The sequence below is a fragment of the Rhamphochromis sp. 'chilingali' genome, assembly GCF_963969265.1.
Source record: "Rhamphochromis sp. 'chilingali' genome assembly, chromosome: 5".
Classification (NCBI taxonomy): domain Eukaryota; kingdom Metazoa; phylum Chordata; class Actinopteri; order Cichliformes; family Cichlidae; genus Rhamphochromis; species Rhamphochromis sp. 'chilingali'.
The window spans coordinates 6245897-6317239 of NC_137932.1; the positions used below are offsets into that span (position 1 = coordinate 6245897).

Consider the following 71343-nt stretch of genomic DNA (forward strand, 5'->3'; position numbering starts at 1 on the left):
ATTTGATCTCAAAAAGCTCCTAAAACAGTCAGTGATCCCTGTTGACCTCCCTCGGCTTTTATTACCGCTAATCATTTATTTAAGCTCAGTTTTTAAAACCCTAGGATGTAACTACAGCCCAGCCCATGCAGCAGTATATGAATGACTAACCTCGTATTGTGGATGGATTATCTCAGTTGTTCTCCTGGCTGAAGTTTGGTCCTTTTACAGCATCCTGCCATGCGATTACATTTGTTCCTGACCACCGAGAACACTCACGGTAACTTTTATCGAGTGGAAAAAAAAGTTAGCTTGTTTATATTATGCTAACATAGCTGTGTCGCTAGCGGTCATGTAGCACATCATTATATACCAGCTAGCCCAACTTCAGTAACCCTACAAACGTCACTGCTGTTTAGTTTTCTGTCTTCATTTATGCTGGAAGTGATAGCAGAGCTGCACGTTTTAATTTGTTTCCAAAACCCCGCAGTCAGGACATGCTATATTGTATTTATATAGAAGCTAGCGAGCTAACTTCCTGCTAACTTCTAACTCCGTTAAATGTCATAAATTCGGTTTTCATGGATGCCTGGATGTTAAACTCAATTGTTACACCTGGTAGAGCAGAACGCTGATCATTTTATTAAAGATGAAAGACTTTAGACAGTTTTTCAACTCTCAGTAATGCCACAGTGATCGTTTGATATATGGACCTGCAGCGGAGTTTAGACCCAGACACGGCTAGTGACGTTAGACTGAACAACCGGATAGGATTGATACTTTGTTGCACTATGAAAAATGTCTAAAACTTTTTCTGTTCAAACATCACGTTTATTCTAGTTATAGCCTACAGCACATTTAAACAACAGAAGCTGACGCAAAGTGCTTTAGAGACAGACATATGTACATTCAGGGTCTCCAAAAACAGTTTCAAAATACAGTTTCAAAAGCTGAAAGATGTGTTTTACTGTGTTAACTGAGTACTATGCAAAGTAAAAAGCACCACAGTGATTTAGTAGTTATTAAAATGTGTTAAGAAGTTAACAAATTGATGATGACTCAGCTCATAAATAGTGACACACACTGACACACACTCTCCCCCACTTAAGCTGCCTTTCTCGGTTATACTTATCAGCATCTGTATCTGTACTGGTACTGGTATCTGCAATGCTGGCCCTGTATTTACTTAACATCAGATTTGCAGTATGGAGCAGCACTACTGTCCTTGCCCTGCTATTATAGCTGTCTCATTATTTAACACTAGGTGTCAGTAAGAACCCCCCCCACACACACACACACACACCCCACACCCCCACACACAGGAAACAGGGGATCAGTACATGCCAACATAAAACCTGCAGGAACCCTTATGTTTAACTTAAATGCCACACTTCTAGAGCAATAAGCAGATCTGCTTTTACTTGATCTACAACCGACCTTTAATCAAAATGTAAACCAGTCAAACACACTGTACAGTTTATTAACACACACCCTCATCTAAGATAAACATGCACTGATCATAATTCCTTCATAGTTTACTTTTAGATCCAAATCATCTGTCCTAATTACCCCCTAACCTTTTATCTAACATTAGTAGAAGAATGCATACCCTGAGTCACTGCATATATGTGCGGGGAAAAAATAGGGGTCGGGAGGTTTTACTAGGATATCAGGACTAATTAAACATGTAGACTGTGTCAGCATGAGGCTTGAATGATGATCTTAGATTGGTTTGAAGGCAAAGACAAATGAATGTATGATAAACGGACGTGTGCAAACATCGGAGAAGTGGGTGCCACTGAAGTCCTTAGCAGGCTGTGGTGAGAGCAACACGAGATAATGTAGCAGAGAGCTTGAGAAGCGGATGGACATGAAGGCACAATGGGCTGGAAGCTCGTGCATGCAGTAGCTTTAGATTTATGAAGAGCTGATACTGGCCTGGCCTCTTATCAAGACAGGTAATGCCAGCTATTTATAGATAATCTATGTATTGAGCACAGATGAGCCTCTGCTATAACTGTATATCAGATCTAACAAGAGTGGTGAGCATTTTTGTGCGTTTGATCAGATCTGAGGCTGGATCTTTCTGTCCATCCCATGTCTTTTATTTTGTCTTGACTGAGTTCCATGTTTTAGCTGTGTTGGCACTTTGCCATTTTCTTTCTTATCTTTTTTTAACAGGGTTTCAAATGCATTTTAAATCTTACATGAAGTAGAAACCCATACATGCTATTATTTTGCAGGAAATCCAAAGAAAACACACTTGATTATTACAATATATATGAGGGAACCTGTGTTTAAATAATTCAGAAAGATTATGCTTCCTGAGTATAACTGCAAGAAAAGCATTGAATCTGGTTACATTTTGGAGTTTAAGCTAGTAGGCTTTTTGGTGATTGTAACCTACAATCACCTGCTGTACCTACACAGACAGAAAGAGAATCAAAGCTCAAATTAACATGTTATGGTGTCGTAATGGGTCCCAATTAGATACATAATGCATGCAAAGACTGACTTGAAAAGATGAACGTAGCCACAGTGAAGTTATCCAGTGAATGGCCCACTTCCTTTTTGAAGGCTCGACTTGGGCTAAAGCCTATCTAGGGTGAAATACACCCTAGATACACCCTGGACAGGTTGCCAGTCCACTGCAGCGCTAACACAGGGAGACAGACAACCTTTTAGGCATACATACACACCTACAGCAAAATTTGGAATCTAACATGATCATTTTTGGACTGTAATAGGAAGTCGGAGTAGAGCCCACACAAGCAGAAAGAGAACACGCAAACTCCACACAGAAAAGCCACAGCTAGTTGGTGGATTTGAACCCAGGAACACAGAAGAATAAGTATGTAAGTAAGTAAATAAGTAAATCCTATTAATTCATATATATATAATTCATATATATATATATATATATATATATATATATATGATTTTTCTTTATTTTAATTTTAGCCACCATCAGTTCACCCCACAGTGACACACTGCTTATGTATTATCAAAAATTGAAAAGAGAAAAAGAAAAGACTAATACATACCTAGTTTACATAACATAACCTGTGTGCTTTTTGTAAACTTTGAATTAATGACCACTTGAAAGTAACTGTGATCATTTAATCAATATAATAGTGATACTAATAATTGGTTCATTTGCAGCTTAAGTGACTGTATTTTTCCAGGATGCCACAAAGTGAAGTCAGGAACTCTGACTTTTTGAGTAGAATAAATAAATCATATGTTTTCTCTCTTACACATGTACATCCATATAAGGTCCTGTGTAACTCCCTGCTATACCAGATGTGGTTTCCATCTCTCCTGTGTAAAGTCATATCTTTCAGTTAGAATAATTTATTTGTGGTTTGTATCAAAGTGAAGCAGTTGTTTATGTGCTCTTTTTACGTGGTTAAATAAAACGATTCCTATAGGGAATCTCCCATAGGAACATCTGATGCAATGCCTTGGTATGTTGCTTGGTTCCTGCTGAGGCCCTGAAACGCTTTGGGAAGTTGCATCAGCCGTATGAATCGCTAAAGCTTGTGAAGAGAGTGACAACGCATTGGAGCAATCACAGAGTTATTTGTTTTGAGTGACAGTTCATCGAGCAATCGCGTTAAAAGATGGCAATGCCGGGCAAGTCATTTTTAACCAATAGTGTAACGAATTTGTTTCCTAGTCCCGCCCTATTTGGCGCACCGAAATCTGTTTGGGCAAACGGGGTAATTTGGTAACGCCCCTTTAAATATGATTGGTGTTAAACGGTAGGAGAGGACCCGCCTACGTCCTGCGGACTCTATAAAAGTAAGATCCCTGCTTCGCCATGTTATCGAAGAAACGCGTCAGACAGACAGATACATCTTGGCGGGTATATTAATACCATCTGGGCGTTAAACGCGGTAACATCTGTAAATCCTCGATCTTTTAATTCGGTTTTTTTTTAAGCCAACCATCACCAGCCGGCAAGCAGCTGGCAAAAGCGGGTTTTGTCTTTTTTCGACATTGAGCTAAGGGCCAAAGCGGCTGCCATGGATTTTTAAGGCATAATGCGGCATCTCTAATGCAATGGCAATGCACAGTGCAAGGCAAAACAAACAGCGAAATTCCATCTTCGCAACTGCCAAGCAGTTGGGCTCAAATACCGTCCGCGGTATACCTGCGAGCCAACCGGTACCTCTGCTCCTGGACCGACGGAAGCTAACGCTAGCTAGCTAGTCATCTTAGCTGGTTTAAAACAAATCATTCAGGAAAAAAGATCCATTCATTCATTTGAACGTCGTCAAAACTAACGATCCAAAAACAATGAAGCCTCAAGATATCATCGCCGGGAAGACCAGCCTGTGGATTTTCGGGTACGGGTCGCTGGTGTGGAAGCCTGACTTCAAATATCAGAGGAGCAAGGTCGGTTACATTCAAGGCTACAAGAGACGCTTCTGGCACGGAGACAACTTCCATCGTGGGAACGATGAGTTGGTAAGATGGGGCATATGTTTACTTGTTAACGGGAACATCATTAGATTGCTTAGGGTGGCATGATATGTTGAACAGCTGGGCTCACACTGCATCAGGCGTTGTCCGTGACGTGATTTATTTTTTTCTTCTTCTCTGCAGCCCGGAAGAGTGGTGACGCTGATCGAAGATGATGACGTAAGTGGAACTTTCTGCTTCCTATTGGTTTACAGTAGAAAGTGCAGTGGAGTTTCCAGTCTACATCAGTTAATTGAATGATGACTTAATATGTTTTCATCTTCCTCCACAGGAGACTACTTGGGGTGTGGCGTTTGAGGTGGCAGGCTCACAGCTGGAGGAGTCCCTGAAGTACCTCAATGTGCGAGAGACGGTCTGCGGAGGCTACATGACCAAAATGGTGGATTTCTTCCCTGAGGGGAATGACCAGCCTCCGGTTCAGGCGCTGGTTTACATTGCCACCTCCGACAACCCTCTCTACCTGGGCCCGGCCACCTCGGAGGAGATCGGTGCCCAGATCGCAATGTCCAGAGGGAAGACGGGCCACAACTTGGAGTACCTGCTCCGACTTGCGGAGTTCATGAGGAGCAGTTGCCCACATGTGGAGGACCATCACCTGTTCTCCATCGAGGCCACAGCATTGACCATGGTGTCTTACCTGTTAGCAGCACAGTAGCTCGTACCCTTTGTTTCACTAGCATGTAATGGAAAGAATACACTACACATGAGGCTTTGATCTGCCATGTTCTACCTGTGTTTTACATTCTGTAGCTTCACATCCTCATCACCATCCATTGTACTTGAAAAAGTGGAAAAAAAGAAGGGTAGCTTAATACAATCCCTACAATGTTCACTGTAAACACTGTTTTTCTTCACTAACTGTTTTGATTTGTACGGTGCAACTTCCGTCCAATTCAGAAGGTACTGCTGTCGCTCGTGGTTGAGTGCGTTGATGTGTCAAAGAATAAATCTGACTCTGAAAAGTTGCTTGTGACAACTGAGTGTCAAGTAAAATAAATACCAATTTAAAAAAGTGGAAAATGACTGTTTTTGTGTGTTATTGCTGCAACAGAAACTGTTTGTTTAAATGAGCTGTGGCTCTTTTAAAAGAAAAAGGCTCTGTTCTTGGTCAGGAAAATCTGGAGGTATCAAAAGTGGCAGTTTAATGAGTGCACAGCAAAGAGATGTATTCTAGAGAACTGATTTAACCAGAAATCCTAAAATAAAGTACACTAAAGGAGAAAATGTTTCTGTACTGCATTTTCCCAAGGAGTATTTTGTGGGGTTTGTTTTTTTTTTTTTTTTCCCCCTCCTGTTTAAAAACAAAAACACTAAGCACTCAGTGTGAAGATTGCAATTGAACCAGCTGACAGAACTTTTTCACACCAGCTAATAACCTGTGGTGAGGGAGGCTTTCAAGGTGTTTGTGTGCATGTCATAAGAACACAGACCATGAGGGTCTTCTCTTGCCAAGAAGCAGCTTTTCTGACATGCTCTTGGAATAAAAACAAAAAACAGACGTGCTGGTTCACATCTGGTTTGCAGACTGTAACTCAACAGCAATGTTCTAAGAAGTCAGTAAAGCTTTTTGAACAGGTCTCCTGAGTGCACATATACAAACATACGTCAGACACACCCAAACATTGGCCGGAGCAGCTTGTACCCTGGATGTGATTCAAGTCCAAGAGTCTATCTAGGTGAAAAGGCTTATATAACTGCTGACCGGGAACAAGTCCAGACCTGGAAGTCCTGTGTTTACAAGTCTGCCCCGTGGTCGTGTCAAGAGTGCACCAGGAAGAACACACTGCAGATGCGTTCACTGAGATGAAATCTCAGCAGGGTGACATGAAAACGGCGACATGGGTCTCAGGTGCATCTTTGTCAGTTTGATCGCCTCTCAAATGGGTTGTTTTTCTGTCATTTCCTTACATCAAGGCTAAGTTCTTCCAAATGATTTTTCATAAACAGACCTTACAGATAGTTTCTATTTTAAGTGCCAGAGGTTTTGAATATCTTATCTCTGAGATATACGTTTCCCTCCCAGTGCAACGAAGCTCAAAGCTCCCTGTAGCACAAAAAAACCCTACATTTGGCAATCTTTATACAGTCGACTTCTTTAATAGTTACTCCAACAAAAACTGCCCATGGCAAGGTCTGCCTATTCTGAGCAACAGAGATCTAATTTCTTGGAACGACTACAGTAGAATAGATTAAATGTAATTTTAAGATTGCTGTAAGGACCACCCATTAAATTAGGGTTGAATGTGACCCTTGGCTGTATAAGGATGTCTTACTAATGAGATTACAGGTATAAAGTTTAGTTTTTCTCTGTAGAGTTGTTAATCGTACCTTTATCTTTTTTTTAAATCAAAAACATGTGAATTTTGGTTTCTGGTCTCTGAAGTCCCAGTTTCCAGGGGTTTTGGTGAGTTTATGAATCTATGATTGTGGGATTGTCAGGAGATGCCGTAAAATCACTTTCTGGCTGAAGGAAGAATACAGAGAACCTTACAAGGGTAAACAAGCAGAGACATAACAAGAGGGGTGCCAAACAAAATGGTTTTAAAAAAAGCCACAGGTGAGAAAACATTTGTGTGATAACAGAAACTGCTGTTTCTGAGCTTCAGATGTTATATTTAAATAAAGGGCTGAAATGAATATTGTTTGTATCTATAGCCACGAGGGAAATAAAGCGTGCAACTACTGAGAAACTGACATGAAGATGTCAGTGTTCTATCACTGTTGTGCTGCACACAGATGTTTTAGTTTTCTGAGAGATGGCAAGGCATGTTTCTCAGCTGGCAAAGTGATGTTTCCACCTGGCAGTAGTCTACTAATATGTGACCACCCATTTGTGGAAGATATTAAGTAATATGAAGCTTTTATGAAATTTGTGGCCTTCCAAATCTCATTAAGCCCCCATTCAGCTGTACTTTTTAAACCTAGTACTTCTACAAGCAGAATTATTACATTCTTGGTCCTTTATTCCATTTCTTTTCTTTGCCAGTGCAGATTCCCTCCACTGTTGCAGACCTGAAGTCCACAACAGCCTCATAGATTGAGAGGCAGGGTACACTCTGGACGGGTCACATGGCTAACACAGAGAAAGGCATCCTTTCACGGTCACATTCATAGTTAAAATCTATTTAGAATCGCCAATTAATGTAACATGGATGTCTTTGGATTGCTGGAGGAAGCCAGGGTACCTGGAGAGAACATGCAAACTCCAAACAGAAAAGCCACGGCTGGCTGGTGGGTTTGAAGCAAGTAAGCAAGCAAAAATTAAAAAATTAAAAAAATGGAGAAAAAAAAAAGGGCTTTTTACATAAGAGTGTGTACTTTTTATAAAGTTTCACTTGGTGACCACTTTAATATAACTGTGATAATTAATTAATATCAATTAATATTGATAGTTATCATTTTTTACCTTACAGCCTATTTATATTTTTCCAGGATATCATACAGTGAGTTAACCCTCGTGAAGCAATGGGTTCAAACCCAGGACAGTGCTAATGTAAAAACCAACAAACAAACAAGCAGCAGAATCAAACTGCTCAGATTTCGCCATCTTTTATTTTCAGTTGACTCCTGTTAGTAAAATGACAGATGCATTTCTTCATATGTACATGTGACTTATAAAAATAGTCAGGCAAATGAGAGAAAAAGCCAGAGGAAATGTCGCTTTCATTCATCATTATGTACAATCGATATAGAACATTGCATTTTATTCACGCTATAAACACAAAAACAAACCCATTAGAACAGATGTAGTGCTCAACTCAGGACACTGGTGCACACCTTTTTTTTTTTTTTCCCGTTTTTTGTTTCTGAAACATGAATGACATCAAAGAGAACCACAGATTTGTCATCACAGAAAACAATTTTGGAAAAAGTAAGAAAAAAAAATGGCTCTAGAATTCGCAATTTACAGTTTACAGGTGAAGATTTTTCCGCAATTTTTGTGAATCGCCTGTTTTTAACTTAAATAACTTAAAACAACCAAAATAAATGTGAATCGATTCATACGTTTAACATTAGCAGCATTGCTCTATCAATCAGTACCCCTTATTTTAGTAGACCTTTTCTTTCTTTTTTTGTTTTTACATTATTTTCCCCATTGGACACAAAAAATAATCAGAAATTTTCCATTTCCACCTATACATGAACACATTTTATGGATACAGTTTTACCTGCCTGCCTGTTGGTTTCAGTACATCTTTCATTACAAAAATAGGAGCTTTAGTACAAAAGCTGTTTGGTATGGTGGGTTCACATTAAGCTTTGTAAAATGCAGACTTGTCCACCAGCTTTGCGCTGAACATATCTACAGAACAATTAAATAACCAAATGTGCATGTAGGAGAATCAGTAACACAGAACAAAAATCTAAATAAAATAACAATTAAAAATAAAAAATAAGGGAAGACGTGGCTCAGTGCATTTGACAGGAACTCCTTTTTCTCGCTACCCGGGCAAATCCAAGGATCTGAAAAGCCCTTTGAGCTACACGCCTTTGGGTTTCCTGTCGTCAATAGTAGAATACAGCTTGTCTTCTCAAAAAAGCACTTAGAAATACTTCTGTCAAAATTCAAATTAAAATGCTCAAGGCAGTGTTTTTGTCCACTGCTCTGGACAAAAAAAAAAAAAAAAAAAAAAAAACTAAATGAATATAAATGAACTAATGCAGAGGCTGGTTGAGGCTGTACCTTTAAATTGTTGTGGTTACTCTAGCTTCTATTTAGTTGCTGAGCCAGAAGGGAGAGCGTGGTCCTCCAGGTAGTGAGCCTCAGTTACTATAAATACTCTTGTTTATTAGTTTAGGTGGGCGGGGAGGGGGCGGGGGGTATCTCTGGGAATCACAGTGAAGAGCAGGTCAGTTATCTGTCAGGGCATATTAATACGAATATGCGTACACATGTATCATCGAGCCCCAGGACCGCCAGGACCCTTTCCTTTCCTGACTGCTCCGTGGCTGCTGTGGTGGTGGCTGTGGGCCAGCTGTTTGTGGGGGCTCGGCGTGGAGGTGCCTCCTTTGGTCTGGGGGGAGGAGCTTCTGCTGAGGCTAAAGGCAGGACTAGTACCAGACCGGCCCAGGGAGGTCTGCAGAGGGCTGGATGCAGAGAGGCCCGCTGAAATTAGGGACAGGAAAGGATGAGGTTATTTATCATGTTCAAACAGCCAGTTCAGTAGGACATAACTGGCTTGTGTTTGTTTTTTTGCAGTGATACCACAACAAAATACATCGGCCTCAAAAAACCAAAACAAAAAAAGTCTCGATTAGACATCTCTGGGAGAAGTTCATAACAGTGTCAACTGTGTGGCACTGATTGGAATGTGGAATGATTATGGACTCTAACAATCTTCTCCTTTGTTACTTTCTTTTGGCTTAATGTATCCATAACAGGAACCAGTAAGGTATTCATTCAGTGCATTCATTGTGGCTTGAAAAGAGATGACAGGTCAGCACTCTGGCTTGAAACATTGGTGAAGCTGTAACGTTGTGCATGGGTAGTAGACGTTTAGCTTGCAGGGAAAAGGACAGATTTTAAAACAATATTTTTTAAAAAACTGAGTTACTCTTGAGTTAAGAGTGCTCATTTGAAAATATGGATGTATGAACATGAGAAACAGAACAAGCATGTTTGTTGTGACATCAACAGTCCTTAAGAACATTTGTCCAAGAAATGCATTGACAGGTAAACAAAGCACACATATTCTTTTTGATTTCTGGACAGCCAGTGCCTGTGCATAAAGATCCGTACAATATTTACATACCTTTCGAAACACTGTAGCCATAAGCAGCATAAGCTGCTGCCGAAGCAGCTGCCGCGCCTGCCATCGCTCCTGCCATTGCTGCTGCACTACCTGCAGTTGACTTACGCCCGCGTCCTTTCCCTCCAGTCTTGGCACCGCCTCCAGAGCCTTTAGGCCGCCCACGACTCCGCCCGGACCTGCCTCTGCCTGGACTGATTGTGTCCGAGGCTGAAACACCTGAACACCACAGGCAATAAAAGGAAAAAATAGTAAAAAAAAAAAACTCTTCAGTATTTTACAGTCAGGCGGGAATCAACATCACTGTCAGAGACACTCAGTTTGGTTTGGCCTTGACCCAGTCTTTCAGAGTCTACTGTGGTCATTTCTCTGCAACATTTAAGCGCAATTGCACATTAATCACGGCTCATCATTACTGTAAGTGCTGGCTCAAGCAAAAAAAGGAACACTCTTCTCATTTTCCATACTGTTTGCACAATCAGAGCCAGAGTGGTGATGTACCTAATCCTCCAGTACCTTGTCTTCTCCCTCTCTGACTCCCCACATCCCACCACTGGTCTGCATTTCTCTACACGTTTCACTCCAAATACTCTGGATTACAACCTCCCTATGTGGGGAAAAAGGCCCTACTCTATCACTAACACCAAAGCACACATGAAAACCTTTCATAAAATTCCCCACGCTTCCCCCGACCTTCAGGTCTAAATTTCACTCTTCTTTCCTTTCCCATTTTCAAGTTCACCAGTTGATTCTTGATTCTTTGCTTTCCATCTCATCTTCCAAACCTTTCATTTAAACATCATCTACATCTCTGAAGGAACCAACTTTCTCCCAGCTTGCTGGCTCTGGTTATCACTGCGCATCAATAATCTTGCTGGCAAGCACCTCTTAGCATGGCAGCAAAAATTCCCAACAGGTTTTAACGAAGAAGTATGGATTTAGGAGAGATTATCTTGCCGCAAAAATTCCAAAGTGAAGATAAAAGGAAAAAACATTCACCATGTATCTTGATTTCTGAGTGCAGCCGAGCCAAAATAAAATTGTTATAAATGTAAAACAAGCAAGAAACGAGCTGCATACAGCTTATGAGGTAAAAAGCCACTTGTCTCAATGGACCCCAGCCTATTAAAACACAAGGCGAGATAGCAGAGAGAACATAACAAGCCAGCCTTCTACGTGCAGCGATGACTTTCATGTAAGTCACACTAATTTGCTATTCTAGCAACAGTAGAACAAGATAATAGTCTCATGGAAAGGACAGATTAGGTTTTATTTGGCAACTCCACACTTGGAAGAGATTATATGTACTTAGATTATTTTTAGTTAGGACAAACCATTAGGTTTCTGATAGTGTATGAGATACGTTGCTGGGTGGGCTGGCTGTTTAACACTGCCAAAAATGCATTGGCTAAACAACCAGAGAGCAAGAGAGACCTCTAAAGCCTTTATATAGGAAGAACACAACTTTTAGCACCATTTACATACTTTGGGCTTAAGTGACTGTCTTTAATGCTACATATATGCTACATATTTATTTGGAAACTTTGAACTTTAGCTGCTGATATCACTCACTATACAAACGGATATGTCCTAAATTCAGAGGTGGGGAGTATCAGTAACAAGTCAAATCTGGTCTTGATCTACAGCAAATTTTCCAGGGACACCAACTGCAGAGCAAGTCTATGCAAAGTGCAGAAAAACATAAAGTATACTGCTCTACTCGCTCCATGAACGATGGCTAGACTGAAATTGTTTTCTCACCATTCATATTGTCAGAGACTGATCCAGACACAGAGGCGGGTGAGTTGGTGGCACGAGACTGAGGCGCGGAAGAAAGCGGATCATCCACGATGACGAGCATGTCGCTGCTGCTCTCATCCGCGTCGGCATCAGGAGGTAATGAGCCGGGCTGGAGCTCGCTACTTAAGGAGATCTGTCCATGCATAGGAGTACAAACAGACATACATACAGGCTGCGGGTCAGCACCACAAGGGAACGAGGAACCAGGTAAGTACAGTAAAGGGCAACAAGAGGAACAGTCCGAGGAACAGAGAGGAAAGGAAAGGAAAGGAAAGGAAAGATTCAATGTGCAGGGTATAAAAGTGACAAATGGTTGGGAAAAGGTAAGACGGACAGAAGAGTGGATCGAAAGAAGAGGAAAGCCGGAGAAGAGAATATAGGGGAAGAATTAATAACCCAAAAGAAACAAAAGATAAGAAAAGAAAAGGGGAGGAGGACTAATAGCACAGCATGCAAAGTAAGATTGTGAGTTTGTGGATGCAGGCCAAAGAAGCCTAATGGAGCAGCCACAAGTCATCACATTTAACATAAATCTCATCCCTTTCCCGCCTCATCTATGACCTACACTTTCACAAAAGCCTTTCTCTCTCTTTATCGCACACATGCACACACCATCCATCTCTTCTGTTTTTCCTCTGGATCCCTCACCTCGCTGAAAGGACTGGGCATGGCCGAGTCCATCTCGACGCTGATGAACGAGTCGTCTCCATCTGCCGACAAGTTAGAGTTGTCTGCTGAGGGGGCGTGGGAAATGACCAGGTTCACTTCCTTTTTCCTCTTGTTCTCCAGCTCCTCGTTCTTCTTCTGAAAGTTAAAAACAGAAACGAGAACAGGAGAGGGTATTGATGAAATCAATTCTGCTGAAGTAGGGGTGTGAAATTATTTTTTCCTCTAAAACAGAATTAACCTAACTAGTATATATTAAACCAGTGGTTTAAGCCACTTATTGTTAGAAGGCTTTGCTATGCAGATGATACCCAGCTATATCTATCAATGAAGCCAGATGATACAAAATAACTACTTAAACTGATGATCTCTAAATTCAGATAAAACATAGGCTATTGTACTCTTATTATTATTTCTTATTATTAATTATTAATCTCTGACTCTCTTCCACAGTGGGTCTTTTGTCTTGTCCTATCCCTCCCCTTATCCCAGACCTGTCACAGCAGATGGCTGCCCTTTCCTCAGCTTGGTTTTCCTTCCTGGTTTCTTCCTGTTAAAAGGCGGTTTACCTTCCCACTGTCGCCACTTACATACAGGGGTTAGGTTTTCTCTTATTAACAGAAAGGTCTTTATCGTACATTGTAAAGTACCGTGAGATGACTGTTGTTGTGATTTGGTGCTATATAAATAAACCTGAATTGAGTTGAACTGAATGCGCTGACAGTCAGTTGCATGGCATATACATTTTCTGTTCAGCTCTTGAGTTCAGAGCAAGACAAAACTCAGCAGCCACTGACCAGATTGCCATGAAATCCAGTATGGATATGATCCCCAGAGGAAGATATTTAATGATTTTAGATGAACCTCTGACCTTCCATCTGACCCTACTTTAGTCACTGACTATCTCAAACTAGTGACCTGATTTCTGTCAGATTCACCAGCTATGTACTGTATAATATCTCAAAGGAATAAGTCATAATGATTTCAATGTCCCCTCGACCCTTCCTGCAGCTTCACTATCAGGTCAATGTTATATTATGTTAGACAGAAGAGAGTCTATCGTCTAACAGACAGACTACAGTTTTCACTCTTGAGCTGAACACAAAACTTTCTGTAAAAGTTTCTTCCAGGACTCTTGTCTCCTTATCTTCCTACCTTACAATTTCTTCCATTCCAACTTTCTCTCTAACATTTCACATGTGTTTCTACTCGAAGTATTCTACATATTCCACTCCACATCCAGGCAGCCACCAACTCAGTTAATCAGTTCCATACCTTCTCAGCATACTTCTCCCTCTTCCTCTTGCGCTCCTTCACCTTGCTGCTCTCCTCTTGCTGCCTCTTCTCCTCTTGCCTTTGGCGCACTACAGAAAGAGACACAATGTTTGTTTTCATATTTTCCTTCCCCTCACAGTGAAACTCTAACATCTGCCCAATCAAAACACTCACATTTCTTCTCCAGCTCGTCATCGTCCAAAAGCAGGCTGACCACCTCTTTGGGTTTGAGCGTGTCTGGCTTGAAGTTGCCTCCAGAGATCACTACCCTTTGGATCTTATTAAAGAAGACCATTAAAGCATTAATCACCTCTGTTATTAATATGACCATTATGCACTTGTGTTATTTTGTTGTTGTTGGTTTAAAAAGAATAGAGGATATTTTTGACACACCTCGCTCTTTTCCTTGGCCCGCTGCAGTATCCTCTCCTCGATGGTGCCCTGACAGATGAGGCGATAGACGGTGACCTGTTTGGTCTGACCCAGCCTGTGAGCCCTGTCCATGGCCTGTTGGTCCACTGTGGGGTTCCAGTCACTGTCATAGAAGATAACCTGCACAGGAAAAAATATATATGTCATAATATTTTTCTCTAAAATTAGGATATCCATGTTTACCACATTGTCTAATTTTTTTTTGTGAAGAAAGCCTGAGCGTGAAACAGACACTCCCTTCTCTGCAATTTCGGAGACTAATAACAATGACGTGTTTTCCCAAGTGAACTGCCTTTTAACGTGACAGATGTCCTGTGTTAACAATCGCTTCACGCTCATTGTCATGAAAGCTAATTTCACTCGAACAGGGCTACAGGGAGTTTATAGCGAGACATGTTAATAAACACTGACATTATCATTTTCAGAGGCGTGTTTAGCCCTACTGATTACATACACAATCATGCTCCTTAGTCATTATCCAAACGTATTTATTTATGCTGAAACTGTGTTTTACGACAGAGAATGTGTGCTGCCCTGGATATAGACCTTTAGTAAATGTTAGTGCTATTTAAACTATGATATGGTATCAATAAGGGGCTCACAGTGTCAGCAGCAGTCAGGTTAATGCCAAGCCCTCCGGCCCGTGTGCTCAGCAGAAAGACAAAGATATCCGTTCTGTGGAGGGCAGTGAGAGAGGAGTGGGGGGTGGAGGGAATAGAGGAGGGGGACAAAATCAGAAGATATCATTCCCAACTGCAGCTACAGCACAAATATCCACATATCATGCCATTAAATGAAGTTGCAATGTAAGTTAAGAATAAAAATGTCAAGCTTAAGTCCTGTATAGGATGTGAAATGTGCACCAGTAGTGAAAGCCTTGCAACATAAAGCAACTTCAATAAACTCTAATAAACTTCAAACTCTTTTGTCCTCCAAAAAGAGTAATGCTGGCGCCTGAGAGCTATGTACTAATGCAAACCAGAGAATGTGGACTAAACACACCCATATATATTTCGATGTATGGGTGACGTCTTATTTCATGCATGCACAACCACTTGCACTCTAGGTCGTATTTTATCTTTACCCACCGACTCTGGAAGTCAGCCACCATATCCCTGCGCTCAGAAATCTTGGAGGATCCATCGAGGCGCATGTAGGTGTGCTTGCGATAAACCATGTACTCCTGGAAAGATGGGACAAAGACAGTAAAGAAAATAATTACTAATAAATAAATAATGACTCCTCATTTATTCTGGTCTTTCACAGAGCAGAAGGTTGGCTTACTTCCAGTATGGAGGAATATGTAGATATAGAATAACTGATTCTAATTTTCACAACATCTTTTGCTTTATTTTCATAAAACCTATAACTAGAATAACTAGATCTGCATCAAGTTAATAAAAAAAACTAAAACTTAACTCTAGGATTAGCCAATATTTGGCATTCATAGATCGCTCTCACCACTGATTTCGAAACCAGCAAACCAAAGTTATCCAAACTTCAAATCCAAAACTCAAATCTCAAACTGTTCTTCAGCCTCTGCTCTGGGGATCGCAAGCAGCAACTACACACTGAATTTAATAAGCTCTCAAATATGAAATTCTATTCTTTCTCTGAGGAGTGGATAAAGCCTTCAGCCCTACTTGTTAAATTTCAAGGGTCAAGAAATATTCATCTGTGCTGTAAGAATTTCTTTCTGACAGCAATTTTGTGTCCAAAATCCCAAAATCCCACATTTCTTATGTGCATTCGCTGGAGTTGAAACCTCAATCCGAGCCCAGGGAGGCATTGAGAAATCAAGAGCTTGATATTCTATCCCCCCCAAAGTCTGCTAAGCTGCGCTGTGTGCGCCTGTGTGTGTGGGTTTGATGGGAGGAGCTCTGAAGTCAGAGCAACAGCAGTGATGAGGTGACTCGCTGAGCTTCCTTTGAGCGCTGCCCTGAACTCGCGACCTCCTCGATGAAACATGTCAGTCCCCCCTGAACCAGTTACAATAAATGGCCACACATAACAACTCCCCTCACACAGCCATTATCAATGATAACGATGATTTGAAGCTATGTTTTCTATGACCCCCTCCAAATCCCCTTTCACGACACCCGGGGCCCTCAGTCCCAGCAGGGCCTGCCCCCTCATCGCTCTGAGTGTCTGGCTCTGTTCCCAACAGCCCCATCTGCTCTAACTGAACACTACATTAGGGACCATTAGGGCAGCGCTCGCCAAAATGCTGCTAACCTTGTTGAATTGGGCTTTGGTATCTTGCCAGCACAACGCTGCTGTCTTTCTAATCTCCATCTAAATCAGCAGAATCAAAGTTTTAGAAAAGTTACACCTGAGAGATCAAATTCCTCTGCAGCCTTTTTGTGGTTTACACTTGGAGTCCTGGTTAGTTGCAGCATGCTTTCGATTTCTTCCAAGATGCCACACTGAAATATAAATCCCAACAGCTGGCAATTTTCTACAATATTCTGATCCAGTTTGTGCTAACCGTAGGTGAAAGTGTGATATTTCTGCAGTTTTTCACTCATTTTCTAATGTATTCCTTTACAAATGTTATAAATCAAGCACTATGTCGGGTTGGCCTGACTGGACAAAATGTTTACTTTTTTCATGCAACTATCATCGGCCCATTATGAACCACATATCGCCAAAAAAACCAAAAACAAAACAAAACAAAACCCCTATGTTCCCTGAAGTTCACGACGCATGGGAACACGCAAATTTGTTTTAAGAATGCCTGATACTTTTGTATCCACTCCAATTACAATTTTGCTTTTTCTTTCAAAGTGGCTCTGGGAACACAGGCTGTTCCCAACTTCCTGTTAAAAATGAGTCCCCACAGTCAAGCAAATGCTGTTAGATTAGTGTGCGTGGTCACAGACTGTTCCTAACCCAACAGCTGTAATAACTGAAAAGAACATGCTGTGGCACGATAATAAAACAGAGTCCACCTCAGAACTGAGCTGGGCTTAAGACTGTTATGTCTGCTGTCAGTGACATGGTACATACAACACCTGCCCAAGACCACAGGAGCAGCAGAACTTCACTGACCTTAACTATTAAACAGTGTTTCCAATTTTAGGCATTAATACAGATGTGTGAAAAAACACTTTGTAAAACATCCTATGGTGTAGTCTATGCACATTTCTTTTTGCATGTGTGGCTGAATCATTCTGCAATTACAAAAATGCTATCTGGCATTGGCTCCTATGCCAGTCTGTCGAGTTTCTCCGTGTTCGGTTTCTCATGGTGACTGCAAAAGCAGATCGTGTTGGCTTTTTTTCCACTTAATAAATGTTTAGCCACAGTTATTTAGCATTAAATTAATGTAACACTGAAGAGAGAGTCTATACACAGATTGAAATAGCAAAGAAAATGAGAATAAATATATAAATGACCACATTTTGTTTCACAGACGCAAAGCATATTGCCACTGAGCGGACAAATCAGTGTGTGCGCGTGTCATTAAATGTCTGGGGAGGGTGTGTGTGGCAGGCTTCTGCAGGCTATATGAAAACTACATCATATCTTTGACAGGTATCAACACAGCAGTATAAATCACACCTTAGCAGAAAGCTCATTGGACCTTTCTATCCCCCTCTAGTACAGCATACTAAGAAGTGAGCGACCAAATTGCATTGAGGAGAATGAAATGCAGGAAAAATGCAATCTCTGGTTCACTACAACAGTTCAGATCATTTTGGCTTCAAAAATAGTTCCACAATATTACAGGAGCCAAATGACCGCAGTAAGTGTCAGCAAGCAAGAACATGGACTTTGATTAGCTACTGCTAAAAAGTCGCATGTATAAGCAGAAAACCAGTTCAGACAAGGACAAGGTGATGAAACCTGCAAAACTATTCATTCATCAAAACCACAGTGTTAACAAACACGGTAACTACAACTCCACTCTCTGGCTTTTCCTTCTGTGTCACAGGCCGTAGAGTTTCTATATTTGCAATCATAGTGTGCAGAAACGTACAAACAAACTGTCATAATATGTTCCACAAAATAATCTATGCAGAAGCCGTGCTTTTCATTGAATAATAGGTCACTGTGTGTCACTCCAACACTCCAAGACAATTTCCCCTCACACCAAACTAGTGATGGCAGCTGGCCGCCCCACCCCGAGCCTGGTTTCTATTAAAAGGACGTTTTTCCTTCCCACTGTCGCCAAGTGCTTGCTCTTAGAGGGTCGTTTGATTGTTGAAAGGTTCTCTGTATTATTATAGGGTGTCTGCTTTACAATATCAAGTGCCTTGATGTGATTGCTGTTGTGATTTGGCACTATATAAATAAAACTAACCTGAATTGAATTGAATAATGAACAAGGCACACCTGAAAGGCAAATTGCATTACCGGTACTTCATTTACAGACAAAATTCTATTCTGGTTTGGCAGCAGTTCCAAGAGACTGTGGGCATTTCCCCTCATTCCTGCATTTTAAGCTTTGCAGACTTTGCAGTAAAATGATGTCTAAAAAAACTCAGCTTAAATAGGAAGGCAGTGACTCCGTGGTCCCGCTACACTATCAGCTGCTGCCAAAGAAAGCAAACAGTGTTATTTTTCTTTGGGCCACCCGAATCTTAATGATCCATCAACTGACCGCGTGATGTCACCAGAAGAACCGGCAGCCGACTGGTGATGATAACAATGATGATAATGACACAGATCAGCATCAACTTCTCCCGCACTCTCTCTCTTAGTCAGAGACTCACTTTCAGATAATGAACTCCATCTGCAGATTTATTTATTTTTTTAGCTATGACCAATGACAAACATGGAAAAGGAAAAAAAAAAACACTGAAGCCAAATTGGGTGAATGTATGATTTCATCCGTGATTGCCTTGAGCCCATTAGCAGAGGAGATGCTGTCATATACAACCTCCCCCTCAACCAACGCCCACCTCCCATTGCATTATGAGGTCACTTATACACAATGACTTCTGTGATACACAGGGCGCTGTAATGTTGTCTCATTAAATCATAGCTAGAGGGAACAACTATAGGTGGGGCAATCAGTGAGAAGAACACTAAAGCAGAATGACTAGCCAGCATTATCGAAGCCATCTTGAGCATTCTCATCACTGCCGTTTTCCAGTGGCCTTTAACACGAGGCATTCTTGCTGTTTTCCAGACACACAGGAAGACGGTCCTTAGCCACCTGGGCCAGGTCCATCTACCATCAAAGCATTTGGCTGTGGAACTGGCTCTGCACTGTGTGAATAGGGACAGAATGACATCATGCGAGAGGCTTTTGGCTCCATAGTGATGTTTGCAACAAATATGGAGGCAACAACAGAGTACACCGAGGCTGTCGACACATAATCACTGTCAGGGCTGTGTTTCAGCATTATATTCCTGTAGGGAGAGCAGTAATGCACTTCGATCTTCATCTTGGATTCCAAACTGACAGCCTCTGACCTTCCAATAAGATTATAACTAACTAAGAAGTTGAAAAGAAAAACATGCATGTGGGTAAAAGTAATACGGGTTCATTTATCAAGCTCAAACCGGGAAAAACGGATTTTGTGATCGTTTATTTGTTCCCACCTTTTCCTCATCCATCTACCTTTGTCTCGGTTTTCATGTTATTTCCTTCTCCTCTAACCCCAAAGACCCTGCCACTCCCATCACCCATTTCCCCTCCACTTCCCCGCTTTCCTTATTTCACCCAGTTATCCCTCCCATCTGGCTGCCTCCCCTGCAGATGAGACCCCTCTAATTAGTCCTGACCTGTTAATTAGCAGTCTAATGAGTGCACCAACGAGGGACAGGCAGGTGGTTTAGAGGTGCTGTAGCGCCACACCCCAACGGTTACACTGCTCGGGTGAGGAGCTTAAACAACTTACTTGGAAACTTGGAATTGATTTATGCAGATATCTAAAAGATTTAACTCACCTTCAGGTTACATATTACTGAATGGAATTCAGGACGTTACTTTTTCTACACTTAGCAATAGTGTGAGGGTAACTTATAAATAGAATAGATATGAATAGAGCGAGCAGAGCTGTAAAGGGGCAAAGGTAATGAAAATGAGGAACAAACTGTTCTATTTATAGATGTATGCCGTGTATGTGTGCTTTTATACCTCAAGCAGGTCTATCATGCGAGTCATCTGAGAGTAGATGAGGACTCTGTGTCCCTGAGCCTTTAGTCGACTCAACAGGATATCCAAGGTGTGGAGCTTTCCACTTTCTGTAATCAGGCTTTCCTTATCTGAAAGAGGGAAAGAAAGTTTTACCACACAAACCACCCGGGTGGCAACACAGCAACTTTTCCATGTTACTCTCAGTAAGTAGCTGTGTGATGAAATCACATTAATCACTGAAAATATTTAGTGAGTTGACACAATAAAATATCTGCTTACTTACAAAGTTAAAAAAACAAACTCCAATCAATTCAGAAGTTAGATAAGACTCTTGAATAACCCTTTTCACCAGAACAGATAGAGCTGGGGGGGGGGGGGGGGGGGTCGATCCTCCTAGATCTGGCCCTAATTTAGTGACCGTTTAAATAAAGCCTGTGCCCTGATTGACTGTGCTGTTGCTGAGAGCAGAGAGAATAAGAGACAAAGTGAAACTCTGAGGAAAAAGTGATTTACACTCCATTTTAGACAAAAGCACAAAAGGTGAACAAACAGGCCTGGCAGTTGGTCACGTTTCTGTTGATACCACATCAGGTATTCGCTGGCCTTCAAATGATTTACCGACAAGAGCAATGGGAAAGAGGGGGGTGTTCTGACCCTGGGTCTGCTGCTGAAGTGGTTTCCTCGATGTCCAGCTGATGAGGAATTAACGTCATCTGACACAATGATAGAATAAGGAAAAAGCTGTGCCTGCATTCGACCCTGTGACAGGCACACGATGGTGTTTGACCGAGAGGTCGTGGCCCTGAGTAGGAAGAACCTAAGGCCAGGTCCAGGGTCAGGGGACAGGGTCAGGTCAGGATTAGAAGAGAGTCCCTATGGGAGAGTGAGGCTTGACCGTCTTACATAAGAGGTGGACTCCTGTCCCCCAAGCCCTTTTGTGCGCTGCAAACCTGGGCTTACAAATATTTCCCAGTGTTATTTCTTCACTTTGCTTCGGCCATTAATTCAAAACACATTCTCCAAAAAGCAAAAAACAGACTGGGATACCTTCAAAAAGAATAGCCTCCTGGAACATATTTGAAACATGCAAAAAAAATTGAAATATACACCTGTGTTAAAATGTACCACAGACCCACAATCTCACATAGATCTTTTTTTAAGGAGACCTTTCTATGCTAATTTGTACTTGGACTGAACCCTGACCTGTGACCTTTTAGTATAACCTTCTGAAAAAATGTCAGGCCTGGCAGAGGTGTTAAAGAGGAACTAATAGAACAGATGAATAGGTGAAATGCTCTGGGGAAGTATTGGAGAGCTCACCTACAGGTCACTGTGGAGTGGTGTCAGCCTGTCAAATACATCCAGTCCTGGTCTCACTCACACTCACAACCTACAGCTCCTGGGAATACGCTGGCAAAATTTGTTCTGGATTAAATTCATACATGTCTTTAATTTCGCTTGTTGTATTTTTCTTCTGGACAGCTGAAAAGCTGAAAAAGGTTAATGTTTTCTGAGGCGCGTAGCTTTTTTGTCAAGTATCCTGTATTTTTTTCCATTTGCAGAAAAGAGGATTATGCAAAGGTTTGTGTGTTGACCGGTCAAAAAGTTGGCTTGAACATGAAAGAGCGAGACCACAGTGGAGTTTGCCACGTAGAGGAAGAAGTGCAAAATATCAAAGAATCACGTAGGAGAAACGCAGACAATGGCTGCAGTGAATAGTTTTGTTTTAAACAGTTTCACTCCACTGCTAAGAATTTCATTGTATAACATGACTACTGTCTCCTTTGCAGCTAGAGCAAGCTTAAAGACGATCAACAGCACTTGCATAAATAAGAGTAGCCCACATTACTGGTTTTTCCATGCATGGCGTAGATAGCAACATGTAAATGTGGGTCTGCAAAGCTCTACGTAGCACCTACGCACTACTAACGCAGTATCACGCAAGTACTTTACGCCATTACAATAAACAAAGAAGTTCACCAACAACACCTGGAACCAGCTCAACTGAAAGGAAGGTCTTATAAAGAGACATTTTAAAGAAGGAGACATGGAAAAAAAAATCTATAGGAGACTTCTCTAACAGTCAAACTGGAAAGCATGTGAGCCAACCGTGCTTTTGCTACACCCACAGTTTCAGCTTTGTAGAGGGCGCATCTAGTCATTATAGAAGAAAAGATGTATGTGTACTGCATGTTTTCACAGTTTATCATACAGGCTGAATTAGAATGGTACTTGTTCAGTGCTCTGGTAGAAAGAAGCTGATAGTTACTGCACTGCTGGCTGAGCTGTTAAAAAGCTGTAATGTTATGAAGCTTTGCACATGCATGGTGTGTGTAATGGGTTTAGCTGAACATTTTAAATATACAGCTGTTATGTCCTGATATTAGGTACGCTCTCTCCTTATTCAGACAGAGGCTTCGAAATACCCAAATAGCTGCTTGGGGGCATTACCAAGATGGCTGCCAAAGGGCAAGACTTGCTAGAAAGATTTGGTTAGCAGGATGAGCGTTTTATCTCCTGTCATTATGTAAAATTAAAGGTGTAACAGGGGTCTACATTTAGTAAATGACATGCGTTCTTCCACATCAGTATCTTTTCTCATTATATTGTAAATACAAAAGAGAAAACACCTACAATGAATTGAGCTAACTCACAAAATATTGAAAAATTGTGAAATGACATAGGAAATGCTTTAAGGAGGATAATGAATGGCTTAAATAATACACCTATAGCTAAAGGCATTAAAGTACAACTGAAGCAGATTCGATGTGACACTTTATTTACTCTAAAATAGGCAGTTGTGCATTGCTGTGGTTCTATTCGGTTTGTACAAAGAGCCCAGTGCACCGCAAACCATGAGATACACAATGTACCCTTCCGTGAAAGGCCTGTAATTGGCCTTGGCGTCAAGAAAGTTAATGGACTGAGAAAGTAAAAGACAAGAGAGGCCGGCATGCAGCAGATTAGACATGCAGAACAGAAAAAAAAAAATGGTCCAGACAGAGAGGGACAGACGGAGAGGAAAGGGGGTCTGTGGTGGCTCCGGCTACAGCGAAGCTGGATTAGCCTGGTGGTGGTGGCGGTGATGTTGTGGCTGAGATCAGACAGGGCCTCCCGGCCGCAGGTGCCAGTCTAACCAGGGCCGCTGCTCAGTCAAGGGCACTGACTAACACTTGCGGGCCACGCTGCCAACCACCCAGGCGCAAAACCACCACTTGGCAGAGACACAAATACTCATATAAGACAACACTGCTAAACCCCTGCTACTGATCTGTTTCTGTTTAGGAGATTATATTTAAGCCTCCAGACTCCAGTGTCATGTTTTAAGACAGGTTAAAAGCCCCTATCTGAGGATTTTTCTGGCCAAAGAGGACTAAATGTTGCATGTACTTAAACTAAGTCTTGAATGGCATTAACAGGCAATGAGAAAATCCCATATTAAACAGTTGGATACTATTATTCTTGTATACAGAGACGTGTCAGTCACAATAATCCTTTTGTTTATGACTGGATTATGAGGGAGACCATTAATAGGGAAGCTGCTCTGCTCCTTAAGAAAGCAACCTTCTGGTGTTTGATGACACCGGTGACCATGATACAGCATTTGGTAGTTGCTTATCGGCATCACTTGATCATCACCATATTGAATTCTGAGTTGCATTCATACACAGAGAAATTATTAACACAAAGACAATAAAAAAGGAAAGAAAGAAAGGCAAGCAAGAAAACAGGCAGAAAAAAATCGTCCCACAGCAATGTGGCTTATAGAGAGGTTGCAGAGTTCAAGCATTTAGTACTGCATTGAGAAAACCCCAGTTTCATATTGCTGCTATACTCTATAAAAGGGAAGCCAAGAAAATGAATAATTACAATTTGGGAGGACTTTGGTGGTCTGTCTCATTCCAATGTAACACTTATGCTTACATTATAAGCTACATGTGGTGGCAATGAAATGCAGGACCACTGCCCTTAAGCGTGAGCAAACTGGATATAGTAACTACGCATGTACCATGAATTATGGACGGTTTGGAGGAATTTAAATGAAAAGGTCGATACAGCTAAAAAACAAACAAACAGTGTGTTGGCTCGAAAGAGTCACTAAAATTCATTGACATAGCAACAGCAATATTATGTAGCTGATTGCAAACAAAGAGATCATGTCCAAATATGTTGTGGTGTGTAGATCAAAATGTGGAGTAAAACTGAAAGCAAGAAAAAAAAAAGGGGGGGGGGGCACAAAACAACTTTAAAATCATGGCCTGACAGGGATGAGGACTGCGATAAGACCACACCCCAAAACACGAGCAAATCCCATGTGGTGTCACACCACTCTGCCGTTGCTATGGATACACATATCAAGCTTCACCACCTGCCCTGCCCCCCTTTCACAGCACCCCCCTCCTCGCCACCACCACCCGCTTCAATCCAATCCAGTCTAACAGAGGTATTCACCCAGCCAGGCCCTCCCCATCTCCTTCATGCTTACCGCCTGCTGGCAGATTAAGCTGCACTCCCTTGTCCCTCCTCACACCCCCATTCTACTACATCCACTGTAGCACCCTCCAGCAGCCTCTCCATCCTTCCCTCCTCCACTTCTACACTCACCCTCCCACTCCACGATACACACCCTCTCTCGCTCGCCCCTTTCCTCCCCCTGCTGTCTGTCCCCCGACGTTGTAATCCAATCCCTGCAGGGCCAGAGCCAGGGGTCTGACATGGTCCTGACCCAATTAGAGGCCTGCTGCCAGCTAATTAACCCCGGCCCAGCCCTGGTGCCTGGCGCCTGATACTCCCAAACCAACTATGGCGCTAATTTCATTAATACGCCGCTACAATCTTCTATGCTGTCCTCTGTTTCCTTCCCCTCTGCTGCTGTTGTCTGCCAAAGCCAAGTGGGGAGCTGCCCTGAACACGGAGGGAAGTGAGCCAGATGTGATGAAGAACAGCAATTTTGCAGAAAAGGAGTTAGTGAAGGAAGATGGATGAATGGTTATGTGAGAAAGAGAGACAGATGGGAGGCCACAGAACAGGTCGAATCAACGATTGAACCAAGCACCAGCCCCTCACTGTACAATGATACATTACACTGGGCAATCAATAAGTCAATGAGCAACACTTGTTCAGCAGCGCTGATGATGGAAATATTAGCCTGACACTACTTTGCTGCTTCTGCATATATTGACAAAAATCAGAGTGAAACTTAATTTTCTTACAGCGACAGCATCAGTACAGCTAAGAGCCAGATGCCAGTGGGAGGATTTGAAAGCTAGGAAGTGAGAAGCCTGACAGAAAACAGGAGAATTTAGTGAAGATTTACAACCCCCCCAAACAAAGTCTGTCTGCATCCAGAAAGCAGCATCTCTGCTCTGGAGCCTGAAAGAGAGTCATTAAAAAAAAAAAAAGAAGAACATAAATTCCCTTAAAAGAAAAAAATATGCTTGCACAACTAAGTGTGGCTGAGTCTGAGCGATGGAGGAGCATATATGGAACATGTTCACACATACACCACCGCCTCCCCTCAAACATGCAAGAGGAACGCTTCTTTTGGTTCTCTAGGAGTCGTTAAAGCAGCGGAAGAGACAGACAGTCTGATGAAGACTCCCAAGTTTCGCTGGGGAACCTCACCGCACCACACCACAGCGGCCCACTCTGAACTCTGTCATTAAGACAGATTACTGCTAGTTACCCTTGGCTGGCATTGACTCAGAACTTACCACAGATCAAAGCACAAAGATTACTTGGCTTCCATGTTTAAAGATCCCAGCATAGAAAAATAATGTGGCTAATGTCTCCCCCTTCAGTCTACACTGGATTTTTTTTTTTAAAATTTGCTCTTTCTTGTGGACACATTTATAGCCATAAATTGGACTAGGAAATCACAATCCCTTTACACACTTGGCTGTATGTTTTGTTTTTCATTGCTAGCAAAAAAAAAAGAAAAAAGCTGAATTCCACAGACGGACACCGGTGCCAGCTTAATGCAGATTAAAAGGGGCAGAGTCAGACGGTGATGTGGTGAGGCTGGCAGTCTGTGTTGTTTTGTGCCTGTCTATCAGAGGGCCGGGGAAGCTTCCTGCCATTTTGGTGGAGAGCAGAGTTTCTTTGAAGGGACAGGAAGGCAGAACTGCATTTCCCACAGCCTAATGTGAACGGCAGGGCCAGAACTTTACTGATGGATATGGAAGTACGCGCACACAGACTCCTGTGTGCTCTCTAATGCAGCTAAAAAAAAACCCCAACAACAACCAAAAAACAGCTCCACAACCTGCCAACCATCTCCTTCAGAGATTCCTTCACGGCAGCAACAGTCGTTTAACAGTACACAATAAAGCTAGAAAAAGAGTTAAAGAGTCGGTGCTATAGTGAGAAGCCCGTTATTTTGTGGAGTGGCTGCTTCTAATTAATGCGAGGGAGACAGAGGCCACACAGACAGCAAGGAAAGCTATTTCTGTGGAACTTAAAGTTTCTTTTAAACTTCAAATCTGTCTCCATTTGAATTTTTTTTTTTTTTTAAATTGAGTGGTTGCGAGGAGTAGAATTTTCACAAAGCAAACTAAACTAATTTGGCCCAGAATTTCTCTGTAACTAGAGTCCAATCTTCTTTTTCTGCCATGTCTCCGTGGAGAAGACAGTGTGGCTGCTTGGGCTTCATTTTTGAGCCGATAATACATGTTGCTTTCTTTCAGAGACATACAGAAGCATCGTGTCATCATCGGTGTTAACATTTTTTACATGTAATTAATTCTCTCTCTTTTTTCTTTCAAGGAAATAATACAATTACAATGACATCAAAACAAATAAACAAACAAACAAAAAATAATGTACGGTCCAAAATGTTACAGCCCATTGTTTTTTCCTCCTCTATGGCCTGATTCCTAATAAGTCCTCTGATTAGATTCCTCCATCGATATCAGTGGGCAGCTGTACTCACGCCATGGCGCTCAAAACAAACAGTTATTCAGCTCTGCCATTTGTTCTAAAGGTGTGGGGCTGGGAGTGCGGAGGAGACGGAGGGTGGGAAACTTCAGCTGAGCTACTGTACATATCTGAGCCTTGATGTGGCAACAATGTGTTCAGCGGAGGACGGGTGCCTGAGTGTTGGGTCATTTCCTTCCTACTGAGGCTGAGAAAGAAGTGGGAGACCAGACGGACTGAGAGCCCGTGGCCAGATACTGATTTCAGCCCAGCGCACCGTCCTGTCTGTTAGTGAAGGAGAGACAGAGGTAAAAGCTTGTCCCCCTGAGCGTGGGACAGTGTGTGCGGAGGGCTGAGAGACACCTCGGTCCCCGTGTGAGCACCGCACACGTCACTTAATGGGCTCGACTGTACATAAACAACACACATATACACACACTCACTCGCACACAGGCAGACCATCTATTAGTGTTACCTAACTGAGCACTTGAACAATGACCAGTAGCTAAACTTCCTCGCTTTGTCTGCCTCCGTATAACTTCACAAGAGCTTTCAGGCTGTTCTCACACAGACAAACAAATACTTGTTGTGTTTCTCACTTTTACACAGAAACGCTCTCACAAGCACATGTATACACAGGAGCTTAAAAAAAGGACTAAGCTTTATTATTATTTATCTGACAGGATCTAAAGGACCTATTATGATTTTTAGAGAAGCTGTTGTTTTACAGTGCACCTCAGAAAGTACTAAAGGTTGTTAAATGAGCGCACTGCAGGCTTATCAAACAAGGTATCCAGTGTCTGCTGCGCTGGGACAATTTGACAAAACAGTCATCATAATCCATAACAGAGTTTATCAGAGACCCCTTCATTAGGTCACTGAGAACGGATGTGCTTTCTGTAAGAAGGTAGCGGCCTCTCTCACCTTAGACATCCATCAGTCATCTGAAGCCTGGTGGTGAATCACCTTTTAGTGTGCTGCAGCTAACCCTTTGCTCAACAAGCCAATCTTTTCTGATAAAGGTCTGCTAAGCCATAAATTCACTTGGACAAACCCCCCCCAAAACAAAACACAATCTTTCCATTGAATCTCATAATTCAATGGAAATTGCTGGTATGTGTTGTGAACCTCTGCAGAAGCCCTTTATCTCAGCAGTTCCCTGGGAAGTCACTGTGTGACCTACAGGTAGAGATAGTGGAGGGTGATGTTGCTTGCCCTGCCCTCCTGACCCAGGACTAAGATCTATGGATTCTCCCACGGGCCTCTATTACTCACTATTCTATAAAAGAGGATATCCACTATTTACTGTTATTGGTCACCTCTGTGTGGAGCTAAACTTACCTCATTTACTGCCCTAAACAAGCTCTGTATCTCTCTCCACATAAGCAAACTTTCTTCAGATTAGCTGCCCCTTGAACAGTCATTGCTGTTACATGCTACATCTAATACATCTATTTGTTAGACTGCAAATTGTGGGACATTTACTTATGGGATTTGATAGCCTAGTGTGAAAAGCTGTGCATGAGACCAGGGGGACTCATTTGAATGTTCAGTAGTAACACACACACACACACACACACACACACACACACACACACACACACACACACACACACACACACACACACACAGAGACAGGACTTACCAGGTATCCGTATAAAGGACCATCCATGGCGGGGATAGAGGGCCATCACACCCCCAGGGCATTGTGGGTGAAAGGCATTAGCCCTCACACGCCATTCTGATGCCAGTTCAGGAGAGCCGTACAGGAAACACTGTTTAAAGATCGGGCCTCCTCCGCTGCGTGTCACCTGCCACTCGTATTCAGCACTGCGGTCGTTACAATAGCGCTCCATGGGTACTGCTGTCACCTTGGAAACAAAAGACAGCATTGCATGATGGATAGAAACAACATTTTACGATGGCAAAGCACAAATACTGTACGCTGACATAGGCTCGGTTTTTAAGACTTCTTTTTTTTTTTCTTTAACAAACTGATAACTTTGCTCCAGAGAGATTCAAGCTGTAGATGGAGAGATGTCGATGCATGCAGTCCTGGTTTCACTGAATCAGCAACTTCTGCATCTGCGTATGTTTGTGTGTGTAGGGGGAGGAGGAGGTGAGGGGGCAAGAGGAAGCTGAACAACTACTGAATAACCTGAGCAAGAAGCCCTTTTTTGGAGACTCCGTTTGTTTTAAGTGCAGCTGGGAGTCACAGTGTTGACCTCCTGTACCCCAACCACACACAGTCATACAAACATTTCACAGATAAGAGCTTCTCATTGTTAAAAAGCCACAAAAGCATTGTTCACAGCGCTTCCCTCTTCCACGACCACCCAAATGCTTAGCTGTTTTAAGCGCGCCAGCACACAACCCCGACTGTCATCACATACAGACAGGCAGGACTTCCAAGTGTGTCCTCCTCAGTCTGTTTGTTGCTCTTATACACATACCCTGGGTGTGGCGGCTAGCAGGAACTTAGGTGGCAGCGTGGGCTGGCAGGATTGGATTGTAAAGGTGCCCAATTTTCTGCAGTGGACCTTCACATCTGTGTGCCCCACCACGCCGGGCCTGGAGGCCGTGAACACCAAATCCTGAAAAGCATATACAGAAATCACCACAATGAATCAATGATTTTGTTTAAGCAGAAAAGAGAGGAACTGCAAACAGAAGTAAACAAAGTAGGATCATACAAAGCTCACTGAGTTCAGTGCTCATCGTTTTATAAGCTGTTTTCACATTATATTTAAGTTTATCTGGCTTTTATCCAAAGATATTACATAACATTTCAACTTAAGGCTGAAATTGCTATGTGAAATGTAAGATTACTGCAGCCTATATGGTTTAAACTCCACATGTCACAGCATGTGGGCATCAGGATAAACCACTGTGGTAAACACAAACATTCATTTGGAACAAAGTATAGTAGAGTATTACAGAATGGTAGGTTTTTAAAGGAATATGGTAATGTCTGCTTTTGTGTGACGTGTGTGAGATTATGGGTACACAGTGCCATCTAATGGCAGATAAAAAAATAAATAAATCAACTATCAGTGTCAGACCAACTCAGGCAGTGCTTAGCAACTACAATTTTTTCTTCATTTTCTTTGTTGAAGGCCATAATGCTTTGTGTGTGTTTCACAAAAGCAATGCACCAAGGAAGATGTTAGTTTTTCAAACCCAGCAAGAACAGATTATTTTCACATTGAGCACTGAAAGCTTCATCCTCTTTGAACATACAGGAGGATGTTACGATTGTTAGCAGATTGCAGTTAAGACAAAAAAAAAAAAAAAAAAATACAGTTTAAAAATGTGCTGACAATATGCAAAAATCATATCAGCACATCTTTATGGTTGTGAAACATAATTATGATGTCAGATACAAACAAAAGCAGAGTTTCATATGGTAGATATGGATGACATTAAGAGAAAGACAACATGCTGTTTGTATATTACGACTGTTTCAGCACTGAGATGGAACAGAGATGGAGTGAGAGTGAAACAGAGGGACAGACAGCCAATCCAAAGCTCCCCCACAGCTTTCTGGGTATAATAGTGCGCGTCTTGGTTCTCTCGGTTTTCTCAATTCCTTGATAGAAGCAAAAGGAAAGCTGAAAGCAATACTGGCCACGCTGTCAAGTACACAGCCAGAGAGAGATGAGCCAAGCAGAAAGAAGTGCCACTGTGTGCCAGCTCCATGCAGTTTTAAAAGAAAAATGAGGTGTTAAAAGAAGTTGGCAAGAACTGCGGGAGTGAGTCATTTCTACAAGTAGGAGTTTGGGGTCAGCGTGGTCATAAAGCACACATACAGTAAAAACTCTCCAGGTGTCTGCGAGTTTCTATTCCTTGCTCATATTTGAAGTTGCATCTAATATTCTTATTCTCATATGTTGAGAAGCTCCAGGGGGGAACCTAAGATGCTAGACAGCTGCCTAACCCAGCATGATGAGGCCGGGAAAGGAAGAGGAGGATGGAATTACCCCCGGCAGCATTTACTCCTGAGTATTTTCCACCCAACAAGTTAAGCTAGAATTGGTGGAAGGGTGGAAATGTGATACAGAAAGTATCTGCCAATGGCTAGAAGTTTGCTGAGTGAAATCTTGATGATTTTTTTAGGCTTTTCAGTTAAGCAGATAAGTGAAGGAGCAGGAATTTTAAGCAGTGACAGTGTAGAGCTTTTATTATTATATATTTTTTACTATTCTTTGTATTTGAACTGGCATTGCACCACTTCTGTACTAACAATAAGATTTCCATATTGCCAAATAATACAAAGAAAAAAAAAGTCAAAGCAATAATGTGCTGTCTCAGCAGTACCCATGAAACTATTTGCGTGTAGAGAAAAGGCTTTGCTGTATGCATTACATTTATCATCTTTACCGACGAACATTACACATCACTAATCATATTTTGTCATAAAACACCAGCAACACACTGGTCATGTATACTAATCCACACAGACAGACCTCACAACCTGCTAAAAGTCTGTACTAAAAGCAGATCAATATGTTTTAATTATTAATACAAGACTTTGTATATATATTTTTGAAATGGTGTTTAATGATTTGAGGAGATTTCCTGTACACATCTGATGCAAGAGTGAAGCTAGATGGTGTGCTGCGAGGTCATAGAAACATATACCAGGAGGGAAATCGACATTAATGGGTCACAGGGCTACAAAGGGATTAGGTTCCACATTGCGTCCCTGTGGACGGAGAGGAAGCTTGGGGCAGAGAGCATGATGTGTAGCCAAACACCGGCTGATGCTCTGGAGAGAATTTCAGCACTGTCAGCAGGACATGAATCCTTTACTGGCGTTTCTCATTTCTGCCACACATTAATGTGTACTGCAGATTAGGGCTGCTCAATTAATCGAATTTTAATCACGATTACGATCTGGGCTTTCAACGATCATTAAAAATGACTGAGCCGATTATTAGCCCCTCCCTCGTGCTTTACTCTCGCGCTGCTCCGTGTGGCAAATCGAGCGCACCTCTCTGCATTTCGAACACCCGTCACAACAATTAAGAGGACCCAAGGGAAGCTCGGAAAGCTAAGCAGAAGTTATTTGGAGAGGAGAGTGACTGCCGTTGGTTGAAAAGAGAGGTAAAAAAAACCTTCAGTGGTGTGTAAACATTATGGGATCGCAGAGTCAGACATCAAGTAGACATAGTGTGTAAACGTTGCCACGGTGTAGTAGCTGCACCACAGAGCAACACTGCAAAGTTCACTAAACATAGATGTTTACATTTTTCATTTATTTTTTATATTGCAAACATTTGCACTGTTATCAGTATTTGCACACTATTTTATATTATTTTTTTAAAGTCATTATTCAATACATTGTTATTGTTAACCCTTTAAATCCCTGTAGAACCGGAACCGTGTAAGCTAGCGCAATAATTTGTTTTGCATAAGAAACCGGAGGAGTTGTACTTACATCTTATGTAAATGGCCTGTATTTATATAGCGCTTTACTAGTCCCTAAGGACATATCCAGTCATCCACCCATTCACACACTGGTGATGGCAAGCCAGTGACAAGCTTAAGTCATCAGCTTGTCCTCGGTCACTTAATGCATACATATTATTAAAATATGGGCTATAACAGTTGTATTGATGTATAGCAACTTGAAATGCTCCCAAAAATGGCACTACAGCATGTAAAAAAAATAATATAAGCTCTGGTGGACTTGGTTCTATAGTAGGTCTTAAAGGGTTAAATAAATATCGTCAAATAATCGAGATCTCAATTTCAGTGAAAATAATCGTGATTATCATTTTTGCCAGAATCGAGCAGCCCTACTGCAGATGGCTACTCAGGAATTTCTTGCGTATAGCTTGCCATCAGCATGCATGCACCTTGATGTTTCTTACCTGCAAAACAGGACTGTTGTGCATGTTGGGGAAGGAAATGGGTCGGTTCAGCCACAGAATCAGGTCCTTGCGAGACAGACACTTAATCCCTGGCTGTAACTTTCCTCTGCAAGCCTCCCCGTCTCCGGCTTCCTCCTGGCCCTGTTCTTCAAGGTCGAACAGGCGCTGATGATGGAGCCGGTATGCAGCTTTCAGAGACAGAAAAAGGGCTAACCACCTGTAAAGGCAGGAAATGAAGACTCAAGTTACAAATGGGAAAAAAACTGTAGAAATGGGTTTAAGTGATACATAAGCTCAGCCTCAATTAAGGTGGATTTACAACTTTTCAATGTTTAAAATTGGACTACAGTAATTTTGCTTACCCCTTTGGCTTTAAGGCAACCCACTGTTTAAGCCAACTTACTTCCCAAATCTTCACAAACAAAAGGATTTAACAGCAGGAGGATGGGGCTGTGCTTAAGATGACCATATAAGGTCACATAAGGTCATATATATCCACTCTCACTGACATCTTACTTAGCTAAGAGTAAAAATATCCGTCTGAAACAGAGCATTTAGAGCAGTCTAAAGCCTATTTGATGCCTACCTTACTAAGGTGCCTTGGAGGATAAGATTGGACAATTCAGCTGGTGACACGTCAATGAAACGCAAGAAGGAGAAACAGCTTCCTTTGTCATCACCTGAAAATGGCAAATAAAAAAAAAATTAAAATATTTGAAACATGACACTAAAGAAATCAAAAAAGGAGAAAATGTTAAGCATGGATTAATGGAAGTCAGGGATTAACCACTTTTGATTAATGGAGGCAAACACAGGTATTTAAAATGCCCCCTGTGCCCGTTTTTCTGACAATATTTCTGATTAAAAATAGCTGAACTGTGTTTCAGGTCTTCACCACACTGACTGAACATGTAGCCAACACCAAACTGGTGTGACAACAGGTTATCATCAGTCACTGCCATCATAAGTATCATTTTATTATCAGTGCATCCCTAATGGAAACATCAAATTAAGAAGACAGAAACTGAGGTTTGGATGTCAGGTCACGTCACAGGAGAAAACCAACTCCTGGTTTGAGCAAGAACTGTCTGTATTCTAGCTGAGAGCTTGACGTGTGCTCACCTTTCCTGTGAAAGAGAGACTGCTGTATGTGATTCGGGGAGAAGGGAGACAGCAGCACTTGAAGTAATCTGAGGACGACATGGAGAGAAAGACCAGGTTACACCAAAGTTTAAAAAAAAAAAGGAGGGATAGCAGACCTGAACCTAAATTTGACATGATCATCTGATCTCAGTCCAACCCACACAAATTCTTATTTTCCTATCTATAATTGGGATAATAACCACTTGTGAGCCCCAAAGTCAGCTTATGTCCACAAGGCTGAATATTTGTTGAAGAAAAAAAACAGACAGTTTTCAAAGTGTTTACACAGTAATTTCAAATGTAAACGTAACCCTAAAACACTGTTAACAGAAACTCTGACAGACCGTCTATTATTGGATTAAGTGAATATTAGTGAAGATTACGTGATCCTGTGAATGTCTCTGTGTGTAAGAACTCACTTTTTCCTGGTCTGATTGTCCGTGTGAATGAGGCCATGACGGTAGAGGAACTTGCACATGACGTAGGGCTTGAGGGACATGTGGAAAGGTGAGCGGGTCTCCTGACGCTCAAACAAGTCAGGGTGGTTGCAGAGCTACGCACAAACATACGCACAGTTGGAGTTCAGGAATCAGCATGTTTGTTTTGTGCAGGCAAGTCATTGTTCGGATCAGACTAACATTCTCAACAAACGGTAAATGGACTGGTTCTTATAAAGCACTTCTACTCTACTTGAGCAATTAAACTGCTTTATACAACATATCTTTTTCACCAATTTCACACAAACACAGGTTTAAGAGCTTCCTACCCAATAGTCACACATTCACACTCTGCAGAACGCATCAGCAGTTCAGTATTTTGCACAAGGACACTTTGGCATGCAGGTTGGAGCAGCCAGCCACCTTCTGATTAGCAGATGACCTGCTCTACCTCCTGAGCCACAGCCAACCAAAATATGAGAATTAATATAATTTATTTTTTAAACCCACTATACCTTAATAATAACTAAATAGGTTATGTTTACATCAGTGCTTGTCTGTTTTAGTGCCAAAAAGTAACAGGCCAATTTTCAGCAGCTGGAGCAGCATTACGGTGCTGATTTCACAATTACTTTAACAATCCTGTCACAAGCACATACGCCAGGGAACTGCTTAGGGTCCAAGGCTTTTAAAGGGCCCCTAAAGAACAATTTGTGATGGCATCTATGTGAAAATGGCCCCCTTTCTCTATGAATTATGCAATTTAGGTCATACTAAATAAAAGATTTGGTCCATTTTGTATATTTTGGTCATATCAGACAGAAAAGAAGATTACCTAGGGTCTGCTCATTGCACAATGACTTTGTGATTGGCAATTCGTTCGTATTGTTATGTGCTGTGCGATGTAACCAATTTATTGTTCAAACATCCAAACATATGCGTAGCCATAGTCTTATTTATTGTTCTTGAATATCTAGTTATTTGCTGAGCGTATAGGTCTCTTCAAGTGCCCTTCTAGTTTTCATACATTTTTAGCATTGAATACCATAAAGACAATAAAATATGGATCAGAGCTCATACCTTTCTAAACTGCATGACCAGATTCATGAGGGAGGAGGTGGTGCTGTGAGCCTGCTGGGCCGTGCCCATCGAGGACTGCAGCAGATCCTCGATAGAGATCTTGTTTCTCAGAGCCTGGTAGAGCAACCTTTGCCGGGAGGTCAGCTGACAGTAGGTCAGGATCTCAATCTGAAGAAGGTAAGGAGAGTTCAAACATTAAAAAAAAAGAAATATAAGTCACATAACATACATGCAGAATAATGCCTTATTAAAACTGTGCTGCAGAATCATTGTTCTCAACGAAGGATGCTTCATCATGTGTAGTTCAAATTAACTTTACATTGTCCATGCCCCTTTGGTCAGCCGAACAAAATGGTTTTGATTTTTCTGAGTCAGCATTTCTATCCCATTAGAACACACACAGTGTTTTCCTGTGAGCTTAGCCCAAACTGTTATGTGAGTATGGACTTCATGCCATTTGCCCAACAGTCTTTAAACAAACATTCAAATCTCTGGTTTTATCTTGTGCCACGCTTTGATGAAAGCCGTGAAACCCAACGGTAACAATCCATAAAACCATACCGTGAACCACCAGTGAACTTTCCTGGTTAGTATTGGCTTTCAGTGTTCTGACAAAACAAAGAGGAACCAGCGGAGAGCGGAGAAGTGAGGGAAGTGGGCTGGCAGGACTACATGTGGGTGCAAAGGAAAGTGAAAAAGACAGATGTGGGGGAGTGGTGAACTCTGCCATTCCTCGAGACTCCCACAGAGCATGAGCGACTGCGTGTGTGTGTGTGTGACCTCGGGTCCAACATCTGTCAGGAGGATCTGCCAGCACAAGCATCACTCATACCTTCATTACAATACTTTCTCTGTCAATGAGGTGTACAGAGAGACAGATGGAGGAAGGCTCCATGTTTAACCAGGAGAGGTGACAAGCATAATACCACAACACCTGCATTTATTCTAGCTTTAAGCTCTTTTATTGCATCATATTAGATTTCATTTATTGAGATCCTCACTTCTTTTTTGGACATATTTTCTATTCTATTCTATTTTTTTTTTTTTTTTTAAACAGAGCATTGTGTTCTGCATCCTGATCGGCTGTAGACCATTTTCAATCAATCATCTCCGTGCCGTGTCTCCTGTCCGGTACAGAATGCGTTCAGCTTGTCAAATTTACATAAATCTTCGATCGCTAGCAATGTGACTCTGAGTGGTGTACTGTATGTTTGTAACTTTTCTCCCCAACAAACAACAATGTCGACGAAACATTTTGGACTGTCAAAGGCACCTGCAGGTTCCTTTGGTTTGATTCTATACTTCTGGACTTATTTTTCTACGAAGGTTTGAGCTTTGAGAGTGTTTAAACAAGACAGATTGTGGGAAATTGTTCACGCCTGTCTGAGAAAAGTGTATAAAGTGTGTAGTGAGGGGTTTTATAGCCTTAATAATAATTGTAAAAAATAATGTTGGCTACTTCACGGATTTCACCTATCGTGGGTTAGTTTTAGAACGTAACTACTGCGATAAAGGAGGGACCACTGTAAATCAAATATTTCTTATACTATCTTAGCAGAGTATAGGGATTAAAATATGGAGAGGGAATGTGGCATAACACGAAGGATACCACTTGGGGGGGAAGAAACCCATCTTTTTTTGCCCTTAGGAAAACTGAAAAATGAGATTGTCGTGTCACCCTTAATTGTTAATACACTCTTGGTTCTTCTACCTTGTCTGAGAGTTCATTTTCCACATCCTTCTTGATTCTGCGCAGCATAAAAGGCTTCAGGATCATATGCAATCTGGATAGTTGGTCTGAAAAACAACAACAAAAAAAATTATGTTTACTTACAAATCATATCACACGCAAATAGAGCCAGGATAGAAGAACAGTGTTGGTACACCTATTTTCAAATAAGCTAAAAAGCATACATATAAAATAGGGGGAAAAAATAGTAGCCTTTGCTGTACTCACTCTCATCGATGGCAGACTTGTTTTCAGCATGGCTCTCTATGTCCTTGGAGAACCACTCGTTAAATTCTTCATGGGAATCGAACAACGTAGGCATGATGAAATGCAGCAGGGCCCACAGCTGAGAGGAAAACATGCAGTCTCTTACAGTTCTGCCCGGATAAGCCAACACACACACACACACACACACACACACACACACACACACACACACACACACACACACACACACACACGTCGCTCACCTCAGCCATTGTGTTCTGAATGGGCGTCCCGGTTAGCAGAAGTCTGTTCCGACACTGGAACTGCAGGAGGATTTTCCACCGAACGCTGAAAAAGCACAGAAACCAGGACCGTCACCTGCTGTGACAGCTACAGATGTTTATCATCTGCATTTAACACTTCATTTAATGTAATCACTGGATGTACTACATTTTTTGGGATTATCGCTTGTGTGTGGCTGTACGTTTGGCCAGTCTATTGATTTTGGCTGGTCTCCAGTAGGAGCCGAGAAATGACACACACTAGTGAAACCGTAGAGACCGGTTACTGTATTTTTCCAGACATTTTTGTTGATTTACCAAATGATTTAAAGAACAGTTTCCCTTGTTCTGCATATTTTAGCTGATTTATTACAAACTTTTTTCACTTGCATTTCTCAAGACACTTATCCAAAGCATGCAGGGCTTTATTTGTTCTGACAAAAAAACAAGAAAACTTACAAATGGCCACAGCATTCTGTGCAAGTTAGAACTGCTGGGACTAGAAAAGAGTCATTTATTTTACAACACTTGTGTTTTGGCCAGAATGACATTATAATTGGTTAGTAAAGTTGTTAAAAGGCCGGTCTGCATTTAAAACATCTTAATAATGTTTGTATGCTCAGGCTAGTTATTGAGTTGCCAAAGAAGGGTAAGATAAAATCTTTAAATACAAAGTCTGATAAATCAGATATCACGCATCAACACATGAATCTGTGACCCTGTGATCACAAATATCAATGCCACCATGATAATTCTTTACCTTGTGCTGCTTTTCAGTGCCTGGGCTTCATCTAGAACCATGTACTGCCACTTGACCCTCTGAAAGTACTTGACATCTTGGACCACCAGCTGGTAGCTCGTGATGACCACGTGGAATGGTGCATTTTGCGTGTAAAGGGTTTTCTGTGTGACAAAACACAGCGTTAAGAGTTAAAAGGATAAAAAGTGCTGAGTTTACTGGCTGCAAAATGTACGGTGATGTATCCTTCAATGTTTACCTGGCTCCAAAATTTCCGAATCACTTTCCGATCGTGAGGATTTCCCCAGTACGGTAACACCTATGGGACATATCAGTAACAGTGTTCTGTCAGAAAACCTTCATAGATCAAAATAATCCCCATGTGAACATGTTTAAAGCAAAAAAACAAAACCCTACAGTTAAGACTGAGCAATGCTGGAAAAACAGAGCCACAGTGATGTTCTCAGAGAAAATGTCTAGGCATAACATCGCACATGAATCACTGCCCCACTTGTTGAGATATAGAATGCGATGTGAAAAGATTTACACATCATTACGTCGCTCAACGCAAGCCGCTTTCCCATTGTTTTCAGTCAGTCTTGCTTTGAATGTTCAGGAAGCTTATCTTCAAATTGTGTAATGGGGTCTTTTCACACCTCATTAGCAAAACAAACTGCAATTGATTTATTTCCAAACTGGCTGAGAAAATGGGCAAAGCTGAATGTCGTACACAACAAAGAGTCATGTTTATCACTGACTGTGTGTGTGTGTGTGTTCAAGCATAGCTGACATATTGATGCATTTGATAATATTTTGGCTACGCACAGTCTTTCAAGAGCCAGTTATGGCATGCAAAATGATTTTTTTGAGATGTATCACTCAACAAAAATAAAAACAGCTATGTAGTTATGTGTCAATGCGAACAGTGCTACAATACTGCCCCCTAATGGACAGCTCCAGATAACATTTCATCTGGTAACCTGCGCTTGCTCTCAGAATGTCAAAACTAACAAACTACTGCATTAAGAAGCGGAGAGAGAAATGCATTGGCGGAAGAACAACAGAAATGACGAATCAGCAGTTCCTTTGGACGTGCTTCTGCAGATGTTTCAGTGTGTGTGTGCTCGCTTAGCCACGATGGGTTCTCACCTTGAATTTTGGCACAAAGCGGGTGAACTCCTGATGCCAGTTGTTGAGTGTAGACGCTGGAGAGATGATCAGGAATGGACCCCAGATGTTATCTCTCTGTTGCAGGAACAGAAAAGCAAATATAATGTCAACCACCGCAACAGGTGGTCTGCTGTGCTTGTGTGAGCAGCACCCAGAAAACAGGAAGTCCTGGAGGGCCTGTGAAGCCCACAGCATGCACCATCCTGCCAACGACAGTTGACTGAAAAGCTCGCATTTCCACCTTTTTTTTTTTTTTTTTTGGCCTTTGGGGTTGTGAGACTAAAAAATGTAAAGAGCTGGCAAATCAGCTCTTCAGAGGAGTGAAGTCATATGACTAATTCATTGAAATGTTCCAGCACCTGCAAAAAGCCAGAAACTGGGGACCCTTTAAAGGATGCAGGTGCAAATAGGCTGCCTTTTAGATGTTTTATCACAAGTCGAAAACAATGGTGGAGTCAACTGAATATTCCGCAAAGTGTTTTGGAAGAGTGTGGTGAATGAAACCTTTTGGCCCCCCGTCCTCTCTCTCACCTCTGCTAAGTGTGCCAACAAAGCGATACTCTGAACTGTCTTTCCCAGTCCCATTTCATCTGCCAAGATTCCATTGATTCCCTGTGGAAATGAAGAGCAAAAGAGAAAAGGGAAGAAGAATTAAATCACTCAGTGGGGAGGAAAAAAAAATATTAGAAAACATCCTAAAACTGTACACATGTTGACAAAAAACAATGCTAACGAACCCTGAATCATGTTAGTGATGTTACACTAGAGATTCATAAATTTTCTTAACCAAAACACTAATAAAGATTTCTTTTATACTGTTGGCCATTAAAAACTGCCCAATTCATAGTAATGAAAACAAACTAAAGGAATACCGAGAGTTTCAGAAAAGCGCAGCATAAGTCAGAAAAAACAATAAAAAAAATAAAATAAGACACGTGTACCTGTTCATAAAGGTTAGCCAGCCAGTTCATGCCTTTGAGTTGGTAGCCCTTGAGTTTTCCGTTGAAGATGGTGGGTTGAGGAATGTCTTCATCTGCGCGGATGGATGGGTTTGAAAGGCTGTAGCTTTCTCCAAACCCAGAGCCGGCTCCTTTGGACAAGCTGCCAGCTGCATGCAGGGACGCACTGCGACTGTCTTTAGCCTCTTCATCGAACATTCGCGTCTAAAGGAGGAGATTTGGACATTACTGCCAGTTGCGCTGTGTGAATTAGGGCATCTAATAAAGGATGTGCGTGAATTACTCACTCTCTCCTGATGAATCTGGTAGGCCTCTTGGGCATTCCTCAAGGCCTGGGATTTGTAGTATTCGCTATCTGCAATCACATACAATCATCTTGTGCATAAATGCATTGCAAACCATTTAAATGTAATATTTCTTCTGACAGAGTATATAGTCAAAACACAGCTAGTCTAAACTGAAATTCTTAGTAATGTATTACCACAATTCTTTATACTTAATCAAATAAACTGCAAATTATTATCATTAGTAAACGGTATAATAGCAACAATCATGATAAAAACAAAGTACACACTCTTTAAATTTTAACGTTTTTGCCTTAAAATCTTGCAAATGTACAAAACACGACATGTTACACTGTCGTTATCTATTTACCGAAAAAGCAAAATGCAGACGAATTGAGTAAAAAAAAAAAAAGTACATACTTACTGCTTCCCCATGAATTAGCAGGAGAAGCAGCAGTCAGCTGCTGCTAAGCAAATGCACTTGTTTACCTGATCATCAGCACATGTGTTCAACAGCAGACATTTTGGGAGTTTGCTGGCCTGGAGCATTCATGTGTGTGTTAACTTAATGTGTTAATTCACCCCAACGCCAGACCCAAGACCTATATCTCAGGCTCTGCAGGCCTCAGTTAGTATGCCAAATGTTAACATTTGTGACAGAACAATTAGAAAAAAGACTCGTGCAACGGTGATGATTTGGGCTTGCTCTACAGTGACAGGACCTGGGCACCTTGCAGTCATTGAGTCAACCATGACTCAATGACTGCAAGCTGTATGCCAAAGTATTCTAGAGTCAAATATTAGGCCATCTGTCCAACAGCTAAAACCTGGACCAAACTGAGTCACGCAACATGACACTGATCACAAGCACAGCCACAAATTTATGACAGAATGACTGAAAAAGAAAAGAATCACGGTGTTGCAATAGCCAAGTCAAAGACCAGGCCTAACCCTGACCCAAATGCTGTGATAGAATACCATCCATCCATTCGCTTCCGCTTATCCTTTTCAGGGTCGCGGGGGGCGCTGGAGCCTATCCCAGCTGTCATCAGCTGTTCTTACTTTTCCACACAACGCTTTTGCATTTTGACTTAGGTTTTGTTAAATACATAATGACACAGTGTAACACATCATGTGCTTCAGTTCATTTGAGGTTAATTTTAAGACCTACTGAGGACTAGATCATTTTTATCATGCTTGTGAATGGATGGAGAGTGTACTTTTGTTTTACCATTGTAGAGGAAGAAAAAAAATCTAATCTACAAGTAGAAGATTAGACAGGAAACAAACAGAAATGAGTTTCGTCCCATTTAATTTCACACTGTTATAGTTGATGAAGGGAGTCAATATATGTATAAATTTCAGCCATCAACGATGACTACTAATTTCTTCTGTAATACATTAAACTTGATTGAGTCGTTCATACCATAGTCCTCTTGTCCCATGTTGACCATTACTCCTCCTCCAATGTCTATCTGTCTCTGGGCTGCAGTGTCTTCAAGTTTTCTCAGAATTTCCTCCTGTGCTGCATCTGCACCTGGAGCACCCACGCTAGCTTTACCACTCATAAAATGAGCATACAGCTCCGTCTGGGTAATGAGAAAATTCAGTTTGCGCTGCTGACGCTTGGCCTGAGAGAGTCAAAAAAAAAAAAAAAAAAAAACCCAGGGAGAAAAATGTATCTATATTTAGGATTTTCAAAAAACCTGTAATGGCAAATTAAAAATGTCTCCATAATAACTTCCTTGTCACAGACCTCTCTCATTTCTTCATCAAGTTTACGTTGCTCCAGGGCTTCCTTCTCGGCTCTCTTTCTGTGCTCCTTTTCCACCTTGTCATATTTTTTCCAGTAGAGCATCATCTCCTTGGTAAGACGCCGGGCACGGGGTAATGTTTCTTTACAGTTCTTCTGAGCCTGAATAGCTGCACGCCGGACCTCTCGCATGCACTGGTGAGCCAGCTAAGAGGACATGAATCACACGTTAAAAGTTACTTTTGCAATATACAGACATGGAGAGTTACCAACACGCTGAACACGTGTGCAAAACCAAAAACATTTAACAAAATGCTTTAAATGTACCTAGCCATAGAGTGCTGTGTACACTTTACTCACCTTTTTTGCATTGGTTAATACCAGATTCTTAGCAGAAGTCTTCTGCTTGAAGGACTGAAAAAAGTAGAAATGGGACAGTTGGCATTAGAAAATGTTGGAAAAATGGGACCAACATCAAAACAAAACTGACTCTTTGCTTAACTAACCTTGGGGATTTCTTTTTTGGCAATGGTGAGCCAGACTTTGCGTCGGCGAGCATTCAGCTGCTCGACGGTGAGATGTTTTTTCTTCACCATGGGCAGCGGAGCATCATGGGAAAACTTAGCAAATATTTTGGTGACGAAGGGACGCTCCTCATCCACAAATTCTCCCTCTCCCCGTTTCTTCTTCTTCTTTACTTTTTTTAGTTTGGCTACAAAAAAAAGGAAAGACATTTAAATGAAAAGGTAGATCTTGTTTGCGGTTTTAAAATATGTTTTTCTTGTTTGTTTTTGTTTTCCTTAAAGGCACTGACATGCCTTTTTTCTTCTTACCCTTAAATTTCTTTTCATCTTTGATTTTCTTTTTCTTTGGACCCAGCAGATGGCGTTGTTGCTCATAGAAGGGATCATGAGTAGATAAGAGTCCCGTGCTGTAGTACTGATATTGGTGAAGCTGAGCAAACACAAACACACAGAGGAGCATGATACATCTTAATTAATATGTCTGAAGAACTTTGTTTTAGGTGACGAGGCTCTGAATTGGCTGATTTTCATTTTTTTAAAGTAAATGTCTTGTCCTGTACTTCTTTATTTAGTGGGGTTCCCCAAGGTACTATTTTGAGTCCCCACTTATTTGCTTCTTATATATTATCCCTGAGGCAAATTGTGCATGGCCATGCCATTGATTTCACCCAATTATATATTTCACCACCTGTTCTGGCACCAGAGCTACATCCTGCATTATGTTGTGACTCTCTGAGAGGGGATTTCCAACACATTTCGACAGCTAAATGACGCTAAACCAGAAGAAATTATGAGAAACCACTATGAATCAAGCACAAGCAGAGTTATTTGCTCTTTTTGTTTTGTAGCACTTATTGATTAAGAACTTAATTAAGAAGCTTATTATTACAATGACATTAAATTGACACAAAGTATTAGCAATTAGTGTTCTTTATTTATGTGTGTATTTGTACCTCCCGGTCAGAGTAGAAGTTGCTCTGATGCTGCCTCGTGTAACGATGGAGCCTCAGCATGTCATGTAGTTCTTCCCGAGACATGCTGAAGTTAGCGTCATCTGAGTCTGTATCTGAGTCTGTGGTGTCATCACTCAACAAGATACTCTACATGAGAAAAAAAGTAGGTACAGGCATGGTTAAAGGAAGCTGAGAGCATGTGACACACAAACATATCCTATGAGAAAGGAAGTACCTATAAAACTAAAATTCTTCAGATATGGAGGTCAGTATTAGCCAGTGTAAATACCTTCAGCCATTTCCTGTTCTTCTTCAGCTTAGAAAAATTGTAAAGGCTTGTTTTATTTGCCTTTTGGTCTGTGAAACAAACAAAAAAAGAAACAACACAGGATAAATATGCATGAAAAGATTCATTAAACCAATGAGTGTGGATGTGTAGCAACATGTCACTAACACATTTCTCAATACATCTTACCTTTACCTTGCGGAAGTACTCCATTAAGCGGCTTGCCATCTGCCAATCCATCTCCTTGATCACACGACTCATTCTTTATTGTCAAAGCCGTATCATGAGTGGTGGCATCCAGGGATATCCCTGGCTCCAGTCCACCCTCGCTGTCATCGCTATCATCACTGCAAGAGAAATGTATGGCCGTAAGCTCAACATTTGCATCCTATTTGTATATTATCCGTTCTCTTCTTAGACAGTGTAATGTAAAGCAGATGACAAGAGGTGCAATCAGCCATGCAAAACATCTAAATTTGTATATATGTATGTATGTATGTATGTATATATATATATATATATATATATAAATAAATAAACACAATATACAGTTTAATTTTGATAAGATGGGAAGATTGCTGCAAACACTTCGTTTTTTTTTTTTTTAATAGGTGGCCAAAACAAACCTTAGCCTGGAAGCAACAAGTGAATGCCCACTATCAGCACCTCTTTTTCTGTACCTGGTTATGTCTCTGTTGAAGATAGCAGCGGTTTGACGCAAAAAACTGTCCAACTTCAGGGATCTTTCTAAGCGCTGCAGGTAGAGAGGTTTGGCTAGGCTGGAGGCCCCTGATACCCCAACCTCCAGCTGGCCACCCTGCCCTGACGCCATACACCACAGACCACCTCTGCCCAGCAGGGCAGGACCTTTTACTGAAGAGAGAAGTATGGAAGAAATAGATGTGCAAATGGCACAAGGTAAGAATGAGCAGTACAGGAAAGTTACATCTATGTGAAGAAAAACATTTTAATGTTATTCACCTAAAGAGTAAAAATGGTCCAGACTAAAAGGAACTGTACATTGCTTCATTTTCTCAGCTAATCTGGTATAATGGGAGATAATCTCCTAGTATGTTTAAAGATTTCATAATTACTGCCTACATTTTTTTTTGTCAAGGTCAGAAAAAAGGCACTTACACCAAAAACAAAATACTTGCCTCCAAATGCACAGATATGAAGTATGATACTGTCCATTCTACAAAATGTTTATTCTATTATTTAATTTTTTTATTGGACATACCTTCTCAATAATGGATGGCATTGATTTTCGATTCCAACACTAATGATCAAGATGAAAAGCCTACAAAATAAGAAATGCAGTCACACACTGACAATTAAATGGCAAAAACAAAAGCTTTTATTAGAAGCTCATTTTACAGTGCTGTACTAACAGTGTTTATGCACGTGATTTCAAAACGATAAAGGAAAAGTTAGTTTATTTGGACATCTCTATCGGTTTAAAGTAAAAATAATTTGCTCCCATGTTTCAGTATAAATACGTCGTACACTAAATTGTGCTTTGAACTCAATTTTGAGAATTTATTTTAGTTTATTTTCAATAAAAAATAAGTTATGATACGTTATAATCAGCCATATATTATGCTCGATAGTGTGTCTAAGTAATCTTGGTAATAATTTTCAGTACTTGCAGTTTATTAAAAAATAAAATTAAACTTTAGGCATAGTGTAATCAATTAAGTGTTATTATGCATTAGGTCCTTATGAAGAGTCAGGTGGTTGTTTTGAGAGTTTCCATGCTAAAGTTAACTCAGCTGTCCACAATACCCATAAACAACACTATGGTATTTATTCACTTCACTTTCTGTGAGTTCATTTCCTCAAATGTAGCAGGCTGCAAGGGACTAAAGTTTAAAAATAAATACTTTTTTAAATAGCATTGCTATCGCGTCGTTACGTTGTGCTTTGGTGGATAGCAAAACCAAGCTAGTGTTAGCCAGGGCTTGCTAGCTAACCTTCAGCAATACTGTAGCTTCAAAGCTAACGACCGTTAGCTGTCAGCAAAAGCAGCATTGCCTCGGATCAGTGACAGTAAAGAGGCTCAATGTGCTGCTACAGACGCTCACTGACGGCTTTGCCCACGCCAGTTCAATTAGGTAGCACAGGTAGTTTTACTATAGCTAGCCCCTCCTTGCTATCTTTGTAACTTAGCGTATCATTAACGTTAGCTAGTTAGCTTATCAAATACTAAGGCGTTTTGACACCATCGTCCTCTCACACCATTAATATGAAGTATTTAAATCGGCCCTGTCTCTTTAAGGCCACCACCTCCCTGCCTAAACAATGTATTAAGATATGAAATCGGTTTAATGACAACTCTTTAGCTTGCTTGCTGTCACCATGCAGCGACAGCTAGGGCCTCCGCCCGCGCCTCTTGGACCCTCGTTTCGGATACGAGCCGCGGCTCGGTTGCTTGGCGCACGCATGATCCCCATCTTTTAATTCTTTCTCCCTCCCGGCCATCTTCCCCATTGCTCCTTCGCCATAACAACCACCGCGGAGTCTCTCACCTCGGCCCCGTGTCCGCCTTTCAGTCTCTCTCGTCGCTGCTGCCGACTCTCGGTTCTCTGACTCCAAAATGGCGGTTTGAGACGCCGAGCGAGTCTGTGAGCTTTGAGTCGGCAGCAACAGCGGAGAGGCGGCCACTTTCTGTTACTGAGAGAGCAGAGACACGACGCCATGGCGAAGGTACAGCAAGGAGCAGGCATTTTAATCAATCCCAGAGAGAAGGAAGCCAACCTATCCACGTCTCCTAGGACATGACCATGACAAAATTTTCACCTGTATATTTCGCTAATAAAATACGAGACAGCGCTATCATGCCTTTGGGTTTGGAACGTGTCTTTGCAACTAACGTAAATGTATCGATGAATTTCCGATGTTGATTGATCGTGTCTGCTGGCTGCGAAGATTACCGAGCTACGTCTTACGTCACTAGAAGGGAACTCCGTTTTAGGTAAAGTGGACACCGTCACAAAATTTTGAAAAAATGTGAGTAAGTAATTGGCTTAAGATTCTCGGAGGACAAAAACAACGAAAAACATATTCTATAATCTAATTTACCAGTTATGGTCTCTGATAATGACTGAATTATATAATGACTACAGGCTCATGGAGTTGGTAGCAAGGTTTTTATAATTAAAACTAAGAATTGAAGTTACTTATAAACCAATTATTTCTGTAAACTGAAATAAAAATAAGAATTAGACTTCGGAGAAATTAAAACTAACAGAAACAATAATTCGTTTTTTGCAACAATAAAATTAAATATACAGGAAAATTCTTGCACATCTGTTTATTGAACATGGCAAGTCCACCACTCTAGGCACATTAGCTTCCTGTCATCTGTGTTTGGATTATAGTACCAGTTGTCAGCCTCTCAAATCTTGATCCTGTCCTGACAATTGTAACTTAAAAGAAAAGAAAAACTTCCAAAAACTGGCAGGCAGCGAACCCAACAATGACACGTGCATTTGCAATCACTTAAACTCAGATCTTCCTGTTAAAATGCAGTTTACACAAAATCACCAGTTGCATCTTTTTCACTTATGCTGCTCTTTTCATATCTTCCTTTAACTTACTGGGCTGTTAGTAGTCAACTGCAGTCTTGAGAAACTTTGATGAAGCACAGGGCTTTTCATTTTCCACAGTAAACATAAAATGATTTGTTAAATATTTTTTACATTTAAGCCAAGTCAAAAAACAAACAAACAAACAAACAAAACAAAAAACAAAATCTGTCATAACTGAGAAGCTGTACTGTGCCATAGCTGAACTCAAAAACAGCCAATATGTTATGTAATGTTTAGATGAACACAGATGCATTAATTGGAGAGAAGAAACCGAGCTTAGGACAGGCAGATATTTTGTTAGTGCATTTTGTGTTTTCACTGAATCGAACAAATACACAACATAATGCAGTTAACAGCTAGAAATGAGTGTAAAGCAGTTGTATCCTTATATATAATCTGAGGTTTAGGCACATGTATGCAGTATACAACTCTAGCACAAGCATAGATCAGGTTGGTTTATGTCTTCTCTATGTTCTTCACTACATACTCCTAGTGCAAATGTTCAGTTTCAAATACAGACAACAAAACAAGTGCAGTTTCTAGAGGACAGAAGCTGATTAAGTGTTCAGCAGTAGGCACTACCAACAGGATATCGGCATGTCTCCGCTTAATGTGTCTGTCCTGTGGATCATCCACTTTCGCTGACAGATAGTGAGTTTGTAACGAAGAGAAAAAAAAGTCTTTGTTCACAGCCAGCTGGATTTCTCCTCCTCAAATTTCTGCGGATCGATGAAAGGCTTGTCGATAGATTTGATCATCAGTTCGCCGCAGTATACGCACTCGGATGCGACGATGTCATCAATGTCTGATTTTATCTGCTCACGGCTTGTGCCCGCAGTGGCCTTGCCCAAGCTTGATGTGTCACCCTCATCCTTTGGTGCTGGACGGTGGCGCGATTTGGATGATTGCGTGGTTGCTGCCAGCTTTTTATGAAGATCCTCCAGGCGATTCTGCTTGAAGGCCGACAAATGAGGAGTCACTTCCTAAAAAAAAACGTAGAAGGAGAAAAAAAAAAGGTCAGAGGACATATTCAGATTGATTACTGACTGAATTAAATAAAAAGTGAAATATTCCTGTGTGCAGCAAGTTACCTGCAACAGGCAGTCATTGTGGAACATGTGCCCACAGAGGAACAGATAGAAGGGCCTGTTGAGCAATGGGAAGTCACAAGCAGCACACTTTTCTTGGGAATCCACTACACCATACTTGTTCCTCATTTCCTGTATGTCTTCCCTAATACGTTTTGCGCTCTCTGTGGCCTCTTCCATTTCCTGCTTCAGCTCTTCAATGTGCTGGTTGTACTCCTCCAGCGAAAGGCAGATGGCCTCCTGAGAAACCATGATGAACAGAGCATTAAGAACCTTCATTTGAAATAGTACACTATTTTGTGTCTTTGTGAATGCAGATGCCAGCCAGTATCACCCAATCTGGATATTCATCACCTACTACAAATAGAAAGAAAAAAGTGCCTAAAACCTTGCCCACTGCTTAAAGATTCTACTTATGAATACACAGAATGTGATTACTGAGATCAGGTCTCACCCGACCGCTCAATTTACTGTAAAAACACACACACTGAGGGAAAAAAACGAACATCCTACTTATTACAGACCTTAAAGTGGTCAATGGTGACAAAGTCTGGAAAGAAAGGAAGGATGTCTTCAATTTTGAGCAGGTTGCAGCTGGACAGACAGTTCATGGCTTTCTTAACATCTTCTTCCTTCTGCACCACATGCTTGGCGATTTTCAGCCAAAGCTTTTTCCTCAACTCCTCATCATCCTCTGGGAGGTCAGCGCAGGACTTGGCCAAGTCCACGTCTACCTGCGGACAATTAAAAAAACGACAAAAAACAGTGCAACAATTGAAATCGCCAACTGCTGTCTATAATTTTGATAATCTGGAAAAAAGAAAAAAAGTGACACAACATTTCAATGATTTACATATGTTCACCACTTCTTTACAAGCACTGCTGATCCATTAATATACATTACTTACTTCTAAAGCAAGATCCACTGCCTCCTCATACAGTTCCATAATCCTATAAACCAGCACACAGGCCTGCCTGTAGCCATGCTCCGCACACAGCCTGAGAGCATACTTGAGGTCGTAGTGGATCTCTGAGGCGTGTGTGCCTGCCTGCTCTAGATACCACAGCAGAGAGTCTGGTTTGTACTTTGCATAAAGCGACAGCAAGTAGTTATGGATGGCCTCCTCTGTTACCATCAGCTCATAAACGCAGAACTCCATGTAGCGGATGGTCTCATTGATCTGCTGCGTGCTGCCCATCTGGCTGTAGTTCATCAGAGCTGGGATGAGCTTCTTTGGGTCCAGCCTCTTGCCCATCTGAATCCACGCGTCCACCACGTTTTTGGGAATGTGCTGCATGAGCACCGGGGAGAACTTGTAAAAAAGCTTTTCGTCACAGTGCTTGGAGAGCACATCCAGAGCAGCACTGTACTCGTCGTGCTGGCAGTAGTGGGATATCACTCTCTCGTAGTCCTGCATGACGACTGAGAAGTAAACCATGTCGTCCACGTTGCCGTGGCTGGCCAGCAGATCGTAGATGGTGGAGCGGTTGTTGTACAGGCAGTCTCTGTGCTTGGAGCTGCCAAGGAACTGACGAAACTCGTCACGGGTTTCTTTGAAAATGACGCTGTTGCCATCACTCTCCAGCTGGCCGAGGCGATTCAAGTAGAGCTCAGCTAACCAGGTGACCAACAAGGTGATCTGAGTTCTCTCACTGGGTTTGAGATTGTTTAACTTCTTCAGTAAGAACTCCTTTAAGGCCTCCTCTTGTTTGGCTTCTATGAACTTGAGAGCAATCTCTTCAAAATAGTTCTGTGTTTGTGCATAGCACATGGCGCTCTCCAGATAGCGTTTATTCTGGAAACAGTGCTCAGCCTCCTTTGCCAGCACCATGTCCATACACTCAGGCCGATCGCGACAGTACTCCTTGGCCAGATCAAATTTATTCATGCTCATGTACATCTGCCAGACATCCCTGGACTCCCGCTGGATGTGATATCGAAAAACTGCCCGCTCAGTGTAGATCCACACCAACCCGCCAACTGGGTCTTTGATCATTTTCTTGAGGCTGCCAAATTTATCTGGGAACAAGTCCTCGTAAACCACTTGCCCGTTCAGAGTGCAGATGGCCTTAACTCGGTCATGAAGCAAGAGCAGGAAGTGGAACTGTGTCAGCACAATGGAGATAGGCTTGTTTTGATTAAGGTCAATGTCTGGAGTGTATTCCCACACCTGTTTGTGAAAGAGGAGATGTGGAGATAGTATATGACACATAAACACAGCAAGGATGAGATATTACTAAGAAAAATGTTAAAAAGTTTTCACACACGCTGACTGACATTTACCTGCACATCACTCAGCAGGGAATCAGGCCTGACGTAGTCAAGCTGACCATAAAGAACTCCATTACCCATCATCCAGGCGAACGCCTTGGGGGACGTTCGCAGCTTAGGGGTGTAGAAGGTGATCTCGCTGTGTCCCATATTGACTGGGAACTCCTGGAAACTGGGCAGCAAGTCCTGATTTTGATTGAAGATGGAACTGAAGCCTTGCTGCTCCGACCCCTCGGCTACCTTACCCACAAACTGGAACAGGCGTTTGCGTGTGGTAGCTATGATAAAGTACTTGTTCTCCAGGCCCCGCTCGACCTCCAAACAGCAGACTGGAGCAGGTTTGCCATCCTCCTCCACAGAGTGGACCTACATCAGGATGTTATCAATTATATCAAGAGGAAGAAATGAACTACATCAGGATTTTCTTCTGTTTCCACAAGTGCATTAAATGTATATGCTTATAATACAGTTTGAACAGTTAAAACTTAAAAAGCAGATGTGGCTATCATGTGCTAAATAGCAGACGTAATCACTTTCTCACCTGTCTAAAGTATTGATCTGGATTGGTGTTAAACAAGCTGCCCTCATTCGCAGAGATCTCTGCCTCAAAAATGATGCCTTGACTTGTGCCAACCAGGATAGGTCCTGTGCTGGTCTCGTTGCCCAGCAGCTTGTTCCAGCCCACACTCTCGATGAGGTGGCCTCTCCAGCGGGACAAACTGCGCACCTTCTGGGTGTTCCTGTTGAGGTACAGACACTCACTGGTGTTCAAGCTGATCAGCAGATGGGAGCCTGTAACGGAAAATATGGAGGAGGTTATAGCTGTTGTTAAGCAGTCATAACTGTGACATAGCATTTATATATGATGATGATGATGATTTATAGATTGATGCACTGCCAGACATTTTTGTCTAATTGTTTTATCATATGAAACTGTTGTCTTTATCCAAGTTCAGACTCGCTGTGCATTGAGGTTTGTGGCTGCTAATATTACAGCACTTATGTATGAATGCTGAATCACCTCAGAATACACAATGACTAATCAAAATCAATTATTTCTCCAATTATACAACAATATATAATATCTGCATAAACAAGAATTTTCGATAGTAATTAGCAGTCCATTTATGATGTATAAACAATATTTTGAAAACTATTATGGTTTATCTCACCTGTTGGGTCCAAGAACAGTCTGTGCACTTTACTGTCATCTTTCCTTCCTAATTCAGTCTGGTTTGGTTGATCTGGTTTTGCTAAGTCAATCCTACACAAAAGAACAAAATATCTTGAAACAGATGTGCTGAATAATACAGCTGTCTTAACAACAAAGTTAGAACGCTGTGTAAAAATGTGAATAAAAACAGAATACAGCTAAACTAAAGCAAGCGTAAACACAACCTGACAAATGTTTAAAACTAGGAAGATTGTGCCCATTGTGAATTTGAGGTCTGAAAAAAACAGAAATGCTCTATCCATCTATTTTCTTCTGCATATCCAATTCACAGTTGTGATCGGACTGGGGCCTATTCTGGCTGTCACAGGGCAAATGATGGAGCACACTTTGGACAGGTGACCAGTCTATCTCTGGGCTGTTGCAGAGAGACATTCAGTTTAGGGTCCAACATATTAACCATACAGTATCTTCTAAACTTAGGCCTTACTTCTTTCAGGAAGACAATGCTAAGCATGCCAAACGTCATTGTTCACATATTCCACGGGCATAGCTGTGTAGTGACAGTGTGTGGGAGATTAAAAACACTTTTCAAACGAGAAGTCCATGAGCTGCTGTATGCAGATGAAATTCAATGCCGAGCACAGATGGGAAAACGTTTTTGATTTCCCAACAGCATCAGCTCCTCTCCCACACTGGCAGACAGTTGTTTAAATGAAAGATAATGCAGCAGTGTGGTAAACACGTCCCTGATATTATTATTTTATATTATTACTAGATATATTATATATATTTTTTTTTTTTTGCACTAACTTGTCTTGTAGCACCTTGGTTCCTGGAGGAACGTTGTTTCGCCTCACTGTGTATTTTTAAACTGTATATGGTTGAAGTGACAATAAAGTTGAACTTGGAACTTGATCCAAAACATTTTTGATTTACATTTTAAACTGCACCTCCATGTTTTTACAAAATGGGTTAATGACGGTAAATTACAAAATAAAATAACAAAACCCAATGAAACTAATCAAAGCCATACAAACAGCAGTGAGCGTTTGAACTGCATGTCATTGTGCTATTTGCCTTAGCAGGGTGTCCTTTCCCAGACTCATGCACAGCTGATTGTTGCAGACAGCCAGATGATTTATCTTCTCAGGTGGGGTGAAATCAATCCTCTGCTTGTTGAATATCGGCTTCTCTTCTTCAAGCCTCGCGTTGACAAAGCCTAACGTTGAGAATATAAATGTCTGTATCAGCCAAATATTCCCCACTGCATCTTAGCAAGGAGCTTTAAAAAAAACGAAGAGGGCGACCTACCAGAATGGGTTATCCCGATGTTGGTGCTTGACAGGCGGCTGTGCTGCTGCGCACTTTGCCGGATGTTTTGAGAATCCTCGTACTCATCGAGAATTGAAGCCATGGTTAAAAGTGCCTCAGCTCACTTATTGAATGGATTAACAATACAGGACAGGAGCCAACCCTAAACCAACATGGGGTGGGAAAGAAAACCTGCTAGCAGGTAGCTAGCACAAATTTACCCGTTAAAGCTGCAGTAACGTATTTCCTTTCTCCGCGTGTGTCTAAGTTAAGAAACAAAAAAGCACAACAGACGCGTTTATTCTGCAGCATTAACACACGAAGAGAGGAAATTTCAATCATTCGTTTTCTCACACCAGCTAACTTAGCTTCCGCGTACAGAACGCAGGGTAGACCGTGATAATCAGGTGACACATGGAATCATGTGACCACTTTGAATGCAATGCTATCTTGTAAACACCAGGGAGCGTAGTTCGTCCAAAAGTGATTATATTTAGACGCTTAGAAAAAATATAAATAAATCCTGAGCGCTTTTGTCATTTACATGTTGTTCAAGTATCGGATACTTTTCATTTTTAACTTACAGACGGCAAAGAATTTGTATATAATATTTTCTCCTCAATGAATGTCTAATATATATGGGCTTTATTAAAACAAGCTAATCTAATATGGGCTTTATTAAAACAAGCTAATCTATATATCTAGCTAATAGAGAGAAAAGCTGAGAGAAAGCTGTTGTTATTCTTCTGTCAGTGGGCGTGTCTATGCAAATCACAACCTGTCTGAGCACAGTAGTTACCCTAAATACGTCCCACCCCGCACATGTTGCTCCTCAGTCGTACTTCTACAGTCAGTCTGGTGGTATGTGTCAGAGAGAGAGGCAACCTACGGTATCTAGTGTCGCTGCGACCGGGACGGAGAAGAGTTTGCATTCAGAGGTTTAATGTTCGGCTCGACATGCCACCTCACATGGATTACTTTTACCACGAGTCCCGAGTCCCATCTGCGTGCGGGCTGACCCGGGAGGATGAGCTCGATCCCGCTGTCATCAGCTGTATGCTGGTCGGAGACGGAGCCGTCGGGAAGACCAGCATGATCATCAGCTACACCTCCAACGGATATCCGACAGAGTACAAGCAGACGGGCTTTGATGTCTTCTCCGGTGAGTGATGATTTTTAGTTTTTAATGACAGCACAGATTTACATTGAGTGGCAAGTTATGTTGGAAGTGGAATGGCACCAGAGTGCACGAGCTGCATGTTCTGATGTTTGAATTGGTTACTGTGTTTACTGTAAATTGACTGACTGATGTGGTTTTTAACAGGTCAGGTCCAAATTGACGGATCTCCTGTCAAAGTTCAGCTTGTGGACACTGCTGGCCAGGTATGGATGCCTTTACACTTGAATCAAGAGTTTCATTTAAGGCTGACACAAAATACCAAATTATCCACTGATGAGACCCTTTTGAATTTAATGATATGAGCTATGAAAGTACAGACCGTCACATCCTTGCTTAACCCACTGTGTGACTCACTGACAGGATTTCAAACTGAATGTTAATGGCGTATCTTTATTTAGTGACTCAGACTTGGTACTCACTTTGATCGGCATTAACCCTCGCTCTGTCTCCACACAGGAGGAGTTTGACGAATTCCGTGCTATGTCCTACGCCCACACGGATGTCTTCCTCCTGTGCTTCAGCATGGTCAACCCCACCTCGTTTCACAACATCACCAAGAAGTGGGTACCAGAGATCCGTTCTAACAACCCGACTGCTCCCATCATTCTCATAGGGACTCAGTCCGACCTGCTGCTGGACGTAAACGTCCTCATCAACCTGGACCGATCCAACGTCAAGCCGGTTCTGAGCTCCCGGGCCCGGAGCATGGCGGAGAAGATCAGAGCCACGGAGTACATAGAGTGCTCGTCGCTCACGCAGAAGAACTTAAAGGAGGCCTTTGACTCCGCCATCTTCGCTGCCATAAAGAACAAAACGCGTAAAACCAAGAAGAGGAGGTTTTCTGACAGGCGAACCAAAGCGTTCTCCAGGTGTAGCTGGAAGAAGTTCTTCTGCTTCATCTGAACTCCTTGTGATTGTCGACCCTGTGGGTTGTGGACAGAACCTTGTTATTTATTTGATTCTCCTACTTTCACTTCGATCACATATTCAGTATGTGGCCACATAGCACTGTTTCCTTTTTTTTAAATGATTTGGCTTATTTTCAGTGGGATGCCAAATGGGGAAACAAAAGACACGATTGAGAGCACTGAGCTAACATCAGCAGTGACTACAGAGAGGATTCTGGGTCGTTCTCACATTGACCCGGGACAACAGTATTGTTTACATTACATTTACATGTTTGATTTGGTTCACATAGCCTGCGCCCCCTTGAGAGGATAGGACGGTGTGAGCTGACACTTCAGTGTGGGGAGATGAAGAGATCAAGCTCGGGCAGGCACAGGGAGAGAAAAGAGAAAAGACCAGGTCTTCATGTAAAGCTGTGAATTTGCATGGTGCTCTGCCTTTTAATGTAGGCTTGTGAGAGAGATAGAGAGAGAGATAGAGAAACGGAAAGTGTCGGGTCTGTGTTTGAGCAGATGGGCGTTAGCCACTTAGCTGCTGTGTTCCCACTGCCTGACTGCACCAGCGATTTATATGAAGCAGCTGTGAGTTCACCTTGCTGTGTGAGCTGCCGCATTCTTACCTGCGTGCAAATCTCCCCAGGCTGGTTTTTCTGTTGCTATTTTCTGTCCTCCCCATTTAAGGTCAGCTGACACTTCTAATCAAGCCGGTGTTTATTTCCTGATTCACAATTGATAAAGAAAACACAGAGGGAGATTTTGTTTGTGACACATCGAGTCGGGCCGAGGAGCTAGTTTGTAAATCTCCTCGTCTTCAGGTAAAAGGTTGCAAGAGACCAGTGACCTTTGGCTTTTTATTCCCCTCTCCTCATCAATCTGCATCTGTGAAAGCTAGCACTGCAGGGATCCCGACTTCCTACCACCAACCATCTTCATCCCGGCTTTCTTATTTGCCTCTTCTTTGTTTTGTTGGCTCAATACGCTGCTTAAATCCTCCCGTGTGTACAGTTAGGGGTTGCTAAACAGCCTATGTGTGAATGCAAGTGTAAGGTAAATACACTTTAAAAAAACAAGCTTGTACCTGTGACAAATGTGTAAGAATGAAAACAACTTACATTTGCACTCCAGTGTTTTGTTATCTGGTGGGTGTAAACTTTTGTATATTTTGTTATGCTTCTCGTGGAAGTCAACTAAATGTTTAAACTGTTCTGTTTGTTAAAAACAGGTCTTATCATCGCGCGTATGTTTATGAAATATCACACGAGGCACAAGTTTTAACAGGATTAATGTACTCTACAGATTTGTTATATTTTGTATCATTACCAAATCACCATTAATCTTAACCACCTTCTGATCTAAAGCTGTGTGTCCTTTACATGGAGTGATGTGATGCCAATAAATGAAGTGAAGCTCATCTATCTTCTGTGTTATGTATATATTTTTTAAAAGTAGTCTGCATTTGCAATTCACAGTTGTTTATGTGGTGTGATGCGAAGGAAAACTTTGTAAAAAGCCGAAGCACTGCTCTCTGCAGGGTGCCCGAAAGGTCCCCAGGATCACACCGGGTAGTTTTCCTGAACCACCCTCAGCCCAAACATATGATAAACAACCTCTGGGCTCCAGCTGTGCGTCGGCTCGATCAGTTCCAATGCAATCCACATGACTGTTAATGGGTACTGGCAGTGCCATGCTGTGACTTGATTAGGCCTTTTTCCAAAATGACACAGGAGAGTGACATTCGGGGGAGAATGACTGAATCAAATGCACTGATTGAGAATAAACACTAGCGGTGGAGCACAGAACACTGATTACAGACTTTAAAGCATGCTTTTGTCTGAAAGGAATCTCTTGTACTCGTTTTTAAGCCCGAGCTGCAGAAAAATAAACGTGGACGGAGTGTCGCCGAGCAAACTGAGGGTGAACATGACAGAGGAAAGCATGAGAAGTGCCTTTGTTCAGAGCAGTGAGCGAGAGCATATGAAAACGCGTTCACCCCAATACTTCAGAAATCTGTTTGCCATTAGTCAGTGGGCAGTCCGTCATGCGGAAATCTGTCAGGGTTCTGTTTGAACGTCTGTTATTGATAGGGAAGCACGGGACATCTCACTCTTGGCCTACTGACCTCATGCAGTGGAGAGGTCACAGAAGGGAGCTGGTGTTTTGCAATCTGACAGCGTGACAGCGCTTTCACACATGAACTCTCAGTAACCAGCTGGTGTTAGCCATGACCACTGACAACAGTCACAGAGGTCCATAGAAAGATTAAAGCTGCTCTTACAAATAATTCCATATGAGCAATGGTTTAAATGATGATCTTGTACAGTGTGGGTGCTTTTCAGTGACAAACACAAAGCTTTATCATCCAAATCAGTGTTCACTATTTCCACCTCCCACAGTTTAATATTATGTATGGCGCTAAAGACTCTAAAAGGTGACCGCATGCTACCTGCCCAGCTTCAAACAGCAGCTAAGGGCAGCAGCTGCTGGAAAACATAGCAGAGCATTTATATTAGCATGGCGAGAGATACTGCCAGAAATTGGCACCTAATAAGAAGTGTGATCAAAACATTGGGACGACTGGTCCATAAACCTCAAAAGCCTTACCTGATACAGGTGTGACCAATCCCACATTTAAGGTTCTTACAGTCTCAGTCTTATGCTACGATATTTGATTATATCACTATATCACAGTCTAAAACCTTCAGTGTGCGCACATGGCACTTTTACTTCAACCATGTTGTTTATTTATTTTAGACTGTATTGTTTGTTTTCTTTATTAAGGTGCTGTAACATGATCATTTCCCTTGTGGGACCAATAAAGTTTCTGCCTACCTACCTGCCTGCCTAACTACCCCTTTATCTGAAAAAATAGATCTAGGATCTTGTGCACATCTTTGCCATTTTCAGTATTTGTACTTGTGCGCTTCTGGGCTCTGAATCTTTTCCAGTGTGTCAAAACTGCAATCAATAAAACATGATTTTCATTTTCAGGAAGTGGATCAAATTGCAGGCAAATCTGTCGGTCAACAAAGATTGCGTTGATATGGCTAACAAAAAAGGAAAAAAAGACAAACCCAATACAAAATCCCTCCTGTGCTATTGCGATTGCAAGCTGACACAAACTACAGATATTATTATTAAATCCTTTATTTAAACAGGTGTTTTCATTGAGATTGAGATCTCTTTTTTGAGAGACACCTGTGTACAAAGACATATGCAAAAATGAATAAAACAGGCGTTACACATGATCACAGTTTAAGAAAAACTTGCAAGAGATATAACCTTTTTAAAATCAGAGAATGTAGCTTTATAGCTTTTCATGGCCTGTTGCATTTAGACGACATCATTTTTATATAAGCTGCAAAGGTGAGTCAGAAACTAACAGTAAGAAACTATGAATGAGAATTTGTTTATCTATACAAATCCAAATTTGGGTCTCAATGTTTTTGAGAAAGTGGTTTTTAGAAGTGAGTTCAGATGGTTTCCGGAATGTTCTCCCTCACGCACTTCAGGATGTTAATGTAAGACGTTTGTGCTGACATCCTTACCCTGATGAATGTTGAAATAACGACAAGTGAGCTCCCGCTCGTGCACCTCACCTGTGGGGCTGTTTTGGAGCTCCTGCTGTTTTTGAATAAAAATTGGTTGTAACAGGACACCCAGCTCTCATGGCCGGGCGGTTACCCTTCGTATGAACCTTCGGGTCAGTTTGAAGCAGATTTTGACACTGCCTCTGTCTTCAGACACTGCTTTGTGATCACACCTCGTGAACGAGAAATACATAAAGCCTTCTGAAATACATCATTATATACTGGCACTGTAATATCAAAGATCTGTGACACTTAACTTGTAGAATAGCTAATGGAAAGGAAATGTACTGATATGCAGTGGCCTAGATATTAATCAGTCCTCTTTGAGTCATCGAATCTATTAGATAAATGACAGATAATTTTTTTTAAGATGGACATGTGTATTCTTTATAGCAGTTAAAGTAAGAATTACTGCACAGTGATTACGATCCAAATAGAAAGTCAGCAGGAAGAAGCAGAAGTTGAAAAGTGAATGGAAAGCCCAGAAAAGCCTGTTTGCAGTATGACTAATCTCACTATTGTGAGGGTTATCTTAATATCCACCAAGGTTTTTCCTTCTTTTTGTCCAGTATCAGATTTTGTCAAGTACAGCACATTTTGAAATGATTTTATTCAGATGTCTGCAGTAGATCTTGCTGTTGCCGTTTCAAAGCTGCATGCTTTGCCTCATGTCGTTCAGTAATTGTTAATTATTTTATTCCTTAGATTTTGATACGTCTGTGATATTTGTAAGACTGAGGAGCCCATAGAGTCGTCGCTGGAGGATCTGTGCTCTAACGCTTGTGTGTAATAATGAGAATCGTGTTATGCGCTGAAGATGAGACACAAAAGGAAGGCGTGAGACTGAATAGGAACATTAGAAGGCATTGTGATGGGAGAGTGTGTGTGTGTGTGTGTGTGAGAGTGTGTGTGTGTGTGTGTGTGTGTGTGTGTGTGTGTGTGTGTGTGTGTGTGTGTGTGTGTGTGTGTGTGTGTGTGTAAGGGCAGCTGTAGGTCAGAAGCACTATGGGTTTTAACATCTTGAAGGGTAGCAGACCTCAGTCGAGGCAGGCCGTGAGACTCCTTATCTCATCCAGTGTTATTTATCACTCGTTCTTTCTTTCTTTTCTTCTTCAAAAAGCTATGATTGCTTTCCAGTCAGTCATTAAAAGTGAAAAATGTTCTGCAAAGTCCTTCACTATAATACAAAAAACATGTCAGAAGTTTCATCCGCTCGCCTATGATGCAAACAGAAACACTTAAGAGGTTGTGTAGTATTGATTGAGCAATCGTCAAGGCCATGCCGGACAGGTTCCAGGTTCCCAGGAGATCATTGAACTGTACCCTTCTTCTTCTCCGCCCTCTTCTCTCTTCTCATGGTTAGTCATCTTTTTTTTTTTTTCTCGTCCTGTCAGTGAGGGCTGGTCCGCCTTCCAGGATCCCCTGCTTTTAGCGATTGTGTCAACAGTAGTCAACCAGCTCTTCCTCTGGCACTGAGCCAGTTTCACTCAGGTTGGTTTCACTGTAGTCAAAGCCTGGCAAGGAGGCCTGGGAATCAGCAGGTGCACCAACAGGTCTGCCTAGCTGGGGACAAAGCCTATTGGCTCACCGCTGCTCTTCCTCGGTCATCCAAATTGGCAGTTTGAACTTGGCAGTGCTTGTAGTTTCTCTTTCACACAGACAGAAAGCTGACTGTTGTGATTATAATTGTTTTCTTCTTCTTTTTTTTTTTTTTTGCTCCTGTTATTGTTGCCTTTGGTCTAAATTTTGAGACATGTGCATGACAGAGTTGCAGCGTTCTTAAACTAAACAAGCTATTAAATGCTTAAATTACTATGGTAATCATTGTTTTCCGTGCAGTATCTATATTGATGTGTTTTGTAGAGCAAAAACAACCTGTCAGTCACATTCAGTGTGCAGAACACTGCATTGAAAAAAACACAACTGCCAGTTTCGATGTCAAGCAAAGCCAATAAGGAAAGGTCCCAGTTCTCGACTCTGGCTTTGCCTGGAGGCAGCAACGATAATTTCTGTCCCACAGTCAACAGCATAAGTTCTTCTCCATGCATATGCATGTGCTGGGCTTAATATTCATGTTGGATAGTTGAGTTATACATGGGTAATAATACATCACCACGGCCACGTGAGCATTGCTCCTTTTGCACTTGTCATTTCTATGGGCACGTGAGCCATTCAGCTTGTTATCAAATGCAACTCTTTCTTTTTGTTCATGCTGAGTTTTAACCTGCAAGTGAATCTGCAGCTATCAAGAGGGACAAAATGACTTCAGAGTGACCATCAACAATCACATATGATCAAAGGAGTGTGCATATAAAGGTGCACGCTGCTTTCGAAATGAGATGATTAGCACTTCAAATGGGCCTCATCACAAGGCTCGTTATTACCACAGATGACCCTCAAACACCCAGACACTATCGCCCCTTCACAGCTCAGGACAACAGCAGGACACTTAAGCTGTGACAAAGTAGCAAAATCAGTATTTTTATTGATTTTTTTTATGTAGTGTAAAAGAAGAAAGGCCTGCATGTAATGTGATGCTGTTTGTTCACTGCATCCACATCCATGTTGTGACATTTATTCTTTATCATTATTAAGCAAAAGGGATTTTCTTGACTGATAGCAAATATTCATCATGAAACAAAAACTACAGCAGATAATATAAGGCTCCGAGCTGCAGTGCTCACATGGAAACATGGCATGAAAATCAACTCGTAGATGAATAATTAATGCTACAATAAGCAGAGCACACTATGTGAAATTCTCAGTGCCAAGGTGCTCAAAGCTGAAGTTTGCACACAAATTTATGTGAATCATCTTATGTGATACTACTATGCTGTTGAAATAGCACATGCTAATGTTACACCCTAATAAATGTGTTATATTTGTGTGTATATTAGAGCTGCAATAAAGAAATATCAGCAGCTCTGTATCAATCCAAAAAAGGTGCCAAAGTAAGTATTTTCATATAATACTCAATTACAGGCAACAACAGTCTGACCAAACTATGACTCACATACAGTACAAGTGTAGTTTTCATGAACAGAATGAGTAATCATTCACAGTATAAACTGAAAAAAAGCAGAGGAAGTCTTTACTTTAGTAACTTTCACAACCTCCTTCAGCAGGAACTGCCTTCATCTCAGGTTTTATGCTTCCAATCTAGTCACCACTTGGATAAAAACATTATTTTAAATCTTTTCTTTGCTTGTTTTCATGAACTTGTTGCATATACCAGAGGGCAACAGCCACCGTCCTCTAAGCTTCAGGTCATGGTGGGCTGTCCCGACACTCTTCTGTAAAATGTTTTGATAAAAATCAGAATTCAATTTTGTTCTCGGTGATTCCCGGGCATTCGAGGTAAAGCAGCCGCAAACCATGATGCTCCCTCCACCATGCTGAACAGTTCACAGGAAAGTGCTGTTAAACACATTTGATTGGACAATATAGTGAGAAACTGGGACTGTTATGGAGGACCACTCCAATAAGCTGAACTATATTCTGCTTAATAATAATAATAATAATAATAATAATAATAATAATAATAATAATAATAATAATAATAATAATAATAATGATAATAATAATAATAATGATTGGCAGCAGTTTGTTACACACTAAAAGAAGAGTGCAACAACCACACTGAATAATAATACTGAGAAGAAGTGAAATCAGCTTATTGGTGTGGACTTCCACAATAGTCCCAGTTTCTCATGTGGCCCTTTGGAAAAATCAAGTACCCGTCCCCGAATTAAGTTTTTTGTTTATTTGTTTATTTTTCCACACTTAAGATATGCTGAAATGTGTTTTTGTCATTTTTCAAGAGAAGTTTGGGTTTCTTTTATTCACGCCATTTAATTCAGTGTATTCAGTCTTTCGTAGGACAGAGAATTAGACAAAGAAGAAGCTGGATGCAGAAAGACCCACCTCAGAGAAGCCACAGCCCTGCCTTTTTTGTGTTATGGACACACAAATATTCAGGTCTAGCTTTTGTAGGATATTCCATTTTGAATTGTCACTTTAATGCTTCTTTGAAGATCCTCTTAAAATTGCTGTGATTGAGGCATGGTTTGCATCAACACGTCTTTCTTGCGAAAGAAAACTTAATATACGAGAAAGGTCATGCTTTGTTTACAGGGAGGGCCAAGCTTCACAAAACATTCTAGCTTGCACTCGAAGTGATCACTCAGTGTGAACAACAATCACATGAGAAGTTTGAGCACAAACCTTGTATGTTATTAGTTTAGTCACTCTACCATTGTCTACACTTTGGACTTGCACAGATCTTAATCAGAAGTTAGAGGGGGGTGGGGGGCTGGAGGCATCAGTGACACAAAGAGGGGATCAAAAAAATAATTCACTTTTTAACTGTATTGTTAATAAGTGCTTATTCTGTCTATGTATGGGTCTTATTTATCTCAATCAAAACAAGTATAATGATTCTGTTACCTTTCCATGTTACTTTTGGGCTAGTAGAAACTAGTCCAAAAGTACTGGGACATGTTATCTAAATCTTCAGTGAAACCACACACTTTTCTTAACTGTTCCCACGAACCCAGAGAAATATGAGTCAGTCAAGTTACATCAAAACTTAGCCAACTTAAATGAAAATTAAACCAGATTTTATGAATAATCGATGGTGAAACCCTTGTAATTACAAATGGTTCACAAGGTGCTTCCCGGGGGAGACACACTGAATACTGACAGCAGGAAGGCGTCCTAAATTGTAAATTTTAAATCATTTTGTTATTTGTGCGTAAAGATGAGCTCATGTGTTGTATGTGAAACCAGTCTCCAGTGCCTAAACTTGTATCTGTGATGAAATACACATGCATTCGAACCAAAGTCTTCACTGAGTAATCATTTACTCAGTGCCACACTCAACTGAATAGAGACTGAAGATGAGTGAGCCTAACGCCTGCTTTCCAATTTGAATTAAAAGAGTCTGTGGTTGTATGTGAGACTGATCGTCTTGCTCAGCGACTGTGACTACATGAATCATTATAAAGTGTGAATACACACTGGATGTGTATTAAACCAGCCACCAAAGTGTTTTCCAAACTTTTCTGACAAACTTATAGAAAAGGCAACATACAGAGTGATGGAAATGTGATGATCTTGCCAGCGTATTAAACAGTATTGAGTAATATAGTGTCAAATGAATTATAAGTAACTGATACTAACGCGAGTTTGTTTTTATCTTGCTTATCGAGTCGCATCTTAATCTGTAGCAAAGCTGGAGATGGAGCAGACAGATAAATAGAGGCAGGACTACATCAGTGTTTTAGATTCAAATCCTTAAAAAAGTGACAGTTAACTTTAGGAGGGAATATGACAGTCATTTGCATATGGGAACTAGGCAATTTGATTGGATGTGAGTCTGTGAATTGGGTGTGTGCGCGTCTGGGAATCAAGGGGGTGAGGTGTTCTCACAGTGGCGTTGGGGGATGAGGAGAGGAGGGAGGGGGTGTTGTGACATCCACATATGATGGCAGTGAAGCAAGTGAGAGTGTGATGCAAGTCAACACAACCCTCATTGTCCCAAGCCCCCTTGTTGACAAGTATATTGATTCGCACAAACAGACACGCGTGTACAGATACCACTATGTGCACATGTAGTGTTAATAGAAATGCAAGAATATAAACAAAAATATAGGTAAACCTACATGTAAACGCTCACAGTCCCCAGACTTGTAAGGACAGGTTTGACAAGACGTGATGTGGTCTGGAAGGTCAAGGACAATAGATAAATAGCTAGATTGTGTGTTTCAGTCACTCTTTTTGTGAGAGCAATATGCCGTGCCTGGACTTGTTCAGCAGAGAGTGACCGATTACTCACAGAAAGTAAATCGGCTTACTCAAGATGTTTTTGTGTCACCACCGCCATCACAAAAGCGCGTCTACGTGTTTGGGGCATCTTTACAATGAAGGTGAAAAAGAGATGTCAGAAAACAGTGTATCAGTTTCTTTCTGCCTAATTGGCTGGTGTAACCTCAAGTGTTTGCATATTTTTGGAGTAAAAGTGGTAACACTAGAAGAACTATTTTATACTGATTCCAACTTGAGATTTTTTGTTTTGTTTTTAACTAAATAATGCCTCTGTTATATATATATAGAATATTATTTAAAAAAATTGTCCTTCTACATGCCATGAGTGCTGCAAACTGCAGTTCCTGGAATGGCCACTTGTGGCTGCTTCTTAAAGCAAACAAGTAATGTTAATTTATGAAATCGCCTTTTGGTCACACAGTACTGGATATAAAACAAAGTAAACTAAAAATGAAATGCCATAAAAAAAAGTTGTAGATAAAAAATAATTAAATTAGTGCAAGTATCTAGAAAAAAGACAGTTTAAACAGAAAGATTTTTAACAAAAGAAATGTTCGAATTTAAACTCTAAAAAAATGGTGAGGTCTCTGTGACTAATTCACCAATTCTGTCTTTTAACTCGCTTGAAATGTTTGTTTTTTTTGCCTCAGTAGGGGCGTGGCTGCCTTCCAGGTGGGTGTGGCCACATTTTGCTGTAGTCAGCATGCTTCAGCCCGACAAATTCAAATCACTGAGTAGGACCCATGTTTTTGCTTTTTGGGAAATTTTCAATGCAGTGATCAGACACATACTGTAATGTTTCCAGTTGCACTCACATCTTTCCCAGTAGAATAGAATAGCCCTGTAGAAACAGCAGGAATATAAAAAAACCCCAAGAGGAATATATATAATATGCTACTAAGTTTCCTGCTAAGTTTATTTTATCTATAATTACTTATCTATCTGTTACTTACCTAGTCATTCTATTTATTTATTGCTGTTTTTATCTTAAGAGAAAATTAAAACAAGTTTCATTGTACCATGTATAACAGATATGAGAAAGCATTAGTGTGTTTTGTTTTTTTACTGTGGAAAACTGACTTTTATTACCACTAACTGCTACTGCTGCACTGTAAATATGTTTCTTATTCCCTTGTCTTTGGATTTATTACTGTCATTGTGTTCTTGTTGACTTTTATTTCTCCTCATGTGTATACATGTATGCATCTGTTGGAATGACAATAGAAATACTTGAATCACTGAAAAGAGTAAAAACCTTTTTTTTGATCTTCCTAAAAAACCTACCTAAAAACACTGAAAAAGAAAGCAATTCAATTAAAGTGCAGTGACATGGAAAAGTATTTGTCCACTTCTTGGGTTAATTTTTTGGAATATTTGTCACACCCACATGTTTCAGATCATTAAATAAATGTTAATATTAGTCAAAGCTAACTCAAGTAAATTCAGTGCTGTTTTTAAATGATGAGTTCATCTATTAAGGGGGAAAAAAACCTATCCAACCTATCTGGGCCTGTGTGAAAAACTAATTGTCTCCTAATTCTAGTAACTGTTTTTCCTGCTAGGGAGCAGCACCAGACCTCCACACTAACACCACCATGTTTGCCTGTTGGTATGATATTCTTTTTATGAAACGTGTTAGTTTTATGCCATGTGTAATGGGACTGAAACCTTACAAAAAGTTCAGTTGTTGTCTCGGCAATCCACAGAATATTTTTCCCAAAAGTCTTAGTGATCATCAAGATGTTTTTTTGGTAAATGTGAGACGAGCCTTTGGTTCCTTCATGGTCAGCAGTGGTTTTCACCACACTTGGACAACATAATAGGTTGGATAGTTTTTTTCGCCTTTGATGAATAAAATGAACATTAAAAAACGGCATTTTTGCATTTACTTTGGTTATCTCTGTCTAGTATTAGAATTTGATTGATGAGCTGACAAGTGTAAGTGTGACAAATATGAAAAAAAGGAAGAAGAAAAAACCAAAAAGGGGCCAAATAGCCTACTTTCCACAGCACTGTATGTACGGTCACGTACAGATGATAATGTTTGAAAAACAATGCTAAATTATTCACGTCAACACGAGACCAGTTGTATAAAGCAGGTCTGTTGACAACAACTGTTTATGTCAAGAAAACAGGAGGAGGTGTAAGCTGTATTTTAACACTGACACAAAGACCCAGCAGAGCTAATCACAATGTCTCATCAGCTCCCTTAGCCGCTACGCTAACTGTGGTGGGGGTTGGTTTTATCATGTTTGAAGTCGTGGATCTCCTGCTAGCAAAGTTGTTTATATACAGACTCCAAGTCTCCCTTTTCAGATACACAAGTCTGTTGGGCCAGTGTGCATGTGTCATGTGTTCATGGTGACACAACAGAAATGTGCTGCGGGGCTTTCCAAGAACTGGCTCATGAGACAGCCTCCAGGATGAATCTTCTTAGTGTTGTCTCCAGAGGATGAGCAACAACATAAAACGTTTCAGGATCATTTTATTGGAATTTTGCTGTCTTGTTGTTAAACAGATATTAATCTTTCTATTTCTTTTGCTCAACAATATCTGAGCAGAAATGTTCTACAGTTTAAAAGCCAACCAGTCCATTTTCATTGTAACCTTAAGTGAATAAGAAATTCCGATATTTTGTTTGAGGAAACTTTCAGTAGCTTCCTTTCTTCCCCTTAACTCCTCGTTCGCTCATCTCTTCTGTGTCTCAAGTCACTGTTATGTCACTTTTGCATGCCACTGCAGCACGATCACCGTGCGGGTATTTTGGAAGAAATGACGGAGTGTCTTCATAATTTGCATCTTTTTGCAGCAGCTGATTACAGAGCAAGCATACCTCTCAGCGTTACACAGTGATGGGCAAAGTGACACGCATATGCGCATGCCTATCTGGAATCGCACATGAGGGGAAGAGGCCCCGAGTATTTTTCATGCTGGGATGAGTCACAGTTAAGACTGATACAAAAGTTAGGGATGGAAATTAACACCAGGCTTTCAGATGAACAATAAAAGACGTACAGCTTGGTAGGGTTGTTTGCGGCCCGCTTTTTATTTGTTTTCAATTTATTGCTGTAATATTTTATGCAAACCACAATAGCTGTGACTGAATGACTGGTCACAGACAGCTCGGCACCACTGAAAGTGAAGATACTCAGCAGCTGTCATCGTACAGCAATGGTATATGACAGATGTGGGAGTAATGGAATGAGGATGCATACGCAATAGAAGGACAATCAGATCTCTTATTTCCAGACCACTAAAAGCACAAACCTACCCAGTGGATTTGAATACGGCAGTTTAGGCCTGCCTTTGTCCACACACACAGTATTACAGGCCTGTATGCACTCATAACAATGGTTGGCTCTTTTCAATAGAGAGCGAAAGGAAGAAAAAAAGGATGTGTGTTTTAGCAGGTAGCTCCCTGCTGTCAGCTCCCCCTGACAGACCTGTAGAGCAGGCTTGTCTTTTTTATCTGCTGCCAGCTGGTCTGACAAGAAGTTTGTCTCGCTTACCTCATGTACAGGTGACTCTGCAAGGGTGTGGCCTGAGAAGAGTCTCTTGCTTCATTGCAGATTTTAAAACAATGATTTTTTTTCTTTCTTTCTTTTAAACTGAGTGAATGGCAGATTACAAAAGCTCAAAAGAAGGGAGTCTTTTGGCTGTAACTGTGCCAAAAGGCTCAATCGTCAGCTCATCAAGAACTACAGCTGCAGCAGTAGGCAGGCAGGTTGACTGAAGTGATAGAGTGAGCCTGAGGAAAGAAAGAAGGCAACACCAGACTTTCCTGTTCAAGAGGGAAACTAATCTCTGTGTCAATAAGAACTGAAAAGAAAAGTAATGACCATGATGGAAGCTGTCCAAACCTCCACCGCTGTCACACCTTAGGTTGGACTGGTGGATTACATGAATATCAGTGAACATGTATAAAATCATAAGACAGTGTCCCCATCACTTCTAGGGGATCATCATATTATTGAGGATCTCACTATAATTTTTACTTCAAAATATAAAGTGGCTTATATACATAAAACTGAGTTAAATAGAATGAATTAAAATTTAGAATAAAAAAAATATATTGATGGGTTCTATTCAGTCAAAGTGGGCAGAATGTTATTTTTAAATAAAAGATCATTTGCATAGTTATCATATATTTATTTTAATCTAGTTTTTGTTTCATAAAATCACAGCAACAGTTGACTCAAGGCGCTTTATATTGTAAGGTAAAGACCTTCCAATAATACAGAGAAAAATCCCATCAATCAGAGTACCCCCTATGAGCAAGCACATCAGCCACAGTGGAAAAGAAAAACTACGTTTTAACAGGAAGGACCTTCTGGCAGAACCAGGCACAGGGAGGGGCAGCAATCTGTTGCCCTGCTTGATGGTAAGGGGAGGGAGACAGGAAAGCCAGAGATTAGTAGTTTTTAAAGGATCTAACTTACATGTTGTTAAAAGTCAACACAATTAAATTCATTTGAGAAAGCCAAGGGTTTGCAGCAGTGTCAACAAAGCAAAGGGCGGTTACTTTAAGGAATCAAAAATATAAGACATATTTAGAGTCATTGTCATTTAACAATATATATATATATATCTCCATAGGTCCCTCATCCTATTCATGTAGCCCCTTCCGCCGGGGTTACATGCGTAGTAGCATTCCAACAACGCCCTGTTTTCGTCTCTTGCCCACCGATGCCTTCTTGTTCCAGTAGCCCACTTTTCGTCAGGGTGCCCTGGTTCCTCAACACCTGACGCGGACCTTGTTGATCCGGGCGACGTCCGAGCCGGCATGCCTTCATATTTATCTGTCTCACTCATGTCTGCGGTAGGCTTGCTTAGCATAGGGGGTCTAGCCTTAGGACCCTTACTGGATACAGACGTCCCAGGCAGGAATCGAACTTGCGATCCTCTGTTCCAAAGGCGTGTAGTCTAACCACTACGCTATCCAGCTGCTGGCGCTGTGAGCAGGGTACTAATCATGGCAGCACAAGAACAAGCTCTGAGCACAAGATCCATAGAGGCTGGGGTCTATCACACCAGGCAAGACCCCAGGTGCAGGCTGTGTAAAGATGCCCCAGAGACAATCCAGCACATAACAGCAGGGTGCAAGATGCAGGCATACATGGAACGCCATAACCAAGTGGCCGGCATAGTGTGTATATATATATATATATATATATATATATATATATATATATATATATATATATATATATATATATATATATATATATATATATATATAAACACCCAGCACGCCCCTGCGGGCGGTTTATCCTTCAAGCTCGGGTCCTCTACCAGAGGCCTGGGAGCTTGAGGGTCCTGCGCAGTATCTTAGCTGTTCCCAGGACTGCGCTCTTCTGGACAGAGATCTCCGATGTTATTCCCGGGATCTGCTGGAGCCACTCACCTAGCTTGGGAGTCACCGCACCTAGTGCTCCGATTACCACGGGGACCACCGTTACCTTCACCCTCCACATCCTCTCGAGCTCTTCTCTGAGCCCTTGGTATTTCTCCAGCTTCTCGTGTTCCTTCTTCCTGATATTGCTGTCATTCGGAACCGCTACATCGATCACTACGGCCGTCTTCTTCTGTTTGT

The 71343-nt window shown here is 41.3% G+C and overlaps 4 protein-coding genes across 5 annotated transcripts; 2 read left to right on the forward strand and 2 right to left on the reverse strand.

Moving 5' to 3' along the window:
* Positions 1-3799: 3799 nt before the first annotated feature.
* chac1 (ChaC, cation transport regulator homolog 1 (E. coli)) lies at positions 3800-5500 on the forward strand. Its single transcript, XM_080883788.1, has 3 exons — positions 3800-4452; positions 4591-4626; positions 4739-5500. Exons 1-3 carry the CDS (start codon positions 4282-4284, stop codon positions 5120-5122), a joined length of 591 nt encoding a protein of 196 aa, XP_080739914.1. The 5' UTR covers positions 3800-4281; the 3' UTR covers positions 5123-5500.
* Positions 5501-9261: 3761 nt separating this feature from the next.
* On the reverse strand, positions 9262-47526 carry ino80 (INO80 complex ATPase subunit). Of its 2 annotated transcripts, none has more exons than XM_080882334.1 (37): positions 47346-47526; positions 46058-46117; positions 45498-45690; positions 45013-45164; positions 44821-44888; positions 44532-44678; positions 43888-44008; positions 43561-43766; positions 43415-43468; positions 43058-43261; positions 42728-42932; positions 41305-41372; positions 41000-41221; positions 40590-40670; positions 40038-40133; positions 39148-39207; positions 38910-39052; positions 38132-38216; positions 37890-38007; positions 37644-37729; positions 35933-36100; positions 34835-34968; positions 34395-34462; positions 33859-33952; positions 33273-33489; positions 29850-29990; positions 29042-29267; positions 20482-20609; positions 15479-15573; positions 14993-15065; positions 14352-14510; positions 14133-14235; positions 13959-14047; positions 12666-12821; positions 11979-12150; positions 10221-10436; positions 9262-9574 (listed from the first exon to the last, which is right to left on the reverse strand). In XM_080882334.1, the coding sequence occupies exons 3-37, from the start codon at positions 45647-45649 to the stop codon at positions 9366-9368; spliced, it is 4716 nt and encodes a 1571-aa protein (XP_080738460.1). In that variant the 5' UTR covers positions 45650-45690; positions 46058-46117; positions 47346-47526; the 3' UTR covers positions 9262-9365. The 2 variants fall into 2 exon arrangements, with proteins under 2 accessions (XP_080738460.1, XP_080738459.1); XM_080882333.1 differs by having other exon boundaries at positions 45007-45164; positions 47346-47525.
* A 577-nt stretch (positions 47527-48103) lies between these two features.
* On the reverse strand, positions 48104-54675 carry vps18 (VPS18 core subunit of CORVET and HOPS complexes). Its single transcript, XM_080881988.1, has 9 exons — positions 54253-54675; positions 54019-54160; positions 52940-53031; positions 52309-52559; positions 51780-52133; positions 50404-51666; positions 50020-50229; positions 49499-49735; positions 48104-49390 (listed from the first exon to the last, which is right to left on the reverse strand). The coding sequence occupies exons 1-9, from the start codon at positions 54353-54355 to the stop codon at positions 49094-49096; spliced, it is 2949 nt and encodes a 982-aa protein (XP_080738114.1). The 5' UTR covers positions 54356-54675; the 3' UTR covers positions 48104-49093.
* A 375-nt stretch (positions 54676-55050) lies between these two features.
* Positions 55051-57765, forward strand: rhov (ras homolog family member V). The gene is made up of 3 exons (XM_080881989.1): positions 55051-55414; positions 55577-55635; positions 55889-57765. Exons 1-3 carry the CDS (start codon positions 55075-55077, stop codon positions 56333-56335), a joined length of 846 nt encoding a protein of 281 aa, XP_080738115.1. The 5' UTR covers positions 55051-55074; the 3' UTR covers positions 56336-57765.
* The last annotated feature ends 13578 nt before the right edge of the window (positions 57766-71343 follow it).

Excerpts from the sequence above, each read along its gene's own strand:
- vps18 (XM_080881988.1), bottom strand. The coding sequence starts at position 54,355 with ATGGCTTCAATTCTCGATGAGTACGAGGATTCTCAAAACATCCGGCAA. Across the intron at positions 51,667-51,779 it reads CCCTGCTGAGTGATGTGCAG|GTGTGGGAATACACTCCAGA; the intron begins GTAAATGTCAGT and ends TTTCACAAACAG. Across the intron at positions 49,736-50,019 it reads TCACCATTGACCACTTTAAG|GAGGCCATCTGCCTTTCGCT; the intron begins GTCTGTAATAAG and ends ATGGTTTCTCAG.
- ino80 (XM_080882333.1), bottom strand. The coding sequence starts at position 45,649 with ATGGCGTCAGGGCAGGGTGGCCAGCTGGAGGTTGGGGTATCAGGGGCC. Across the intron at positions 38,217-38,909 it reads GCACTGAAAAGCAGCACAAG|CGTTCGGTGGAAAATCCTCC; the intron begins GTAAAGAATTAT and ends GTGCTTTTTCAG. Across the intron at positions 10,437-11,978 it reads AGTCTCTGACAATATGAATG|GTGTTTCAGCCTCGGACACA; the intron begins GTGAGAAAACAA and ends TGTGGTGTTCAG.
- chac1 (XM_080883788.1), top strand. The coding sequence starts at position 4,282 with ATGAAGCCTCAAGATATCATCGCCGGGAAGACCAGCCTGTGGATTTTC. Across the intron at positions 4,453-4,590 it reads ATCGTGGGAACGATGAGTTG|CCCGGAAGAGTGGTGACGCT; the intron begins GTAAGATGGGGC and ends TCTTCTCTGCAG. Across the intron at positions 4,627-4,738 it reads CGCTGATCGAAGATGATGAC|GAGACTACTTGGGGTGTGGC; the intron begins GTAAGTGGAACT and ends CTTCCTCCACAG.
- rhov (XM_080881989.1), top strand. The coding sequence starts at position 55,075 with ATGTTGCTCCTCAGTCGTACTTCTACAGTCAGTCTGGTGGTATGTGTC. Across the intron at positions 55,415-55,576 it reads GGGCTTTGATGTCTTCTCCG|GTCAGGTCCAAATTGACGGA; the intron begins GTGAGTGATGAT and ends GGTTTTTAACAG. Across the intron at positions 55,636-55,888 it reads TTGTGGACACTGCTGGCCAG|GAGGAGTTTGACGAATTCCG; the intron begins GTATGGATGCCT and ends GTCTCCACACAG.